The sequence below is a fragment of the Polyodon spathula genome, chromosome 19 (assembly GCF_017654505.1).
Source record: "Polyodon spathula isolate WHYD16114869_AA chromosome 19, ASM1765450v1, whole genome shotgun sequence".
In the NCBI taxonomy this organism is placed as follows: Eukaryota; Metazoa; Chordata; class Actinopteri; order Acipenseriformes; family Polyodontidae; genus Polyodon; species Polyodon spathula.
Window position 1 is genome coordinate 24377240 of NC_054552.1, and position 72089 is coordinate 24449328.

Sequence of the window (72089 nt, forward strand, 5' to 3'; positions counted from 1 at the left end):
GTCATGATTGTTGGGGACTCCATATTGAGAAACACAGCAAGTTCAATTCGCAGTTTGGACCCCCTTACTACAACAGTGTGCTGCCTTCCGGGAGCCTCGGTCAAGCACATCACTGAAAACGTGGACAGGCTCCTAGAACGAACAGGAGACGACCCGGTAGTAGTCGTCCACATCGGTACAAACAACATTGGAAGAGACAGAACAAAATCCCTGCAAAAAAAATTCAGAGAGCTAGGAAGGAAATTAAAAGAGAAAACCAAAACTGTGGTATTTTCTGGTATACTACCGGCACCTTGCAAAGGACCATATGGACAGCTGGAAATAATTAATCTAAACGCATGGCTGAAGACGTGGTGCACACGGGAAGGCTTCACCTATCTTGATCATTGGACCACATTCTACAACGAGGACTATCTGTATAGACGGGATGGACTGCATTTAAATAACAAGGGAACCAGTCTACTCGGAGAAAAGATCCTCGAGCAGGTTCAGAAGCATTTAAACTAGAAAGGAAGGGGGGAGAAATCAACAAAAAAACAGAAGGGAGACCGCATCAAAACAAGAACAACAACTCAGGTAAGACAACCATTAAATGTATTTATCTAAATGCTAGAAGTATCAGAAACAAAATTCTAGAACTTGAAGCTACTGCACTAACAGGTAACTATGATGTGATAGGTGTTACAGAAACTTGGTTGTCTGAGAGTGATGGGGACGAATATAATATTTGTGGGTATACACTGTATAGGAAAGACAGGCAGGACAGAAGAGGAGGAGGGGTAGCGCTATACATAAGAAACAGTCTTGAAGCCCAGGTGTTAAACCTGGACAAAGAAAATAAAACCGAATCAATATGGGTCAGAATAACAGACAAAAATTCAAAAGGCATAATAATAGGAGCATGCTATAGACCGCCAGATTCAGACGGTGAGCAAAATAATCTGTTATACAATGACATTAGAAATGTGTGTAGCAAAGGAGAAGCCATACTAATGGGGGATTTCAACTTCCCCCAAATAAAATGGGAAAACCCGGTGGGTAGCGCGAAGGATGAAATAGAAATGGTGGAAATGACAAATGACTGCTTCCTAACACAATTTGTGAAGGCACCCACTAGAGGGGAGGCATGCCTTGATTTAGTCTTTTCAAATAACGAAGATAGAATAACTAAAACAGAGGTCAGAGAACCACTGGCAAACTCAGACCATAACATGGTCTCATTTGAAGTGTTTTTTAAAACCCCAAAAGTAAAGACTAAAGCTAAGGTTTACAATTTTAGAAAAGCAAACTATGAAGGCATGAAACAGAGACTAACAGAAGTAGATTGGAGTAAAATAGAGAAAACACCCACAGAAGAAGGATGGTTGTTCTTCAAAAATGTAGTACTAGAGGCGCAAAACAATTACATCCCTAAAGTAGACAAATCTAAATGTAAAACTAAATTGCCAAAATGGTTTAATAGATCAATTAAAAAAAATATTCAGCGAAAAAAGGCACTTTACAGAGCATTAAAAAAGGACCAAAAAGAAAGTACGCAGAAAGAGTACACAGAACTGCAAATGCAAGTCAAAAAGGAAGTTAGAAAGGCCAAGAGAGAAATAGAAATGAACATTGCTAAGGGAGCTAAAACCAATTCCAAAATGTTTTTCCAATATTACAACAGCAAGAGAACATTCAAAGAGGAGATTAAATGTTTAAGAGAAAATTTAAATGTTTAAATGTTCTTAATCGTAGAGGAAGAAAAAAATATAGCAAATATGTTAAATGATTACTTTTCACAAGTTTTTACAAAGGAAGATACTGACAACATGCCCCACATGTCATACAGTTCCTATCCAGTTTTAAATAACTTTAGCATAACTGCGGCAGAAGTGTTAAAGGGACTAGGAGCTCTTAAAATAAACAAATCCCCTGGGCCGGATGAGATCCTCCCAGTAGTACTCAAAGAAATGAAAGAAGTAATTTACAAACCGCTAACCAAGATCATGCAGCAGTCTCTTGACACAGGGGTGGTACCGACAGACTGGAAAATTGCAAACGTAATACCGATCCACAAAAAGGGAAACAAAACTGAACCAGGTAACTACAGACCAGTAAGCCTGACTTCTATTATATGCAAACTTATGGAAACTATAATAAGATCCAAAATGGAAAATTACCTATATGGTAACAGGGTACTGGGAGACAGTCAACATGGTTTTAGGAAAGGGAGATCGTGCCTAACTAACTTGCTTGATTTTTTTGAGGATGCAACATCGATAATGGATAATTGCAAAGCATATGACATGGTTTATTTAGATTTCCAGAAAGCTTTTGACAAAGTCCCGCACAAAAGATTAATTCTCAAACTGAACGCAGTTGGGATTCAAGGAAACACATGTACATGGATTAGGGAGTGGTTAACATGTAGAAAACAGAAAGTACTGATTAGAGGAAAAACCTCAGAATGGAGTGTGGTAACCAGCGGTGTACCACAGGGATCAGTATTAGGTCCTTTGCTATTCCTAATCTACATTAATGATTTAGATTCTGGTATAGTAAGCAAACTTGTTAAATTTGCAGACGACACAAAAGTAGGAGGAGTGGCAAACACTGTTGCAGCAGCAAAGGTCATTCAAAATGATCTAGACAAGATTCAGAACTGGGCAGACACATGGCAAATGACATTTAATAGAGAAAAGTGTAAGGTACTGCACGCAGGAAATAAAAATGTACATTATAAATATCATATGGGAGATATTGAAATTGGAGAAGGAATCTATGAAAAAGACCTAGGAGTTTTTGTTGACTCAGAAATGTCTTCATCTAGGCAATGTGGGGAAGCTATAAAAAAGGCTAACAAGATACTCGGATACATTGTGAAAAGTGTTGAATTTAAATCAAGGGAAGTAATGTTAAAACTGTACAATGCACTTGTAAGACCTCATCTTGAATATTGTGTGCAGTTCTGGTCACCTCGCTATAAAAAAGATATTGCTGCTCTAGAAAGAGTGCAAAGAAGAGCGACCAGAATTATTCCGGGCTTAAAAGGCATGTCATATGCAGACAGGCTAAAAGAATTGAATCTGTTCAGTCTTGAACAAAGGAGACTACGTGGCGAACTAATTCAAGGATTCAAAATTCTAAAAGGTATTGACAGTGTCGACCCAAGGGACTTTTTCAGCCTGAAAAAAGAAACAAGGACCAGGGGTCACAAATGGAGTTTAGAAAAAGGGGCATTCAGAACAGAAAATAGGAGACACTTTTTTACACAGAGAATTGTGAGGGTCTGGAATCAACTCCCCAGTAATGTTGTTGAAGCTGACACCCTGGGATCCTTCAAGAAGCTGCTTGATGAGATTTTGGGATCAATAAGCTACTAACAACCAAACGAGCAAGATGGGCCGAATGGCCTCCTCTCGTTTGTAAACTTTCTTATGTTCTTATGTTCTTAAGTTCTAGAATTTTGTTTCTGATACTTCTAGCATTTAGATAAATACATTTAATGGTTGTCTTACCTGAGTTGTTGTTCTTGTTTTGATGCGGTCTCCCTTCTGTTTTTTTGTTGATTTCTCCCCCCTTCCTTTCTAGTTTAAATGCTTCTGAACCTGCTCGAAGATCTTTTCTCCGAGTAGACTGTTTCCCTTGATATTTAAATGCAGTCCATCCCGTCTATACAGATAGTCCTCGTTGTAGAATGTGGTCCAATGATCTAGATAGGTGAAGCCTTCCCATGTGCACCACATCTTCATCCATGCGTTTTGATTAATTATTTCCAGCTGTCCATATGGTCCTTTGCAAGGTGCCGGTAGTATACCAGAAAATACCAGTTTTGGTTTTCTCTTAATTTCCTTCCTAGCTCTCTGAATTTGTTTTGCAGGGATTTTGGTCTGTCTCTTCCAATGTTGTTTGTACCGATGTGGACGACTACTACCGGGTCGTCTCCTGTTCGTTCTAGGAGCCTGTCCACGTTCTCAGTGATGTGCTTGACCGAGGCTCCCGGAAGGCAGCACACTGTTGTAGTAAGGGGGTCCAAATTACGAATTGAACTTGCTGTGTTTCTCAATATGGAGTCCCCAACAATCATGACCTCCCTTCTTTTTGCTGTCTGGTCACCACTGTCAATGGGATCCTGGATGTTGTTCCTTTCATTCTCTTGTTGTTGGTTCTGCTCTTCAAAATTCTGAAGTGACTCAAGTTTGTTGGTTGTTTTGATTTCTGGCGGTTGTGTTTGACGAAGTTTCTTTTTTTTCCTGCTTCTGCCTACCTGAACCCAGCTGTTCTGACCTTCTATCTCCCTGGTGGCTTTCAGTCTGTTAGCGGTGATGCAGACTTCCATGAATTGCGGGCGTGCCAGTTCCTCAAGATCCTGTTGCTGTCTCACTTCTTCCAGCTCCATTTCTAGCATACTTACTAGTTTATGCAAATCCTGGATCGCGCGGCACTTTATGCACACTTGGTTTAGCTCCGCTGGGTTTTCTCGGATTTCCCACATCAAGCAGGTGTCACAGATTACTGGCTTGAAGACCATGTTGAGAGTTTTTTTTTGAAGTTTAGTTTCTTCTGCAGCTGTCAGCCTGCTTTCAAACTGCTTCTAAACTGCTCTGTACTTTTCCACGCCTGTACTTCTCCCACTCGCTGTCGCTGGGAAGACTGCCTCGTTTAACTGCGTTGTTCTGCTGTGCTGTTGGCTCCTCCCCTCGCCCGTGTCTCAGAACGGCGCTGAATTTGAATCAGCTGCTCCGAGTTTCAGCTTGTTTGTTATCAGAAAAACACACGCGGCTGTTTGACTTTGAGCTGCTGCTGTGTTTCCCCAATGTCCTCTGTTTTCTGATTAAAGCAATTCAAGATGCAATTTCTCCTTACTGCTTCTAAACTGCTCTGTACTTTTCCACGCTTGTACTTCTCCCACTCGCTGTCGCTTGCAGCGGGCGCATGCGGGGTAATTACAAGTTGATGGCTGATACAGCTGTGGCCATCAGACCCAATAGTTTTTGACACAACGGCAAAGTATCCTCTGATCCATGTCGAAACAGGAGAGGCAACCTCGAATAGCTGCTACTCTGTCGTCCGACAGGTATGCGCGCATCGTACTGGAGTCCAGCCAGAGCCCCAAGTACGTTGTGTAAGACAACTCTTTTTATTGTTGATGGTGAGGCCCAGCCTCACCAGATGCTCTTTCACAATTCCCATGTCGGCCACTGCTCCCTGTCACGCCTGGGAACAAATTAACCAATGGTCGCGGTAGTTCAACACTCTGATCCCCAGCAACCGCAAGGGGGCCAGGATAGCGTCCTCGCTATCTTTGAAAATGTACAAGGAGTTATTGAGAGGCTGAACAGCAGCATGGAAAATTTGTAAATGCTTACCTAAAAGGAGGAAGGAGTCCTCACCCCGAGCATCGTGTGCACCAAGCACCGAGGGCGCTATGTGCACCACAGTACTAAACACAGTGTCACAGAGCACACCGTGTGCATGGTTACCGTGTGCACTGAGGCACCAAAGTGCACAAAGAGAACTGAACAAAGCATGCACTGAGTAACTAAACATTGTGTGCACCGAGTACCACGGGCACCTAGTGCCGTGTGCACGAGCATTGTGTGCACTGTGGCGCTACGCACCGAGCACCTTGGGCATGCACTGATCTACCGAAGCACCGGGGGCAGCTAAAGCAGCGGTGCCTGCCCTGACCGCATGTAGTCACACACCTGGTCAGCATGCAGCATAAACCAGAGAGGCACACAGGCTAAATCCGCGGAAACTAAATTGAAAAACTGTATTATTTATTCATTTATATATTTATTTTAAAGGCCCGACTCACTGAGATGGGCGGGCCAAGGCAGCTGACGAGGTCAGCTGGTATGGAGGAAAATACACATCTGACTGGTTGTTGTTGTTTTTTTATACTGCACAACAGCTAAATCCACACCACAATGCAGGCAAGCTGGGTTGTGCGATGGAGTCAAGCAACAGCAACAATACAATTTTTTATTTATTTATATTTCGCATTACTGCATGCACGGCAGTCAGCTGAAGCACTCAACAGCGGGGTTACAGCAAGGCCTAACCCCAGTGGAGGAACTGCGTGCTCCCCAAGAGTATAGGCCAGAAAAGACTCTCGCAAACTCTTTTAAATCAATACTGCATAGGCAGTTGTTCACATATGACAGACAGTAAGAAAAGGCAGCCTGTAATGCAAGCGAGGCAGGCTGCTGAAGAAAGGAGAAAAAGAGGCTTTATATTAAGCCGTTGATTCCATGAAAGTGGCAAACCAGCTTTCAGCACGAATGCAGGGGAACTGCAGTTGACTCAGAAAAGCTCTTTTGAATATGCTCAGCTTACCGTCTTGAGATACAAAAAGAACATGGCTTCCGTGGGCTAACTGTTAAATCCCTCGTTAGGCGGGATCGAGGATGTCACCCCAAGAAAGGGCCTATCAGCAGCTCTGATATAAAGAGCTCAGTAAATTCCTACCAATAGGAGGGATATCCCATAAATAATGGTAATAATTTGGTGGTTGTCTTCAGATTGAAAAGGAACCACAGGTTTTGTTCTTTTTGTGGCCCTCTGAACAAATTCTAAATGTTGGCAAGTATGGGAGTGCACTAGTTGATACTAGATGATAACTAGCATGTTTTTGCAGTAGATTCAGGTAAAAAAAGACTGCAGTTCAAAATCAAAAGTCAGGAAATGGGACTGTGACAGGCTGACAAGTGGATAGAGGCCCAGAGACAGACTGCAGTTCAAAAAATAATACTTTTATTATAAATAAAAACAAAATAAAAGGGCACAAGGGCCAAAACAAAGGTATTTAAACACAAAATACGAAACAAAAGCAAAACAAAAATAAAGGTTTCCAGGCTGGGCGATGCCTTCACTGGATCAGAAAATATAAAAAACAAACCAGCAAACCAAAAAACAGCAAGCACAACCATTAACTTGCTTCCTCAGCTCCCTTCTCTCCCTAATGGGAAGCTGAGGCCTCCTTTTATGTCAGGTGGTTGGGTGCTGATTGATCGTTAATTACTCCAATCAACCCAGCCATCTGAATACAATAAACCCAGGCAGGTAGGGGAATTTAACCCCATCCCTGCCTATCTATACAGGGCAGAGCTCTGCTCTGCCACAGGGACATTAACACAACCTTAACTCACCCCTATTATGCCTATGCATTGTATCAGATATAACATCATACATCAGTAATGACCACAACAATAATCAATAATCACAAATGCTCCACCAAGACTGCCCACAAGTACATTACAAAATAATAACCTTTGGAGAGTTTCTGTGATGTTATCATAAACTAGGAGAACTTAGTTTACAGAGTCACAAAACATGTAACTCACTAAAGTACATCTTTCATTTTTTTATAATACCTGGATATTAGTATATGTTGAAAAAATACAATATAAATGTGTCTTTGCTTAGGTCATAGGTCAAATCTAATCGTCTAGAGGAATATGTCTTTTGGTTTTGTAAATAAATTTAACATCAATGTTGACATAACTAATCACATAACAAGTGCTCTCCCAAGACTGCCCAGAAGGACATTACACAGAAAAAAAATAATCTGTGCTGGACTGTAGCTATCATGCTTATTGATGTACATGACAACGTAGACACAATCATAGACAAAACAAGTACACTTTCATTGTGCTCACTATCACTCAGGTCACTCTGCACTATTGTCTTCCAATGCAAAAGTTGGCACTCTTGCCACTATGCAATATGGCATTGCCACATATCTATCCAAGACCATTGGTTTAACAAATGCATTTGAATACATTTAAAAAAAAAAAAAAAGTGCCATGGAGAATAAGGATCAAATTGTTCTTCTTTGTCTTGTTATTGTCATATGAGTTCCTAAGAACACTTGATGGCAGAATATTATGCACACAAATAAACACACCCAGGTAATGTCCTTCTGGGCAGTCTTGGTGGAGCATTTGTCATGTGATTAGTCATTGATGATGTCTGATGCAATGCATAACACTATGTAACACAATTTTTGTTCCTGGGTAGTAAGTGTTATTTCCTAATTGCTTATGCCTCAAAAGTATAGAAAATGGCTATTATTCCCCACAAACTTTGCTTTTGAGACCAGGACAGTGCTATTTCAAAATATCACTATTTCCAATGGGAAAACGGGCAAATGTGTGTCTTTTCATTCACATAAAGTCAGAAAAAAACAACATATAATCCAAACTAACATGTATTTATACTAAAGTAATACAAAAATGACTACAAAAGATTTAGAAGTGAGTAGTTTTTCGAGATTTACGATTATGCTGTAAATACAGTATAATCGTAAATCTCGAAAAACTACTAATTTGTTACACGGTGTAATAGGGGAGAGTTAAGAGTGCATGCAACCTTAAAGTCCCATTTCCTGACTTGTGATTTTGAACTGCAACATTAACGTTATTTTAACAAAGTTTTTGTTACTGAAAATACACTGAACAAAAATATAAATGCAACATGCAACAATTTCAAAGATTTTACTGAGTTACAGTTCATATAAGGAAATCAGTCAATTGAAATAAATTCATTAGGTCATAATCTATGGATTTCACATGACTTGATTTCACATGAAAAGGTAGGGGGGTGGATCAGAAAACCAGTCAGTATCTGGTGTGACCACCATTTGCCTCATGAAGCACGACACATCTCCTTCGCATAGAGTTGATCAGGCTGTTGATTATGGCATGTGGAATGTTGTCCCACTCCTCTTCAATGGCTGTGCGAAGTTGCTGGATGTTGGTGGGAAGTGGAACACATTGTCGTACACGTCGATCCAGAGCATCCCAAACATGCTCAGTGGGTGACATGTCTGGTGAGTATGCAGGCCATGGAAGAACTGGGACATTTTCAGCTTCCAGGAATTTTGTACAGATCCTTGCGACATGGGGCCGTGCATTATCATGCTGAAACATGAGGTGATGGCGGCAGATGAATGGCACGACAATGGGCCTCAGGATCTTGTCACAGTATCTCTGTGCATTCAAATTGCCATCGATGAAATGCAATTGTGTTCATTGTCCGTAGCTTATGCATGCCCATACCATAACCCCAATGTGGAGGTCCTGGGCTGGCGTGGTTACACGTGGTCTGCGGTTGTGAGGCCCATTGGACGTACTGCCAAATTCTCTAAAACGACGTTGTAGGCGGTTTATGGTAGAGAAATGAACATTCAATTCTCTTGCGACAGCTCTGGTGGACATTCCTGCAGTCAGCATGCCAATTGCACGCTCCTTCAAAACTTGAGACATCTGTGGCATTGTGTTGTGTGACAAAACTGCACATTTTAGAGTGGCCTTTTATTGTCCCCAGCACAAGGTGCACCTGTGTAATGATCATGCTGTTTAATCAGTTTCTTGATATGCCACACCTGTCAGGTGGATGGATTATCTTGGCAAAGGAGAAATGCTCACTAACAGGGATGTAAACAAATTTGTGCACAAATAAGCTTTTTGTGCGTTTGGAAAATTTCTGGGATCTTTTATTTCAGCTCATGAAACATGGGTTACATGTTGTGTTAATATTTTTGTTCAGTGTATATTATAGTTAGGGTTGGTAGGCATTTAAATGTTAAACCCCGATTTCTGTACTTTAATCATTTTAACCGCATTTAATGGATTTGCATGAAAATTTGGATGTGTGGTCCCTTTGGTTAGATCTCTAGATGTGGGCCATTTTGTTCTGCTCGGATATGTAGATTCCAAGTTTCAGATAGTGAAAAAAAAAAAAAAAAATCTGTGTTTTTGCTGTATTTGTCAGTGTCCAGCTCCTAAACAGCTTGGAATTTTTTTGACAATTTTAGGGTACAAGGGGACTGACCCAGAATAGTGCCTTTCTCTAATTTCTTAGTTATTGGGATTTGAAATTTTGGTGCTGAGCATGCTCAGTACAGCTCTTGTAATTAGATATTTGATCTCGAAAAAGGATTGAGGGTGTAATCTTTTTCGTCAGAAAAAAATCTTTGTTCGTGAGGTGGACATTTTTTTTAAATTAAAAATAAAAAAATCTGAAACTACCTGAAAATCATAAGTCTTTAGGAAAACCATGACATGCCTGTATGTAATTGGGACTCCATAAGACTGACTATAACATTGTCTTTTCATTTTTGGGAAATGTGTTTATTTTATCTTTTAAAATTGTTTTTTCCACCACTCATCTGTCAAAATAAGAATTGTTCTCATGAAAAGAGCAGCTGTTCTGGCAAATAAAAGTACTCTGTGAAAAAGGAATTTAGAGTGTCATTTATTTTGTCGTGAGGAAGTTCTACTTTTGCGAGGTTCTTTTGTTCTCGTGAAAAATAGTACTCTGTAAAAAAGTTTGTGGACAGCCACCACCGACTCCTCGGGAGAGGTTTGCCCGAGACAGACAGCACTTCCTGGGGCAGCAGCGAGGTACCCCTCTTCCATAGGAATTACTGATATCTCAAAAAACAGAAAGGAACAACCATTAACCGCCGCCGGGTCCTTGGCTAATAATAAGGGGCATGAAGCTGCAGTCTGTAGCATGGATTGAAAATTATACTTTTATACTAACATCATTTACTAGTTTTTGTTAATGAGTGCAAACATCGAAAAATGTTATCAGTGTATTACATTTTATATATTGAATATTTAATGGTTATAGTCAAATTAGATGTCCTTGCTTGAAAACTATCTGTTACATTTCTACACACATCACTTAACAAATATTCTAGGGTTCTGACACCTATGTGAAATGATTGGCCATAGTTCGAGTTCGTGCCCCTTTAAAAACGTGATCCAGAGAAGAAAACTTGAATTTTCAGCGTTTACGCACACTTTTATTACAAAAAAAATAAACAAACAAAAACCTAGCTTTCACGAGCACTGACTACACACATGTAGGTCCCTGTCTAACTTGTAGGACAGCTAAGCTGTTTACCTGACATGTAATGCAATAAAACACACTTCACACACAAAAACTAAATGTAGGTTTTCTTCACAATACCTTTTATGATCTTCAGTCGGGTTTCTTCACACAGCAGCAGCCCAGAGCAGACTGGCTGCACTCCTTTTGAACATTGCACCTGGCTCTAATTATCAATAATGGCCAGGTGCAGGTGATAATTAACAATTAACAATTATTAAAAAAATTAAATTAAACAATTAGCTTTTTGCAGGGAGGCTTTATAACCCCATCCCTGCCATAAAACAAACATTCTTAGGATTGCAGGCCCCATGAACTGCTACATCTGTTACAATATATATATATATATATAAGTAGCTCTGCCCTTACAGTCAGAGTGAAGTTGTCAGCACATAGGTTCTAGAGGAACATCATGCCACGATCAAAAGAAATTCCTGAAGAAAAGAAAAAAAAAAGTTGCTGATGCCTATCAGTCTGTAAAGGATTACGAAGCAATTTCTAAGGATCTGGGGTGCCACCAAACCACAGTGAGAGCCTGTAGCAAAATGCCCGCCCCTGTGTGTATTTTCTGTTATATATTGTGTGTTAATATTGGTGTATAGTCATTGGTACACGGGATATAAACAGGTCTGTGTAAAATATATATTTGTATTTTGTCACGAGGACTGCACAGCACTTCACGTACAAGTAAAAATGAATAATATGTGGGCACAGGGAATTGCACTTTATTAATAAAGTTATGGGGTTAAATACCCTACATGCCCGGGGATGGACGGGCCGCAATGGCACAAGTCCACCGACCCACAACTAATCTCATCAATTGTTAGTTAGGTCGAGGGTCGGTGGACTGTATTTTCCTCCGAACCCTGGAAGGGTAATTCCTTCTCGCTCCCATTAAGGAGGACGGAGTGAGGACACCAAGCACCATGGTGTGTGGTTGTTGGGGTGTGGACGTTGTGTTGTGGTGAATGTGGTGTGGACTCCTGGTGTGGTCCAACCAAACCTGAAACAGGTGAATTTTTCTAATCCAGTGAAGGCATCGCCCAGCCTGGAAACCTTTATTTTTGTAAGTTTTGCTTTTTGTTTTATTATTTGTGTTTAAATATCTTTATTTTATTTACTATTTACTATTAATAATTACTATTATTTTTTTGAACTGCAGTCTGTCTCTGGGCCTCTGTCCACTCGCCAGCCTGTCACATTTAGTGTCAGAGGTGGGATAAAGCGCCTCCAGGAGGCTCGGAGCAGTACTGCAGGGTTTTTTTTTTTTTTTTTGGACAAATTATTATTTTTTTTTTTTATGAAAAATAAATTAAAAGAAAAATGGGAAAGAAGAGCAGACAGTGGCAAAGGCAGGCCTTGCAGCAGCCGAAGAAATGTAAGCTGCTGCAACAACAGCCACCGCTGGAAGACCCGGCCAGCATCTTCCCCTGGTGTTCCTGGTGCATTGGAGGTCCTGCCCAGAAATGCCACCGGCAAACTGGTGTGGCCGTTGTGAGGAGGATAGCCACAACTGGGCAGGATGCCCCTACAATCAGGCCCAGGAAGAGGTGCAGTTTTCATCCCGGGCATCAGGGGCCACCCCACTACCTCCAGCGTCACTGCCTTCTCCATCATCCCAGGAAATATGGGACTGATTGATGCACCCTAAGGCAGACCTCTTCTACGACCTCCCCATAGTTATCAACACGCTGTGGTGTCAAGATGGGGAGAGGTGGGAGGAACAACATCACCCGATGTCCTTCCCAGAGGTTGCCCTCATGGTCGGTAATTACTGGCGGTAGACATGGGAGAGGCTACAGTCATTCCAACAAAGAGGGGTGAGCTTCCTTCCCGAGAGCCAGAGAGGGAGGCGCCGCCGTCCCGAGAGCCAGAGAGGGAGGCGCCGCCGTCCCGAGAGCCAGAGAGGGAGGCGCCGCCGTCCCGAGAGCCAGAGAGGGAGGCGCCGCCACTCTCAGAGCCCAGAGGGGAGGAGCCATGGACCAAGGATGCCTGCCTTGCACTGCCCAAGGATGCCTGCCTTGCACCGCTCAGGGATGCCATGCCCGCACCGCTCAGGTATGCCACATTTGGATCACCTGGGGTTGCCTGCTGGTCCGCATCGCCTGGGGCTGCTGGTGTCTCCTTTTTGTCTCCTAGGGTCCGCTGCCGCCGTTGCCTCCCGAGAGTCCGCTGCCGCCGTCCCTGCCTCCGCCACCAGAGGGAGCCGGGCCTCCGCCCCGGAGGGTCCAGTGCCACTAAAGGGTCAGACGCCACCGGAGGGTCTGACACTGCTAGGGGGACCCACATTGTCTGAGGATGCCACGCCCACACTGTCCAGGGGTGCTGCCTGCCCACCAACCCTGCATCTGCTGGAGGGTCCAGGTCCTATGATAGCATCGCCATACTTCCTTGGAGATCCGAGGCCCCCTCAACCAAAAAAGGCTTTGGGGCTCCGACATCAACCCACCCAAGGGACATAATTGGACTCTTGGGGGGGGAGTTGGCCGATTGCGGCCTGTGTACTCTGTACATGGGGGGAGGTGGGTGACAGAGCAGAGCTCTGCCCCTTTTTAAATTCCCCTAACTGCCTGGGTTTATTGTGTTCAGGTGGCTGGGGTTGATTTGTTGATTAGCATAATTAACGATCAATCAGCACCCACCCACCTGACATAAAAGGAGGCTTCAGTTTCCCATTAAGGAGGGAGCTGAGGAAGCCGAGGAAGCAAGCAGATAATTGTTTTTGGTTTTGGGAATTTTTCTAATCCAGTGAAGGCATCGCCCAGCCTGGAAACCTTTATTTTTGTAAGTTTTGTTTTATTATTTGTGTTTAAATATCTTTATTTTCGCCCTTGTGCCCTTTTATTTTGTGCTTATTTATAATAAAACTATTATTTTTTTTGAACTGCAGTCTGTCTCTGGGCCTCTATCCACTCGCCAGCTTGTCACAGTTGTCTTTATACATTTTTGTGATTTTACAAACAGCAGCAAAGGATGATGAATACTGTACAGCAGGGAAAATAATGGTAGTATCAGTCGTACATGGTGGACCAGGGCCACGTTTCCTTTCAAGGGACTTTTTCAACCACATTTCAGGATAGCCTGGTTTTCATGCCATAATTGAAGAGGTTCCTGATGAAGACATTAAACAAGTTCTGTATGAGGTAGGGAGATAATAGCCAAAGAAATGCATTGATTTTAAGAGGGGGAAAATTGATGTTTTAGGAAACATTGTGGGAGCAGAAGTGTGAACACCGTGTAACAAATTTTATTTTATTTTTGGTTCCTGGGTAGTAAGTGTTATTTCCTAATTGCTTATGCCTCAAAAGTATAGAAAATGGCTATTATTCCCCACAAACTTTGCTTTTGTGACCAGGACAGTGATATTTTGAAATTTACCTATTTTCCAGAACATTCTATTCATAAGAACATACATAAGAAAGTTTACAAACGAGAGGAGGCCATTCGGCCCATCTTGCTCGTTTGGTTGTTAGTAGCTTATTGATCCCAAAATCTCATCAAGCAGCTTCTTGAAGGATCCCAGGGTGTCAGCTTCAACAACATTACTGGGGAGTTGATTCCAGACCCTCACAATTCTCTGTGTAAAAAAAGTGTCTCCTATTTTCTGTTCTGAATGCCCCTTTTTCTAAACTCCATTTGTGACCCCTGGTCCTTGTTTCTTTTTTCAGGCTGAAAAAGTCCCTTGGGTCGACACTGTCAATACCTTTTAGAATTTTGAATGCTTGAATTAGGTCGCCACGTAGTCTTCTTTGTTCAAGACTGAACAGATTCAATTCTTTTAGCCTGTCTGCATATGACATGCCTTTTAAGCCTGGAATAATTCTGGTCGCTCTTCTTTGCACTCTTTCTAGAGCAGCAATATCTTTTTTATAGCGAGGTGACCAGAACTGCACACAATATTCAAGATGAGGTCTTACAAGTGCATTGTACAGTTTTAACATTACTTCCCTTGATTTAAATTCAACACTTTTCACAATGTATCCGAGCATCTTGTTAGCCTTTTTTATAGCTTCCCCACATTGCCTAGATGAAGACATTTCTGAGTCAACAAAAACTCCTAGGTCTTTTTCATAGATTCCTTCTCCAATTTCAATATCTCCCATATGATATTTATAATGTACATTTTTATTTCCTGCGTGCAGTACCTTACACTTTTCTCTATTAAATGTCCATTTGCCATGTGTCTGCCCAGTTCTGAATCTTGTCTAGATCATTTTGAATGACCTTTGCTGCTGCAACAGTGTTTGCCACTCCTCCTACTTTTGTGTCGTCTGCAAATTTAACAAGTTTGCTTACTATACCAGAATCTAAATCATTAATGTAGATTAGGAATAGCAGAGGACCTAATACTGATCCCTGTGGTACACCGCTGGTTACCACACTCCATTCTGAGGTTTTTCCTCTAATCAGTACTTTCTGTTTTCTACATGTTAACCACTCCCTAATCCATGTACATGTGTTTCCTTGAATCCCAACTGCGTTCAGTTTGAGAATTAATCTTTTGTGCGGGACTTTGTCAAAAGCTTTCTGGAAATCTAAATAAACCATGTCATATGCTTTGCAATTATCCATTATCGATGTTGCATCCTCAAAAAAAATCAAGCAAGTTAGTTAGGCACGATCTCCCTTTCCTAAAACCATGTTGACTGTCTCCCAGTACCCTGTTACCATATAGGTAATTTTCCATTTTGGATCTTATTATAGTTTCCATAAGTTTGCATATAATAGAAGTCAGGCTTACTGGTCTGTAGTTACCTGGTTCAGTTTTGTTTCCCTTTTTGTGGATCGGTATTACGTTTGCAATTTTTCCAGTCTGTCGGTACCACCCCATTCCAGATAGATTCAGTGCTGAGTAAACTTGGAGTAACTTCTAGAACTTTCCAGTAATATAAATAGTAGTATAAATACAGGGGCCTTAAGCCCACCAGTTCAGTTTAGTTCCAGCTGCCTAAGTGGATACATATCTGCATTTTTCTGAGATGGCATCAAGAGGCTGCAATGGTGGCATTCCTGATGGGTCTCCAAGGCGGTTTTACCAAGTTTCCCTGCTATCTTTGCCTTTGGGACAGCAGGGACACCAAGGCGCACTACCACAGGCGGGACTGGCCACAGAGGACCGAGTTCTCTGTGGGGAGGAACAACATCAAGTGGGAGCCGCTGGTGGACCCCCGGAAGGTGCTGATGCCACCACTGCACATCTTCCCAGCGACAGCGAGTGGAAGCGACAGCGAGTGGGAGAAGTACAGCGTGGAAAAGTACAGAGCAGTTTCGAAGCAGTTTGAAAGCAGGTTGACAGCTGCAGAAGAAACTAAACTTCAAAAAAAAAAAAAACCCTCAACATGGTCTTCAAGCCAGTAATCTGTGACACCTGCTTGATGTGGGAAATCCGAGAAAACCCAGCGGAGCTAAACCAAGTGTGCGTAAAGTGCCGCGCGATCCAGGATTTGCATAAACTAGTAAGTATGCTAGAAATGGAGCTGGAAGAAGTGAGACAGCAACAGGATCTTGAGGAACTGGCACACCCACAATTCATGGAAGTCTGCATCACCCCTAACAGACTGAAAGCCACCAGGGAGATAGAAGGTCAGAACAGCTGGGTTCAGGTAGGCAGAAGCAGGGAAAAAAAGAAACTTCGTCAAACACAACCACCAGAAATCAAAACAACCAACAGATTTGAGTCACTTCAGAATTTTGATGAGCAGAACCAACATCAAGAGAATGAAAGGAACAACATCCAGGACCCTATTGACAGTGGTGACCAGACAGCAAAAAGAAGGGAGGTCATGATTGTTGGGGACTCCATATTGAGAAACACAGCAAGTTCAGTTCGCAGTTTGGACCCCCTTACTACAACAGTGTGCTGCCTTCCGGGAGCCTCGGTCAAGCACATCACTGAGAACGTGGACAGGCTCCTAGAACGAACAGGAGACGACCCGGTAGTAGTCGTCCACATCGGTACAAACAACATTGGAAGAGACAGACCAAAATCCCTGCAAAACAAATTCAGAGAGCTAGGAAGGAAATTAAAAGAGAAAACCAAAACTGTGGTATTTTCTGGTATACTACCCGCACCTTGCAAAGGACCATATGGACAGCTGGAAATAATAAATCAAAACCAATGGTTGAAGACGTGGTGCACACGGGAAGGCTTCACCTATCTTGATCATTGGACCACATTCTACAACGAGGACTATCTGTATAGACGGGATGGACTGCATTTAAATAACAAGGGAACCAGCCTACTTGGAGTAAAGATCCTCGAGCAGGTTCGGAAGCATTTAAACTAGAAAGGAAGGGGGGAGAAATCAACAAAAAAACAGAAGGGAGACCGCATCAAAACAAGAACAACAACTCAGGTAAGACAACCATTAAATGTGTTTATCTAAATGCTAGAAGTATCAGAAACAAAATTCTAGAACTTGAAGCTACTGCACTAACAGGTAACTATGATGTGATAGGTGTTACTGAAACTTGGTTGTCTGAGAGTGATGGGGACGAATATAATATTTGTGGGTATACACTGTATAGGAAAGACAGGCAGGACAGAAGAGGAGGAGCAGTAGCGCTATACATAAGAAACAGTCTTGAAGCCCAGGTGTTAAACCTGGACAAAGAAAATAAAACCGAATCAATATGGGTCAGAATAACAGACAAAAATTCAAAGGGCATAATAATAGGAGCATGCTATAGACCGCCAGATTCAGACGGTGAGCACAATAATCTGTTATACAATGACATTAGAAATGTGTGTAGCAAAGGAGAAGCCATACTAATGGGGGATTTCAACTTCCCCCAAATAAAATGGGAAAACCCGGTGGGTAGCACGAAGGATGAAATAGAAAATGGTGGAAATGACAAATGACTGCTTCCTAACACAATTTGTCAAGGCACCGACTAGAGGGGAGGCATGCCTTGATTTAGTCTTTTCAAATAACGAAGATAGAATAACTAAAACAGAGGTCAGAGAACCACTGGCAAACTCAGACCACAACATGGTCTCATTTGAAGTGTTTTTTAAATCCTCAAAAGTAAAGACTAAAGCTAAGGTTTACAATTTTAGAAAAGCAAACTATGAAGGCATGAAACAGAGACTAACAGAAGTAGATTGGAGTAAAATAGAGAAAACACCCACAGAAAAAGCATGGTTGTTCTTCAAAAATGTAGTACTAGAGGCGCAAACAATTATATCCCTAAAGTAGACAAATCTAAATGTAAAACTAAATTGCCAAAATGGTTTAATAGATCAATTAAAAAAAATATTCAGCGAAAAAAGGCACTTTACAGAGCATTAAAAAAGGACCAAAAAGAAAGTACACAGAAAGAGTACACAGAACTGCAAATGCAAGTCAAAAAGGAAGTTAGAAAGGCCAAGAGAGAAATAGAAATGAACATTGCTAAGGGAGCTAAAACCAATTCCAAAATGTTTTTCCCAATATTACAACAGCAAGAGAACATTCAAAGAGGAGATTAAATGTTTAAGAGATACAAATGGCAAAATCGTAGATGAAGAAAAAAAAATAGCAAATATATTAAATGATTACTTTTCACAAGTTTTTACAAAGGAAGATACTGACAACATGCCCCACATGTCATCCAGTTCCTATCCAGTTTTAAATAACTTTAGCATAACTGAGGCAGAAGTGTTAAAGGGACTAGCAGCTCTTAAAATAAACAAATCCCCTGGGCCGGATGAGATCCTCCCAGTAGTACTCAAAGAAATGAAAGAAGTAATTTACAAACCGCTAACCAAGATCATGCAACAGTCTCTTGACACAGGGGTTGTACTGACAGACTGGAAAATTGCAAACGTAATACCGATCCACAAAAAGGGAAACAAAACTGAACCAGGGAACTACAGACCAATAAGCCTGACTTCTATTATATGCAAACTTATGGAAACTATAATAAGATCCAAAATGGAAAATTACCTATATGGTAACAGGGTACTGGGAGACAGTCAACATGGTTTTAGGAAAGGGAGATCGTGCCTAACTAACTTGCTTGATTTTTTTGAGGATGCAACATCGATAATGGATAATTGCAAAGCATATGACATGGTTTATTTAGATTTCCAGAAAGCTTTTGACAAAGTCCCGCACAAAAGATTAATTCTCAAACTGAACGCAGTTGGGATTCAAGGAAACACATGTACATGGATTAGGGAGTGGTTAACATGTAGAAAACAGAAAGTACTGATTAGAGGAAAAACCTCAGAATGGAGTGTGGTAACCAGCGGTGTACCACAGGGATCAGTATTAGGTCCTCTGCTATTCCTAATCTACATTAATGATTTAGATTCTGGTATAGTAAGCAAACTTGTTAAATTTGCAGACGACACAAAAGTAGGAGGAGTGGCAAACACTGTTGCAGCAGCAAAGGTCATTCAAAATGATCTAGACAAGATTCAGAACTGGGCAGACACATGGCAAATGACATTTAATAGAGAAAAGTGTAAGGTACTGCACGCAGGAAATAAAAATGTACATTATAAATATCATATGGGAGATATTGAAATTGGAGAAGGAATCTATGAAAAAGACCTAGGAGTTTTTGTTGACTCAGAAATGTCTTCATCTAGACAATGTGGGGAAGCTATAAAAAAGGCTAACAAGATACTCGGATACATTGTGAAAAGTGTTGAATTTAAATCAAGGGAAGTAATGTTAAAACTGTACAATGCACTAGTAAGACCTCATCTTGAATATTGTGTGCAGTTCTGGTCACCTCGCTATAAAAAAGATATTGCTGCTCTAGAAAGAGTGCAAAGAAGAGCGACCAGAATTATTCCAGGCTTAAAAGGCATGTCATATGCAGACAGGCTAAAAGAATTGAATCTGTTCAGTCTTGAACAAAGAAGACTACGTGGCGACCTAATTCAAGCATTCAAAATTCTAAAAGGTATTGACAGTGTCGACCCAAGGGACTTTTTCAGCCTGAAAAAAGAAACAAGGACCAGGGGTCACAAATGGAGTTTAGAAAAAGGGGCATTCAGAACAGAAAATAGGAGACACTTTTTTACACAGAGAATTGTGAGGGTCTGGAATCAACTCCCCAGTAATGTTGTTGAAGCTGACACCCTGGGATCCTTCAAGAAGCTGCTTGATGAGATTTTGGGATCAATAAGCTACTAACAACCAAACGAGCAAGATGGGCCGAATGGCCTCCTCTCGTTTGTAAACTTTCTTATGTTCTTATGTTCTTCATCAAATTGGGCCTTATGAAACAATTTGTCAGAGTTCTAGATAAGGAGTCGGCAGCCTTCAAGTACCTTCAAGACTTCTTCCCTAAGCTGTCTGAGGCAAAGGTCAGAGCCGGTGTGTTCGTCGGACCACAGGTAAAGATGATCCTGGAGTGCAATGAATTCTCCAAGAAGCTCACTAGTAAGGAGAAAGCGGCTTGGAGCAGCTTTGTCGCAGTGGTTTGAGGCTTCCTGGGCAATCACAAGGCTAAAAACTATGTGGAGCTGGTTGAGACTCCGGTGAAGAACTACGGCACAATGGGCTGTAGGATGTCCCTCAAAGTCCATATCCTTGATGCTCATCTTGATAAATTCAAGGAGATCATGGGAGCTTACTCGGAGGAGCAAGGCAAGCGCTTCCACCAGGATATACTGGACTTTGAACGCCGCTACCAAGGACAGTATAACGAGAACATGATGGGAGACTACATTTGGGGGCTGATTCGTAAAAGTGATTTACAGTATAATCGTAAATCCTGAAAAGCTACTCACTTCTAAATCTTTTGTAGTCATTTTTGTATTACTTTAGTATAAATACATGTTAATTTGGATTCATATGTTGTTTTTTTCTGACTTTATGTGAACGAAAAGACCGTTTTCTCATTGGAAATAGGTAAATTTCAAAATATCACTGTCCTGGTCACAAAAGCAAAGTTTGTGGGGAATAATAGCCATTTTCTATACTTTTGAGGCATAAGCAATTAGGAAATAACACTTACTACCCAGGAACAAAAATTGTGTTGCATAGTGGAATCTTTCTGCTTGCATTAACTTTAAAGCAAACTGTATATTTTATCACATACATTTTAAGAATGCTTAAGCCATGGGAACAAAAAAAAAGTTTTTTACACATTCTCATTCACCTAACAAAATCCCTTCTGTTGCTGATTTCAGATGCACATTTCAGACTTTTTACCTTGAAACCTGTCACATTGAACTTTCTTACAGCTTTGGAACAGCATCCCACTATACTTCAGGGTTTCGTGTGATACAGAGAAAAAGCTGACGGCTTTAAATTTAGAACAGTACTGTGGGTAACAACAGGTGAAGAGACGAATGCAGAATTTCTGGTTACTAGTCAGACTACCTGCTTGACTGCAAAGGTATTTTTTATGTGCAGTTGTCTGTGTGTTTGTACACATTTATATATGCACAATGAACATAAAAACAATGATCATAGTGCTCAACATTTGAGGCACGTCCCATATATTCAAACAACCCCATTTGTCTTTGTTCTCTGAAATGCAGTTTCTTTTAACCTATACTCATAGATCTTGCTATTAAAACACCTTTGTTATTAGCTTTATCATTCAATGTATCTTCTCAAGTGCATTCATGTGGTAAAGTGACCAGATATGGACACAGTACTTAAGAAGGGTCTTGACTAAATCATTACTTATCTAAGCATTACTTCACTATGCTTTCACACTTTTGTCTATAGTTAACCTAACTTTCTGCAGCCAAAGAAATCCCACATGAATTTTATTGAAACAAATGAGACATTAGTGACTTTAAAATACCTATAAATATAATCAAAGTTATTAAGAGGAGATTATGATTAAAAGAATAATGTGTACAAATGTTTCTTGTTGATACAGACTTTGAGGAGCTGTCTTCCTGTTCTTTTGTAAAATGCAAAGCTATGATTTTAATACAATTAGTTAGATGGAATTAGTTTACTCATGTCTGTGTTCTATTTAAAATAAAGTGTTTAATGCAACATAGTCATTTTAATTTGTGATTATGTACTAACATAATACAACAAATATCTTGCATGATTCTAAACTTTTAAATGTCTCTAAAAAATAGTTCAAAGTAAGTTTGCATGCATTTTTTTTTTTACTTTATTATTTTTGAACAAGAAACTGCAGTGTCACTGGAAGACATATTAATGTTTTACAGGACTGAGATCTCTGCTACCATCTGGAATCCAAACACAACCTTCCATGGAGTTTTTCAGCAGTTCTCAGTTTCCTACGACTAACACATGTGGAAATATTCTAAGGTTGCCTTATGCTGATAATGATGATGAATTAAGAATGCCGTGGAGTTTAGAATATAAAATTCGCCAAGATTTGTCAAGGCACCGACTAGAGGGGAGGCATGCCTTTATTTAGTCTTTTCAAATAACGAAGACAGAATAATTAAAACAGAGGTCAGAGAACCATTAGCAAACTCAGACCACAACATGGTCTCATCTGAAGTGCTTTATAAAACCCCAAAGGTAATGACTAAAGCTAAGGTTTACAATTTTAGAAAAGCAAACTATGAAGGTATGAAACAGAGACTAACAGAAGTAGATTGGAGTAAAATAGAGAAAACATCAACAGAAAAAGGATGGCTGTTCTTTAAAATTGTAGTACTACAGGAGGAAAACAATTACATCCCTAAAGTAGACAAATCTAAATGTAAAACTAAATTGCCAAAATGGCTTAATAGATCAATTAAAAAAAATATTCAGCGAAAAAAAGGCACTTTATAGAGTGTTAAAAAGGGACCAAAAAGAAAGTACACAGAAAGAGTACACGGAACTGCAAACGCAAGTCAAAAAGGAAGTTAGAAAGACCAAGAGAAAAATAGAAATGAACATTGCTAAGGGGGATAAAACCAATTTCAAAATGTTTTTCCAATATTACAACAGCAAGAGAACATTCAAAGAGGAGGTTAAATGTCTAAGAGATACAAATGGCAAAATCGTAGATGAAGAAAAAAAAAATAGCAAATATATTAAATGATTACTTTTCACAAGTTTTTACAAAGGAGGATACGGACAACGTGCCCCGCATGTCATCCAGTTCCTATCCAGTTTTAAATAACTTTAGCATAACCGAGGCAGAAGTGTTAAAGGGACTAGGAGCTCTTAAAATAAACAAATCCCCTGGGCTGGATGAGATCCTCCCAATAGTACTCAAAGAAATGAAAGAAGTTATTTACAAACCGCTAAACAAGATCATGGAAAAGTCTCTTGACACAGGGGTGGTACCGACAGACTGGAAAATTGCAAACGTAATACCGATCCACGAAAAGGGAAACAAAACTGAACCAGGTAACTACAGACCAGTAAGCCTGACTTATATTATATGCAAACATATGGAAACTATAATACGATCCAAAATGGAAAATTACCTATATGGTAACAGGGTACTGGGAGACAGTCAACATGGTTTTAGGAAAAGGAGATTGTGCCTAACTAACTTGCTTGATTTTTTTGAGGATGCAACATCGATAATGGATAATTGCAAAGCATATGACATGGTTTATTTAGATTTCCAGAAAGCTTTTGACAAAGTCCCGCACAAAAGATTAATTCTCAAACTGAACGCAGTTGGGATTCAAGGAAACACATGTACATGGATTAGGGAGTGGTTAACATGTAGAAAACAGAAAGTACTGATTCGAGGAAAAACCTCAGAATGGAGTGTGGTAACCAGCGGTGTACCACAGGGATCAGTATTAGGTCCTCTGCTATTCCTAATCTACATTAATGATTTAGATTCTGGCATAGTAAGCAAACTTGTTAAATTTGCAGACGACACAAAAGTAGGAGGAGTGGCAAACACTGTTGCAGCAGCAAAGGTCATTCAAAATGATCTAGACAAGATTCAGAACTGGGCAGACACATGGCAAATGACATTTAACAGAGAAAAGTGTAAGGTACTGCACGCAGGAAATAAAAATGTACATTATAAATATCATATGGGAGATATTGAAATTGGAGAAGGAATCTATGAAAAAGACCTAGGAGTTTTTGTTGACTCAGAAATGTCTTCATCTAGACAATGTGGGGAAGCTATAAAAAAGGCTAACAAGATGCTCGGATACATTGTGAAAAGTGTTGAATTTAAATCAAGGGAAGTAATGTTAAAACTGTACAATGCACTAGTAAGACCTCATCTTGAATATTTTGTTCAGTTCTGGTCACCTCGCTATAAAAAAGATATTGCTGCTCTAGAAAGAGTGCAAAGAAGAGCGACCAGAATTATTCCGGGTTTAAAAGGCATGTCATATGCAGACAGGCTAAAAGAATTGAATCTGTTCAGTCTTGAACAAAGAAGACTACGTGGCGACCTAATTCAAGCATTCAAAATTCTAAAAGGTATTGACAGTGTCGACCCAAGGGACTTTTTCTGCCTGAAAAAAGAAACAAGGACCAGGGGTCACAAATGGAGTTTAGACAAAGGGGCATTCAGAACAGAAAATAGGAGGCACTTTTTTACACAGAGAATTGTGAGGGTCTGGAATCAACTCCCCAGTAATGTTGTTGAAGCCGACACCCTGGGATCCTTCAAGAAGCTGCTTGATGAGATTTTGGGATCAATAAGCTACTAACAACCAAACGAGCAAGATGGGCCGAATGGCCTCCTCTCGTTTGTAAACTTTCTTATGTTCTTATGTTCTTATGTTCTTACATGTTTATTTTTTATAGTCAAATAAGTTGTTTATAAGTTATTTTTTCACAATGTTTGCAGCCGTTATCAGATACGTATATATGTTTGTTGGCGCAATTTGCGATGACAGTTAATCTGATTATGCTTTATTTATGGGTGCCCAGGGGTTTTGCACTCAACCTCTTTTTTTTTTTTTCCTAACTTTTATTTTTATTTATTTATCTATTTAATTTTTTATTTATTTATTTATTTAAATTATATGTTATTATTACTATTTGTGTTTTAGGGGGAATTCTTTGCTTTTTTATATCTGCTTGTATTATAGGTAGATGGGCAGTGCCGTTTTGACTGCTCTCCTTGCTGGTATAAGTGTCACGGATTCAATATGGGAAGGGAATTGGGTTGCAAAGGATCCCCAACTGGGGATCCTTCTCTTCCTAATGGGTTATCTTTTTTTTGGGGGGGGGGTGGTTCTGTTGTTACTTTCGGTGTTTGGAGTTTGGGTTGGTGCCCTCTTGAGGAGTTGGGTTATGGCCCGCACTACTGTCTTTGACACTCTGTCTTTCTGCTCTCTGCTAGCTGCTGGTATATACACTCTATTCATGCAAACCAGTATCTGCTTGATCCTGGCATTGGTTTTGATTTTTGATACTTATGACTAATATCACTATTCTGTCATGGAACGTAAATGGCCTAAATACTCCCTCAATCATGATCAGACAGGCTTTATTAAAACTCACCTTGCGTCTGATAACATCCGCCGTCTCCTACATATTATACATGCTGCTGCTGACATTGCTTCCCCATGTGCAGTTCTGTCATTAGACGCTGAGAAGGCATTTGATAGACTCGAATGGGATTATTTGTGGTCAGTTTTGGACTATATGGGTTTGGGTTCAGCTTTTATGTGCCAATCCCTCCGCAATGGTCTTGACAGGCCAATTGTGTTCTCCCCAATTTGCTATCTCTAGGGGCACTCGTCAGGGTTGTCCACTCTCGCCCTTGTTGTTTGCCCTATCTCTTGAACCTCTAGCTCAGGCAGTCTGTCAGTTGACTCACTTTACCCCTATTTCTGTCAATAATACCCAACATCACATATCGCTGTATGCAGATGATATATTATTATACGTAGACAATGTTTCCCAATCCCTACCTCATCTGCTGACTATTTTCGATGATTTCAGTGCAGTGTCGGGATACAAAGTTAACTGGTCTAAATCTGCATTGCTACCCTTAAATTCTGCAATGACAAGAACCAACATACCCTCGACAGTGCCGCTGGTTAAACACTTCAAATATCTGGGTGTTGAGATTTATCCTTCTTTACATAATACCACAGTAAATAACTTTAGTAAAGTCTTTAAGCAGGTGAACACAGATTTGAACAGGTGGATGCACTTTCCTAATTCTATTCAGGCTCGTATTTCCATCGTAAAAATGAACGTGCTCGCTCGCATTAATTTTTATAGCTCAATGATTCCTTTGTCTCCCCCATCAGGGTATTGGGATAGACTGCATACAACAATCTCCAAGTTTATATGGAAAGGGAAACAACCGCACATCAAATTTTCCACTTTTCAGCATGAAAAATCCATGGGGGGTTTGGCTCTCCCAAATTTTAAATTTTATTTCTACTCATTTATTCTAGTCCCAATCTCTGTTTGGCTTGCTCCTGATACTCCTGTATTTTGGCATCCTCTTGAGGAAGACATAATCTCCCCTTATAGACTTCAAGATTTAGTCTATGCCAATGTCCCCCCTTAGACAGTGTAAATTGCGCTTTTGCCCTATAATTTCTCATTTAATTGTTACGTGGCGTCTGTTAGAGAAGCTTACAAACTCCCAAACTAAATGGCATTCCCATTCACCTATCTTCCATAACTACAAACTCCTCACAGGCAATTCTCCTTTCTCTTTTTCACATTGGAGTAATAATGGTATACATAATTTTGCGGATATTTTTAATGACAATGGTCTGCGTACGTTCCTTGATTTGCAACTTCAATATAACTTGCCAACTTCTTTCTTTTTCTATTTACGTCTCCATTCTGCAATGCGTGCCTATGGTGTTCCCTGGGGAGCACAGCTGCCTATACACCCACTTCACAAATTATTAGATAAACAGGGCAAAACAAAAGGGTTGGCTTCAGCCATTTACATCTCTCTTTTAAAGATCTCTTATAAACCTCTAGCACTTTTTACTGTATCGAATAGAGATCTGAATTTTGGAGATGACAAGATTTGCTGGAACAGTCTGGGACATCATAAAGCTGGCGTCCAGGAACCGTAATCATCAAATTATTAATTTCAATTTTTTGACGGGGTATATTTAACCCCTCCCAGACGTTTTCAAATGCGACTTACCCCCAGCCCTTTGTGCATGCTCTGCCCCCAGGGTGCTATGGGTACTTTTTTATGTATGTTTTGGGAGTGTCCAGATGTGGCTCACTTTTGGGCCAGAGTATCCTCATCCTTATCCACTATTCTTAACACAAATATTCCATGTTCTTCTTGGATCCTTCTCCTGAATGATGACTGTACTCTCGATCTCTCACGGCAGCAGAAGAGGATTTGGTTGGCTGGCCTCACAGCAGCTAAAATGTTACTGGCGCTCCGCTGGGAGCCACCCCACTCCCTCCCTTGGTAACATTGGCGCCTCACTTTCTCCTCACATTACCTATATGGAACTGTCTACTGCCCGAATCCATGGTGCCAGGGGGACGACGACTATGGAGTCATGGAGTTCAGCTGCGACTATTGTCAGATCATTATTATAAGATCCAGAGGGATGAAATCCTTAGAGGAAAGGGGGCACCAGCGTGGGGGGGGGGGGGGGTTGTGTTTGGGTTTTTATATTATGTTGTGTTATGTATCGTTCCATGTTGTTCTTTTCTCTTTAGATAAATAAAAAACATTTGTTTGAAAAAAAAGAAAATGAAAACACATGTTACAATATACAAAACAAAACATAAGGCGTATCAAAGCAATGTTCAAGAAAATTGAAAATTGTCTCTAAATCTTGGATTCCTCAAAATAACCACCCTTTGCCTTAATAACAGCCTCACAAACATGAAGCATTCAGTTAACAAATTTCAGCAGGAAATCACCCGACATGTCTTCCCAGCAATTCTGCAGCAATTCCCAGAGATGTAAGGCACTTGTGGGTAGCTTTGCTTTGACTCTTCTGTCCAGTTCATCCCATATAAGTTCTATGGGATTGAGATCTGGAGACTGGGCAGGCCAGGTCATTAGATTGAGTTTCCTTCACTTTCCTTCTTCACCAGATAGTTCTTGCACAACTTTGAGGTGTGTTTCGGAAAAATGAAGGACTGCCCAACTAGCCATAATCCTGATGTAATGGCATGTCTCTAAAGTATGCTATGATAGCGATGCTGGTTGAGCTTGCCATGGACTTGGTAAAGATCACCAATTCTGTCACCAGCAAAGCAACCCCAGACCATGACACTGCCTCCTTCATGTTTGACAGTGGGAACCACACATGCAGAACTCATGCGCTCACCCTCTCTGCGTCTTACAAATACGCGGCGGTAGGATCCAAATATTCAAAATTTTGACTCATCGGTCCATAAGACTGACTTCCACTCCTCAAATGTCCAGTTTCTGTGTTTTCTGGCCCAGGCAAGTCTCTTCCTCTTATTCTGCACTCTTAACAATGGTTTCTTTGCAGCAATTCTTCTAGTTAGGCTAGCTTCACGCAATCTCCTCTGAACAGTTGATGTTGAAACATCTGTACTTCTAATAGCATTTAGCTGAGCTTGTATTTTTTCAAGGGCAGTTAATCATGGTTTCACAGACTTGGGACTCGAATGAGCTTGTTCTTTGATTCTGAGGTCACCGTTGGCCTGCCTGACCTTGTTCGGTCCTCATGAGTGCCAGTTTCTTCAAATCATTTGATGTCTTGGCCACAGCAGTTACAGACACTTTCAAAGTTATTGCGATTTGTCTGAAAGATTGACCTTCATTTCTTAAAGTAATTACAGACTGTCTTTTTTCTTTGCTTAACTGAGTGTATTTTGCCATTTTCTGCTCCCTTACATTCAGGAATGACAAACTTGTGCCTGTGCTACCTATATTTATAGTAATCGTGGACCCTCACCTGTTAACAATAATTGGTAACAAAAGGTTAATTAGGTAACATGCTAGTTAACTCAGAGAACATCTAACAAAGACACTTTTATACTTAGGCCAGTGTTCTAACACCATGTTACACACATTTCAGACTTTTAACTGACTTGAGCTTCAGACTGAAATCCCCTTGCTTTGGGTGACCATTTCATTGAAATTGACAAGATTTACATTTTCATTTAAAAATGTAATTTTTGAATGCAATTCACTTATGATTATAAGTTTATATAAGTACACTTATCATATAATGAAATATTAAGTGTTTTTAGACAGGTTTATACAGTTAAAAGCATAGATAATCATGAAAAACCTGGTTTCAAGCAGGTGTACTCAAACTTTTGACTGGTACTATATATATATATATATATATATATATATATATAATATATATGAGTACACCTGCTTGAAACCAGGTTTTATATATATATATATATATATATATATATATATATATATATATATATATATATATATATATATATATATATATATATACACACACACACACAGACACAGTGCCTTGCCAAAGTATTCAGACCCCTGACCAATTCTCAGCAGGGACTGGGCATCTTGTTACAATTGAAGGAAGAATGGATGGAGCAAAATACAGGAAAATATTGCAAGAGAATCTGCTTCAGTCCACTAAAAAAACTGAAGCCTGGGAGGAAATTTACCTTTCAGCAGGACAATGATCCCAAGCACAAGGCCAAAGCAACATTGGAGTGGCGCAAGAACAAAAAATTGAATGTCCTACAGTGGCCCAGTCAAAGTCCTGATCTCAATCCCATTGAGAATCTGTGGTACTATTTGAAAATGTGGTCCACAAGCGTCGACCAACCAACCTGAACAACCTGGAGCAAATCTGCCAAGAAGAATGTCCAAAATCACTCTGACACAAATACAATACAAAGCTTGTACATACTTACCCCAAAAGACTTAAAGCTGTTATTGCAGCGAAAGGTGGCTCTACCGAATATTAATGTGTGGAGGTTGAATACTTATGCAAGCAAGATATTTCAGTTTTTTATTTTTCTTAAAAATACTTCCCAGCATAAAACCAATGTCACCTTACAATAATTGATTTTGAGTTTAAGTGTTTTAAAATAAAATATCGGACAGAACGAAATTTCAAGGTGCCATTTCAATTCAGTAATATGAGAGAATTGGTTGTCCACGCCGGGGAGGTGAACAGCCCTGATGGAACGCAAGTTTCTGTGCATCCAAGACAGGAGTTTGTGCACTGCGTGATGAAGGCCCGACAAGCGCAGGCCACCTTGGTGGTTTATCTAGGCTACCACTGTAGTATTGTCCGTCCGGACCAGCACATGTTTGTGCACTAACTGCTGGCAAAAATGAAATAATGGCAGGGCTACTGCCTGCAGCTCTTGGGCATTTATGTGCGCCTGCTGCCAATGTCCCTTCCACTGACCTCTTATTCCTCTCCCATTCCAGACCGCTTCCCAGCCCTTCTGTGAGGGGAGCCGAGGGGAGATCCAAGGTGCAGATTGCCGGGTTGGAGCCACCACTCCAGTGTCTTCCGGCATTGTCTGGACACTCGTACCAGCTGATGTCGATCGCGGACCAGGTGCACCTTGAGTGTATTTACCTAGGCTTGAAGCGGGGGATTGAACCTAGGATTCTCAGCAGCCCTAAGGGAAGGATTCTTGAGGCAGCTGCCATCAGCCCCAACAACCTTTGGAATATACTGACCTGTAGAAGAGCATCCTCTTTGAATTAGGAAAGTGTGACTCCAGCGACCGAATCCTGTCTTCAGACAGTGAGGCAAGCATTCTCACAGAGTTCAGTTTGATCCCCAGGAACAGTGTGGGCTGAGACGGTACGAACTTGCTCTTCTGTTGATGTATCGAGAGCCTTAACTTCGTCATATGATCTATGACCTGTTTGGTGTGTGCCTCGGTGCATGCTTTGGAGCATGTGCAAACTAGCTAATCGTCCAGATAGTTCAGGATCCGAATACCCCTCAGCCTGAGTGGACCCAGTGCTGCACCCACGCACTTGTAAAATGTGCTGGACGCCAGCGAGAGGCCAATCAGCTGCATGCAGAATTTGTACATGTTGCTTTGAAAGCAGAAGCACGATACAAGGGAACTAGTCTACTCGGAGAAAAGATCCTCGAGCAGGTTCGGAAGCATTTAAACTAGAAAGGAAGGGGGGAGTAATCAACAAAAAAACAGAAGGGAGACCGCAACAAAACAAGAACAAAAACTCAGGTAAGACAACCATTAAATGTATTTATCTAAATGCTAGAAGTATCAGAAACAAAATTCTAGAACATGAAGCTACTGCACTAACAGGTAGCTATGATGTGATAGGTGTTACAGAAACGTGGTTATCTGAGAGTGATGGGGACGAATATAATATTTGTGGGTATACACTGTATAGGAAAGACAGGCAGGACAGAAGAGGAGGAGGGGTAGTGCTATACATAAGAAACAGTCTTGAAGCCCAGGTGTTAAACCTGGACAAAGAAAATAAAACCGAATCAATATGGGTCAGAATAACAGACAAAAATTCAAAAGGCATAATAATAGGAGCATGCTATAGACCGCCAGATTCAGACGGTGAGCACAATAATCTGTTATACAATGACATTAGAAATGTGTGTAGCAAAGGAGAAGCCATACTAATGGGGGATTTCAACTTCCCCCAAATAAAATGGGAAAACCCGGTGGGTAGCGCGAAGGATGAAATAGAAATGGTGGAAATGACAAATGACTGCTTCCTAACACAATTTGTGAAGGCACCCACTAGAGGGGAGGCATGCCTTGATTTAGTCTTTTCAAATAACGAAGATAGAATAACTAAAACAGACGTCAGAGAACCACTGGCAAACTCAGACCACAACATGGTCTCATTTGAAGTGTTTTTTAAATCCCCAAAAGAAATGACTAAAGCTAAGGTTTACAATTTTAGAAAAGCAAACTATGAAGGTATGAAACAGAGACTAACAGAAGTAGATTGGAGTAAAATAGAGAAAACACCCACAGAAGAAGGATGGTTGTTCTTCAAAAATGTAGTACTAGAGGCGCAAAACAATTATATCCCTAAAGTAGACAAATCTAAATGTAAAACTAAATTGCCAAAATGGTTTAATAGATCAATTAAAAAAAAATATTCAGCGAAAAAAGGCACTTTACAGAGCATTAAAAAAGGACCAAAAAGAAAGTACGCAGAAAGAGTACACAGAACTGCAAACGCAAGTCAAAAAGGAAGTTAGAAAGGCCAAGAGAGAAATAGAAATGAACATTGCTAAGGGAGCTAAAACCAATTCCAAAATGTTTTTCCAATATTACAACAGCAAGAGAACATTCAAAGAGGAGATTAAATGTTTAAGAGATACAAATGGCAAAATCGTAGAGGAAGAAAAAAAAAATAGCAAATATGTTAAATGATTACTTTTCACAAGTTTTTACAAAGGAAGATACTGACAACATGCCCCACATGTCATCCAGTTCCTATCCAGTTTTAAATAACTTTAGCATAACTGAGGCAGAAGTGTTAAAGGGACTAGGAGCTCTTAAAATAAACAAATCCCCTGGGCCGGATGAGATCCTCCCAGTAGTACTCAAAGAAATGAAAGAAGTAATTTACAAACCGCTAACCAAGATCATGCAGCAGTCTCTTGACACAGGGGTGGTACCGACAGACTGGAAAATTGCAAACGTAATACCGATCCACAAAAAGGGAAACAAAACTGAACCAGGTAACTACAGACCAGTAAGCCTGACTTCTATTATATGCAAACTTATGGAAACTATAATAAGATCCAAAATGGAAAATTACCTATATGGTAACAGGGTACTGGGAGACAGTCAACATGGTTTTAGGAAAGGGAGATCGTGCCTAACTAACTTGCTTGATTTTTTTGAGGATGCAACATCGATAATGGATAATTGCAAAGCATATGACATGGTTTATTTAGATTTCCAGAAAGCTTTTGACAAAGTCCCGCACAAAAGATTAATTCTCAAACTGAACGCAGTAGGGATTCAAGGAAATGCATGTACATGGATTAGGGAGTGGTTAACATGTAGAAAACAGAAAGTACTGATTAGAGGAAAAACCTCAGAATGGAGTGTGGTAACCAGCGGTGTACCACAGGGATCAGTATTAGGTCCTCTGCTATTCCTAATCTACATTAATGATTTAGATTCTGGTATAGTAAGCAAACTTGTTAAATTTGCAGACGACACAAAAGTAGGAGGAGTGGCAAACACTGTTGCAGCAGCAAAGGTCATTCAAAATGATCTAGACAAGATTCAGAACTGGGCAGACACATGGCAAATGACATTTAATAGAGAAAAGTGTAAGGTACTGCACGCAGGAAATAAAAATGTACATTATAAATATCATATGGGAGATATTGAAATTGGAGAAGGAATCTATGAAAAAGACCTAGGAGTTTTTGTTGACTCAGAAATGTCTTCATCTAGGCAATGTGGGGAAGCTATAAAAAAGGCTAACAAGATGCTCGGATACATTGTGAAAAGTGTTGAATTTAAATCAAGGGAAGTAATGTTAAAACTGTACAATGCACTTGTAAGACCTCATCTTGAATATTGTGTGCAGTTCTGGTCACCTCGCTATAAAAAAGATATTGCTGCTCTAGAAAGAGTGCAAAGAAGAGCGACCAGAATTATTCCGGGCTTAAAAGGCATGTCATATGCAGACAGGCTAAAAGAATTGAATCTGTTCAGTCTTGAACAAAGAAGACTACGTGGCGACCTAATTCAAGCATTCAAAATTCTAAAAGGTATTGACAGTGTCGACCCAAGGGACTTTTTCAGCCTGAAAAAAGAAACAAGGACCAGGGGTCACAAATGGAGTTTAGAAAAAGGGGCATTCAGAACAGAAAATAGGAGACACTTTTTTACACAGAGAATTGTGAGGGTCTGGAATCAACTCCCCAGTAATGTTATTGAAGCTGACACCCTGGGATCCTTCAAGAAGCTGCTTGATGAGATTTTGGGATCAATAAGCTACTAACAACCAAACGAGCAAGATGGGCCGAATGGCCTCCTCTCGTTTGTAAACTTTCTTATGTTCTTATGTTCTTATGTACTTTCTGTGCGCGGGAAAGATCGGTACATGGAAGTAATCGTGTTGCAGTTCCTATGGACCTGGAAGTTTTGTTGCACTTTCCAGAGTTACATCCTTAAGCGGTGTCCACCTTATCAACTTTTTAACCCCACATGCATTTAGACACCTCAAACTGCAGTTGCAGAGTACAATAGGCTCAAAGGGATTTATTGCCTTAAGTTGATAAGCTTGAAGGAGATCAACACGCACAAGGGACACAAGGTACAAGATCGAGTGCATTTCATTCACAGAACCATCACTAATATTCAGGAACAGCAAAACCCTCAATCTTCTAAGAGAACGCTTGCAATTGCACTTCCATTCAGAGGCTTGAGCAACCTCAATTTCACCTCATGCTATGCAAATGCAACATTGCAGTTCCTTGTTCACTTGCTGCCTCTGAAGGATTCATTAAACAAGAGGCTATCAGGAGCTGTGTTTACAACTATGATCACTTGCCTTCCACTGCATCTCTAACTACAGTGGATATTTTTCACTTCTTCAGAGAACCCTTCAATAGAGGTGAGCAGCAGGATGTTGCAGTTTCAATAAGTCATGACATTCTATGTACTAGATGTAACTGCTGCTCATCACACCGACAGGTGCTGCATGTTTACCCTCTACATGTACCTGCTGGTACAGATTCCATGTGTTTGGAAGAACTCATTTATAGAAATGATAAATGGGCAACGATTCTTGTTAGCAAATGTAGGCAATGCAAAACTTCTCCAGTCCTGAAATGTGAACTTATTCAGTCAGCAGGAAGAATGATTGCATATGTACCTTTTTAACCATTCAAAACATCGTTGTTTTGTACCTAGGTAAATATCAATATATCAATACCTATCAAAACAGACATATTGTTTTCACCACTTATGGATGTACATTTGCAACTAAAGCAATACAATGTTTGCACTTTCACTATTGTCCAAAAGTCCCTTCTACCATTATTTTACTTTCAAATCTTTCCTCTTATTACTCTACTTATTACTCTCTTGCCTTGCCTGTCTATTTACCATACACATTCTCGAATAGATTTCCCTCGCTTTATTCATTACACTATGTAACACAATTTTTGTTCCTGGGTAGTAACTGTTATTTCCTAATTGCTTATACCTCAAAAGTATAGAAAATGGCTATTATTCCCCACAAACTTTGCTTTTGTGACCAGGACAGTGATATTTTGAAATTTACCTATTTCCAATGAGAAAACGGGCGAATTTGTGTCTTTTCGTTCACATAAAGTAGAAAAAAACAACATATGAATCCAAATTAACATGTATTTATACTAAAGTAATACAAAAATGACTACAAAAGATTTAGAAGTGAGTAGTTTTTCAAGATTTACGATTATACTGTAAATCACTTTCACGAATCAGCCCCCAAATGTAGTCTCCCATCATGTTCTCGTTATACTGTCCTTGGTAGCAACGTTCAAAGTCCAGTATATCCTGGTGGAAGAGCTCGCCTTGCTCCTTCGAGTAGGCTCCCATGTTCTCCTTGAATTTATCAAGATGAGCATCAAGGATATGGACTTTGAGGGACACCCTACAGCCCATTGTGCCATAATTCTTCACCAGAGTCTCAACCAGCTCCACATAGTTTTTGGGCTTGTGATTGCCCAGGAAGCCCCGAACCACTGCGACAAAGCTGTTCCAAGCTGCTTTCTCCTTACTAGTGAGCGTCTTGGGGAATTCATTGCACTCCAGGATCTTCTTTATCTGTGGTCCAACGAAGACATCGGCTTTGACCTTTGCCTCAGACAGCTTAGGGAAGAAGTCTTGAAGGTACTTGAAGGCTGCCGACTCCTTATCTAGAGCTCTGAGAAATTGTTTCATAAGGCCCAATTTGATGTACAGTGGTGGCATCAGCACCTTCCGGGGGTCCACCAGTGGCTCCCACTTAACATTGTTCCTCCCCACAGAGAACTCGGTCTACTGTGGCCAGTCCTGCCTGTGGTAGTGTGCCTTGGTGTCCCTGCTGTCCCAAAGGCAAAGATAGCAGGGAAACTTGGTAAAACCGCCTTGGAGACCCATCAGGAATGCTATCATTTTGAAGTCTCCTATGACCTCCCAGCCGTACTCATCATACTTCAAGGCGTCCAGCAAGGTCTTGATGCTGTTGTAATCCTCTTTGAGGTGCACCGAGTGAGCCAGGGGAAGAGACGGGTACTTTTTACCATTATGGAGCAGCATGGCTTTGAGGCTCCTGGATGAGCTGTCAATGAAGAGGCGCCACTCATTCTGGTTACAGGCGATTCCGATTGCCTCGAACAGACTGGTCACATTGTGGCAGAAGCAGAGCCCATCTTGACGGGTGAAGAAGCTGGAAAAAGGTTGGTGACGCTTCCTCTGATCTGTGACTTGCACACTTTCATCCAACAAGTTCCACTGCTTGAGCCTAGACGTCACAAGCTCGGCATTGGACTTGGTGAGACCAAGATCTCTAATCAAGTCATTGAGGTCTTTTTGGTTGGGGTAGTATGGGTTTCTCTCCTCAGCTCCACCTCTGAAATTGTCATCTGGATCTACAATGTCTTCCTCGCTCTCTGACTTGCTGCTCTCTTCTAAAGATGGCTGCTCTCTCTCCGGAGGAGTGGGTATGGGGAGCTCATGGCAGTGTGGCACCGGGGCGATGGATGAAGGAAGGTCCGGATACGTGATAGCAGGTGCATTCTTGCTAGTCCGACGTTTGGAAGGGTCCACCATGCAGAAGTAGCAGTTGCTTGAGTGGTCAGTGGGTTCCCGCCAAATTCTTGGGATAGCGAACTTCATGGCTCTCTTTTCCCCTCTGTACCATCCTACAAAAATACATTTATTTCACCCATGACTAATGTGTAAGAGAATCTTGCAACTTTTTTCATATATGATATATTTTTTCAATAACATTGAAAATTGTAAAACATTTTAAAATTAAAAACTTTTACAATTTTAAAAATTTTAACAAATTTTATAACATAAAATTCCAAGCAACAATTTCCATCTTACTTTCCAGAGCTTTTTTGCAGTGCTCGCAGGTGAAATGAGGTGCCCAGGGTTTGTCTTGATCCCCGACAGGCATGCCGAAATATGCCTTGTAGGCCTCACACATCTTAGCAGATGCTTTCACGGAGTACTTTTTCGCTCTTGTCTTGACAAATTGGCCGCAGACATAGCAAAATGCGTCTGCCGGATGCTTGCAGCCTCTTGATGCCATTTCAGAAAAATGCAGATATGTATCCACTTAGGCAGCTTGAAATAAACTGAACTGGTGGGCTTAAGGCCCCTGTATTTATACTACTATTTATATTACTGGAAAGTTCTAGAAGTTACTTTAAGTTTACTCAGCACTGAATCTGTCTGGAATGTTCTGGAAAATAGGTAAATTTCAAAATATCACTGTCCTGGTCACAAAAGCAAAGTTTGTGGGGAATAATAGCCATTTTCTATACTTTTGAGGCATAAGCAATTAGGAAATAACACTTACTACCCAGGAACCAAAAAAAACAAAAAAAATGTGTCACTGTGTTATTTGATCAAGTAAAAAAAGAAGTGATATCTATGTAAAAAAACAAGTTAAAAGAACACAACAGCCATTTAAAGGGGTAATATCAAACACAAAAGCCCAAGTTAGGAGAAGCAATTGGGGCTTCTAACTTGGCTTCTTTTTTCATTTGGATTATTAGGTTTATTTTTGTCTTATAACAAATTCAATATTTATGATTGATTTGAAATACTTAAACATACATAATATTAATTGTTAATCTCTTTTCGTCATGGATCTAGGGATAATTAACTCTGAATCGCTCGTTCATAATGAGATATTGTATTTATTATGGTTAATAATTACATTATGAGCTATAATGGGTATTTTCTTCAATGGTAATTGGCGAGTACACAGTTGTGACATAAACCCTAGATATACAATGTAAATATGTATGACAACCTCTTTATAGACGTTCTTACTGATAAATCCTCTACTGATCACTTTTTATCACCAAATATGGGGCTATGAGATACGCCCTTTTTTCGGCTTCACATACTGATTGAAATTTTCTCGTCTTTTTTCCGGAGAAAAAAACGACTCGAGTCCTGTGCTTTACGTCTTTCTGATGATGTCGGACAAATTGTAATGTTGGCACTAAATTAATTGAACGACTGGATGCCCCCGACGTCTTTCTGATGATTCGGCTTTTAACATTTACACCTCCTTTCCAAAGACTGCTATCTCCTTTCACTAAATCCTTTGTCTGTGTTATCTCTGTGGTGCATGGGGCTATCAGATATACATAGACCTTTTTTTCGGAAATTGGAGAAGGAATCTATGTTTTAGACCTGGACTCCTATCTAGGCAATGTGGTCTCACTCGGCCATTGAAAGGTTTTCTCGTCTCAAGGGAAGTTTCCGGAAAACTGTACAAAAACGACTAGAGTCATCTTGAATATTGTGTGCAGTTCTGGTCACCTGATGATGTGCTCTACAAATTGCAAAGTTGGGGATGTAAAGGAAGTTAATGGCGACCTAATTCAAGCATTCAAAATTCTAAAAGGTATTGACAGTGTCGACCCAAGGGACTTTTTCAGCCTGAAAAAGAAACAAGAAAGGGGTCACAAAAATGGAGAATTGAGGGGAAGACATTGCCCCGCGGGATTAAGTTGAAGGTTTATCCAAATGGAGGGTTTAGAAAAAGGGGCATTCAGAACAGAAAATAGAAGACACTTTTTTACACAGAGAATTGTCAGGTGGCTCAAACTTTAAGGTTGTGAAAAGCGCATCCCCCGATTCACTTAATGCAACAATCTTTCCAATAACTGGGTCCTCTTTTTGGTCCTCTGTCCGTCACTAAATCCTTCTTGATTGAAACATTCGGGGACTGCTTCTGGATGAAGAGCAAAGGACTCAAGATAAGTTGAAACTCAGCTTTTTCTGTATCCCAGTTTCTCTGACGAAGAGTATGTCTGTCACACACTGCTCTGATTGGGCGCATATTTTATTGTCTCTTTATTTATCTCTGGTGGGCCCAAATGATGAGAAGTAAATTGTGAATTCTATCACTTTCCTCTTGTGAAAAAATGTCATCCTCTAAGGTTCCATGGGGTCGTCTTGAGTGTCCATCTGTATCTACATTTTGCTTTCCTGCTCTATACTTAATGTCAAAAGAAAAGGTAAATAGAGCAGCCAACCATCAATAACTGGTTGCATCCAACTTTGTAGAAGTTAATTTGTACGTTAATGGGTTATTGTCAGTTACAGCAGAGAAAGAAACACCATACAGGTAGTCATGACATTTTTCTGTTACTGCCCATTTCAGGGCAAGAAATTTCAATTTATGAGCTGGATATCGGGCTTCACTGCACGACAATCCCCTACTAGCAAAGGCAATAACGCGCATACGTCCCACTTGTACAGTGTGGCTCCCAACCCACTTGTGCTGGCATCTGTATGCAGGAAGTAAGGCATTCTTGGATCAGCAAACCCAAGGACAGGAGAAGATGTAAGTTTCTCAGTGATGGAATCAAATGCTGGTTGACAGGCAGGTGTCCAGCAATCAGCAAATGGCTCTTTGGGATTGATATATTTACAATCAGGTTTTATTCTCTTGCTTTTTTCTGATTAGAAGGTATCCAGATGTTAGCTAATTCAACGGCTTTACTATCTTAGAATAAACTCTGACAAACCTTTGATAATAACCGGAGAACCCAAGGAATGATCTTAATTCCTTGAAGTTATTGGGCTGTGGCAAGGTTTTTAAAGCAATCTCTGAATCAGTTTCAACTCTGTTCTGGGTCACTACGTGTCCAAAATAATGCACAGATGTCTGGAAAAATGCATTTCTCAGGAAACAGTTTCAACCTGTATTCCTTGAGGCAATGCAGGACATGCAAAAGTCTATCTTCATGTTCCTCCAGTGTTTTGGATCTATAAATACTGAACAGGGCTGCTCGCCCTGTTACATATCCCCCCCCCCCCCCCCCCCCACACTTCACAATTCGGTTTAGGCAGCGGCCCCAGGCAGCGGCCCAAGGTCCGCCCCGGCGGCGCAGAAGCCGGCAGCGGCCCACAGTCGAAGCAAGGTCCTGGCCGTCCCTAGGAGAAACAGAAGAGGAGACTATCTGGCGATACGGGGACCTTCGAAGCAGTCGGGCGTGCAAAAAGCTACGCCCTGGGACCCTCGGCAACCCTAGGAAATATAAGAGAGACACAAGCAGACCCAGGCAATGTGGAGCAACAGGCAGCTCTAGGCAATGCGGACCAAAAGGTAGCCCTAGGCGATGAGGAGCAACAGGCAGCACCAGGCAATGCAGACGTGGCATTTTTGAGTGGTACGAGGTAGGGTAGCAGCAGTCCCTCGGAAAGTGACGGTGGCAGCGGACCCTCGGGAGCCTACGGCGGCAGCTGACCCTCGGGAGGCGATGGCGAGAGGAGAGCCAGGCCTAGCTGTGGTGCTGCGGTTGACCCTCTTCACAGCCACTGCAGCCGGGAGGTTTTCCTATGCAGGAGCAGCTGAGGTCCGGCAGCATCCTGCCCTGGTCCCTCCAATGCTGAAAGGAGAGGCAGCTCCTGCTTCTATCCCTCACGCAGGGGGTGGAGACAGAGGCAGCTCCTGCTGCTCTGCTCCTGGCTCCTGCTGCTCTGCTCCTGGTCTTTCCGTCGAGCGAGCCACTGCAGGGGCTCGCTCCCTTTGGTGGCGAAGAGGGCCGTCTTCACTGCCGTCCCCCTTCTGGTGGTGAAGGCGGCAGGGGCTCCTCCCCTTCTGGCTGCAGTGGGAAAACCAGCAGGCATGCTCCCTCTGCTGGTGGAGGTGGGAGTGGCACGTAGTCCTCCCACGGTGCTGGAGGTGGAACCAGCAGATATTCTCCCTTGGCTGGTGGAGGTGGGAGTGACACGTAGTCCTCCCATAGCGATGGAGTTGCCACCAGCAGGTATTCTCCCTTTGCTGGTGGAGGTGGGAGTGGCACGCAGTCCTCCCACGGTGGTGGAGGTGGAACCAGCAGGTACTATTCCTCAGCTGGTGGAGGTGGGAGGGACAAGCAGTCCTCCCATGGCGGTGGAGGTGCAAACAGAAGGCATTCTACCTTTGCTGGTGGATACCTGGGCTGTGGACGCACCGACTCCCCCCTCTTGAGCTGTGTATGCGCCGACTTCCCCCCCTTGGGCTGTGGACGCACCAAATCCCCCATTTTGGGCTTTGGACGTACCAACTCCCCCATCTTGGGCTGTGGACGATCGGGGTCCTCCCACTCAGGCACAGGACGTTCGGGCTCCTCCCACTCAGGCGCAGGGCATTCAGCAGACATTCCACTGGTGGGAGGGGGTAGTTCGCTGGGAAATTCCCCCACCCCCCACAGATGCTGCAGCAATACTGCACTCCCATGCTGTGGAGGAGGGCTTCCCAGCTAACCTCCTCTTGTGGTTGTGGCTCCAACCTGAGGTGGAGAGTGGTAACCATCTGGCGACACATGGCCTGCCTTGCCAACCTCAAAGCACCACTCTTCCCCCTCAAGCATGTCAGGCAAACTCTTTCCTCCTTTTCCTCACTCCAAAAAAAAAAAATTATAATAATAAAAAAACAAAAGCTGCAGTACCCTTCTGCAGTACCTCTTCTGGCATGAGTCCAGGAGATGCTGGTGATCCCATATGAACACCACGTGTGGCAGGAAATGGTGTTGCAGTGAAGTCGGGCCAGACAAAAACACAGAGAGGCAGTGTCACAAAGACGGCCTGAGTGGGTGGCATCAGACCAGAGCCAGGAAATAAACAATGAGAGAGGTGGAGTTTGGTGGAGCTGAGTGAATGGTTTCGCTTGGCATTTCATATATAAACAGAACAGAAAATGAAAAGGTTGTTACAAACAAAAATACAGGACATGGCACATTCGCCAAAACAAGAGACAAACTAAACAGACTATACATACTATACATGGTGAGCTGATTCAACGGTTATTATTCTTCTTCTTATTCTTCTTATTATTACCTCTGTCTCCAATCCCGTTCTCCACTCACCGAACACACAACCCTGAGTATGTGAAAACATGTTGCTTTTATGCAGCTGTACCGAGACTCGACTGCTAATCAATCATTCAATTGGAGTCGCGGTACAACTGCATGTGAATTAAAAAAGTGCAATTCCCTGTGCTCACATATTATTACTTTTTACTTGCACATGAAGTGCTGTGCAATCCTCGTGCCTAAATACAAATATACACAAACCTGTTTATATCCCGTGTACAGATGACTATACACCAACATTAAAACACAACACATAACACAAAATATACACAGGAGCAGGAACTTTGCCACATATACCCCCCCTTGTGCAAAGCACACCTGGCCTCAATGGCCACCTCCCCCCTTAAAATCCCAACAGTCTCGCTCAAAGTCCTAGGCCAAGAACAGAGACTTTAAGGGTTTGATGGGCGGCAATGTTGCCGGTAGCCAGGCAGTAATGTTGTTGAAGCTGACACCCTGGGATCCTTCAAGAAGCTGCTTGATGAGATTTTGGGATCAATAAGCTACTAACAACCAAACGAGCAAGATGGGCCGAATGGCCTCCTCTCGTTTGTAAACTTTCTTATGTTCTTATGTTCTTACTGGCCATGCTGTCAGCAGACGTGCTGACAGTGGGGCGAATCTCTCCTCCTGCTGTCCCACTGGCAGTGGAAATGCTGACAGCTCCCAGACTGACTCCTTCAGCCGGGGCAAGTCCAGCAGCTCCTGACCTCTCCCCCTGATGGTGATGGAGGCATAGGCAGCTCCAGCTCCTCTCCTTGTGATGGTGGGAGAAGTGATACCAGCAGGCATTCATGGTGATGGAGGCATAGGCAGCTCCAGCTCCTCTCCTTGTGATGGTGGGGGAAGTGATACCAGCAGGCATTCACCCTCTGCTGGTGGGGGAAGTGATACTAGCAGGCATTCATTCTCTGCTGGTGGGGGAAATGATACCAACAGGCATTCATCCTCTGCTGGTGGGGGAAGTGATACCAGCAGGTATTCATCCTCTGCTGGTGGACGGGGACCCAGCAGGCATTTACCCTCTGCTGGTGGACATGGCGGAGGCAGAGGCAGCTCCTGCTGCCCTGCTGCTGCCGATGGAGGTAGTGGAGGAATGTAGTCTCCTGGTGGCGGAAGTGGGAGCAGCATATAGTCTACCCTTGTTACAGGGGACTGGTGCGGCTCTCCCTCACTTGCAGGGGACTGGTGAGGCTCTCCCTCCTGCTCTGGAGACAGCGGTGGGACCTCTCCCTCTGGCACTGGAGATGGCAGCAACGGCTCCTCTCCCTCTGGCACTGGAGACAGTTCCTCTCCCTCTGGCTCTAGAGGCAAAATCAGCAGGCATTCTTCCTCTGTTGGTGGAGACTTGGACGGTGGATGCTCTGCCTTCCTCTTCCCCTTTCCCCTTCTCTGCCTCCTCCTCACCTTCCTCTCCTGGGCCACTTCCTCCTGTCCCTCTTTTAAGGGGCAGCGCACCACCGGGTGCCCGAACTCCCCACAGGCAATGCACCAGCCTTAGTCCTCTAGACCACCGAGGAGGTCCTCCAGATCCTGGCAGCCATCTCTCCAGCTCCAGCCTTCCATTTATTTATTATTTTTTTGTTGTTGTTTTTTTTGTTTTGTTTTGTTTTTAAACCAGAAACTGTGGTCAGCGAAGCCACTCCTCCGCATCCTCCACCTTTCCCTGATCGAGGGCCTTCAAAAAGAGAGGGTCTTCACAGGGGCACACTTCCCGGAGGTGCCCATACTCCATGCAGGAGGCACACCGTGGAGCCCCTCCTTCCTTCAACTCCTCCTAGCGATTAAGCCATGGCTGCCTTTCTTCCTCCCATACCATTTTATTTAAATGAATTTTCCATCCACAGTATCCCTGGTCTGATGCTTGGAGGCGCTGTTGTCCCAGTTCTGACACATCTTGTCACAAAGACGGCCAGAGTGGGTGGCGTCAGACCAGAGCAGGAAATAAACAAAGAGAGAGGTGGAGTTTGGTGGAGCTGAGCGAATGGTTTCGCTCAGGATTTAATAAATAAACAGAACAGAAAATAAAAAGGTTGTAACAAACAAAAATACAGGACACGGCACATTCGCCAAAACAAGAGACAAACAAAACAGACTAGACAGACAAACACTGGTGAGCTGATTTAACGATTATTATTGTTATTATTATTATTATTATTATTATTATTATTATTATTATTATTATTATTATTATTATTATTATTATTACCTCCGTCTCCAATTCCGTTCTCCATTCACCGAACAGACAACCCCGAGTATGTGAAAACATGTTGCTTTTATGCAGCTGTACTCAGACTTGACTGCTAATCAATCATTCAATTGGAGTCGCTGTACAACTGCACATGAATTAATAAAGTGCAATTCCCTGTGCTCACATATTATTACTTTTTACTTGCACGTGAAGTGCTGTGCAATCCTCGTGCCTAAATACAAATATACATTTTAAACACTCATGTTACACAGACCCGTTTATATCCTGTGTACCGATGACTATACACCAACATTAAAACACAACACATAACACAAAATATACACAGGGGCGGGCACTTTGCCACAGGCAGGTACTGCAGTTCACAGGTGCAGCATGTGCCGTTTATTAAACAACAAGAATAAATATAATATTTAAACAAAAATAAACAGAGCAAAATAAAAGGTTTTAAATAAAATAAATCGCGAACACAAAAATACAAATATAGGTCAGGCTGGGCGATCTCCTTCACTGTTCCTATATCTTTCTGTTTTAAATTAATCACTCCTCTCGCACTCCCGTTCTCCACTTCTAAACACCCACTCGGAGTGCAGAGAGCTGCAGGCTTTTATTTACTATGGCCAAGGGGTTAATCTATCAATTGTCTCATTACCCCTCGGCCACATTCTCCATGAGTTTATTAATTGTCTGACTGCCAGCTAGTCTAATAACACACTAGCCGACAGCTACACATTACCACAAGGTTTTTAAATATTCCTGGCAGAGCACGAGTTTACTAACCTTGTCTCTGCCAAAACACATTTTAACAAATAAAACACATGACGCTTCGCTGTCATATACAAATATTCAATAAATAATAAATAAACACAAAACACAACACAGGGGCGGAGGGGGAAACCCTGTTCTAAAATAAATACTGAACAGGGCTGCTTGCCCTATTACACCCCCATACACTTCTCCATTAGATGCTGGAACATACTTGGAGCGTTTGTTATTCCTGGGACATGTAATTAAATTCCCAAAACCCTAGGGGACATACAAAAGCAGTTTTTGGCTTGTCACATTCTTCCCACTCAATCTGGTAATATCCTGATTTTAGATCCATAACAGAAAACCATCTAGATCCAGTTAGAGCAGAGAAAGTTTCTTCTAAATGTGGTAGTGCAGATTCAGTTTTCTGTAATTGATACACAGTCTGACATCTCCGTTCTTCTTTCGAACAACCACAACTGGTGATGCGAATGGAGATTCAGATTTTAAAATTACACCGGTATCTTGCAGCTCCTGTAGATGTTTTTGGATAGCCTTGAAATCTTTTGGGTAGATTGGACATGTCTCTGTTTAAAAGGAGTCTCATCTTTAATCCTTTGCGGTCCTATGTCAGACCAGGTCTAACATTACAATTTTCCCTTTCCTGTGAGACATCATTAAAAAGACATAAAGCAAGGGTCTCTGGTTGTTTTTTCTCCAGAAAAAGCTGAGTAAGCCTTTCAATGGCCAAGTGAGGCCAATAAGAGCCGAAAAAAGGGCATACCACAAACAAAGGAGATAGCTGCTTCTGCATCCAATGCTCAAATAACATAAGAACATAAGAACATAAGAAAGTTTACAAACGAGAGGAGACCATTCAGCCCATCTTGCTTGTTTGGTTGTTAGTAGCTTATTGATCCCAGAATCTCATCAAGCAGCTTCTTGAAGGATCCCAGGGTGCCAGCTTCAACAACATTACTGGGGAGTTGATTCCAGACCCTCACAATTCTCTGTGTAAAAAAGTGCCTCCTATTTTCTGTTCTGAATGCCCCTTTGTCTAATCTCCATTTGTGACCCCTGGCCCTTGTTTCTTTTTTCAGGCTGAAAAAGTTCCTTGGGTCGACACTGTCAATACCTTTTGGAATTTTGAATGCTTGAATTAGGTCACCACGTAGTCTTCTTTGTTCAAGACTGAACAGATTCAATTCTTTTAGCCTGTCTGCATATGACATGCCTTTTAAGCCCGGAATAATTCTGGTCGCTCTTCTTTGCACTCTTTTTAGAGCAGCAATATCTTTTTTATAGCGAGGTGACCAGAACTGCACACAATATTCAAGATGAGGTCTTACTAGTGCATTGTACAGTTTTAACATTACTTCCCTTGATTTAAATTCAACACTTTTCACAATGTATTCAAGCATCTTGTTAGCCTTTTTTATAGCTTCCCCACATTGTATAAATGAAGATATTTCTGAGTCAACAAAAACTCCTAGGTCTTTTTCATAGATTCCTTCTCCAATTTCAATATCTCCAATATTATATTTATAATGTACATTTTTATTTCCTGCATGCAGTACCTTACACTTTTCCCTATTAAATGTCTTTTGCCATGTGTCTGCCCAGTTCTGAATCTTGTCTAGATCATTTTGAATGACCTTTGCTGCTACAACAGTGTTTGCCATTCCTCCTACTTTTGTGTCGTCTGCAAATTTAACAAGTTTGCTTACTATACCAGAATCTAAATCATTAATGTAGATTAGGAATAGCAGAGGACCTAATACTGATCCCTGTGGTACACCGCTGGTTACCATTCTGAGGTTTCTCCTCTAATCAGTACTTTCTGTTTTCTACATGTTAACCACTCCCTAATCCATGTACATGTGTTTCCTTGAATCCCAACTGCGTTCAGTTTGAGAATTAATCTTTTGTGCGGGACTTTGTCAAAAGCTTTCTGGAAATCTAAATAAACCATGTCATATGCTTTGCAATTATCCATTATCGATGTTGCATCCTCAAAAAAATCAAGCAAGTTAGTTAGACACGATCTCCCTTTCCTAAAACCATGTTGACTGTCTCCCAGGACCCTGTTACCATATAGGTAATTTTCCATTTTGGATCTTGTTATAGTTTCCATAAGTTTGCATATAATAGAAGTCAGGCTTACTGGTCTGTAGTTACCTGGTTCAGTTTTGTTTCCCTTTTTGTGGATCGGTATTACGTTTGCAATTTTCCAGTCTGCCGGTACCACCCTTATGTCAAGAGGCTGCTGCATGATCTTGGTTAGCGGTTTGTAAATTACTTCTTTCATTTCTTTGAGTACTACTGGGAGGATCTCAACCGGCCCAGGGGATTTGTTTGGGATCACAGACATTTGTAGATTTTTGAGATGTCATATTAATAAAATAATGGCTTGTATCGCATTATTGAGGAGTTTGCTATGACACTCCTAAATGACTAGGAGAAGATTTATCAGTATACATGTCTATAAAGAGGTATGTGAAAAATACAGCAAACAAAGGGTGGGGCTTGGCTGGACATACAGTACTGATGTCCTTTTGCCATACACTGCCTTTTAAACCTGCCTTTACTTTGAAAAAAATTTAAACAGCATGTGTAAAATAAACAGCGTATGTGATAATAAATTGGACCTGACAAGCGCTGAATAAATGGACCGCTATGGGTTAAGTTTAATGTGATGTTTCACTTTAGATGTGTGTCCAATATCCATACATGACATGCTGTGGCAAAGTGGTTAACAGTGTGCAGGTGATCAGTGAACAGACAGACAATTATAATCCAGATGCAAAGTTGTTAAATGATTTGTATGTCCAGAGCCTGATGGCAAAACAAACTGAAAATAAATTATGTTAATAAATACAGCGGTGTGTATTACCTAATTTGTAATCGCCGGGTTTGTCCCGAAATATAAATTCGAAAAATAAATTTCTTCGTGATATAAGTGCAGTGCTGTTCCAGGTCTGTGCTGGCCCTTGGCGACAGCTCCGGAACATGTTAGCCATCTAATAATAATAAGACACAATTAGACAAACAAACTAAACACTCACGATACATATACACAAATCCTCAGGTCCTTCCGGGTACTTTTCCAATAACCAAAATGAAGGAACAGACTATATCGCTCCATCCCCTACTTATACCGTCACTCATGACCCCTTGGTAAACAATGCAGCCGCTCCTCCAATCCGCTCCTGCCACATCATTTCCCTTCCAGGTCAATGAGTTAATGTACCGAAACCCCACCCCTTTTTTAAATGACCTGTGAACAAAGTGTCAGGCTAAGCAGTCCAGGATACTCTGTTCCCATTACTTATCACCCTCATAGGATTTACCACCAAGAATTGTCTTTCTGCCACACATGCAAAAACATCAGACATCTCATCCCGTTTCTGTGCAATTCCAATCTTCAGGCAATGGAGAGTCACCAAATCAAAAGTTAGTTCAGGCTTCTCAGTGGTTCCCTTTTTTACTGGCAGACGCACTGCAACTGGTTGCTACTGAACCATCAGTCTCAGTAGACAGACTACCGTAAGCACCATTGATCACACGTTGTGGTACATTCAAATCAGCAATCATGCAATTTGCAGGAAGAATCACATCATGGTTGGTCTTGTTTGTTAAGAAAACAGGTAACTTATATGATGGGTGTGTTGGCAGAGAAAGGAGACAGCTCTTCAAGAAAAGTACACTGGTAAAGAAGACAAGGATGGCTGTTCTAGTAATGCCCACTGTTCTAGTTATGCTTGTCACCCACGCAAAGCCTTCTAGAGAACTTTCTGCTCCGCTGGAATAACCTCCTGCTTCTTACCTCGCAGCTTAACATATTCAAGTCTGCCACTACTATTCTGGATTTGTCTCAGGTCAAGAGTTTTCAGCATTGCCCTATAGCCATAGGAAGTGGAGTTATTTTTAACAGGTTTTCTTCCACAGCACTGATCATAAAGTACATCAAGGGTATTTGTTCCTGTCAATGTAGGCAGTTGACTATTTGAGTGAAGGTCAGGAACAACTGAGGCTAGAGCTGAAATTTCAGTTTCAGTTCCTGTAATCTCTTTGGGGAATGTTTACTTCAATGTATTCCAAATATGGGACATACTGACCATTTGCACCCTCAGCATCTAGGAGATCGTTCAAAGCCAAATTATTTGGGTTGACAAATTAGTCTGATAAAATGACAATGATAAAGTGGTGACCTGCGATCCCATGTCTAATAGACAATTACAATGTACATCAGCTATATAGATACTAGCTGTACATTTTGGACCAACCAACCCTTTAGGCAGCTTGACTTCCTGTTTGGCAATACGCAAATGTATCACTGTTCTGGGTTTGATCTCTTGGTGGGGACATGATGTTTGACAAGTTCTTGTTTGTCCCTCAGCAAGATCTGATCCTAGTTTAAATGTGGAGTGTTTCCAAGAACACTGCCTCTTCCTCAATTCCTTCTTTTGTATTTCAACAAGCAATGCATTAGGTACATTGTTGCAGGACCTTGCAATGAGTCAGTCTTCCCCATATTTAAAACAGTACCGTGGTCTGGGTTTCACATCTGCTACTACACTTTGATCATGGCTTTGTGTTTCCACTATTGCCTGGTGCTTGCTCACCTTGGATTGGGAAGGCTTGTGAGGAGCTTCCTTGGAACGTTTGTCTTTTGAAGCTTCCAAACTTGTTAGCTGTTTTTGAAGGTCAGATATTTGCTTTAGTTTTTTCAGTCTCTTTAGAAAGCATGTTATCAATCACAAGGACTATGATTTTCCAGTGTTATGTCCATACTGCCAGTCTTCAGGGGGAATTTGTCATGTACTTAGTGACATCATTGCTGATGTTATTGATGATGTCATATGTGATGTCAAGTGTGAAGGGAAACATACACATAAGTGTTGTGTGGGATACCTTAACTTGCAATTTCGTAACCTTTTGAACTTTTGCAACCAAATCTTAACATTGTTTTAATGAAGTTTCTACCATTGAATATATATATATATATATATATATATATATATATATATATATATATATATATATATATATATATATAGTCAGTGCGCCAACGTGTGCCTTCTGTGCCCAGGGTCCTTTCCAAAGGGTCCAAAAGAAAAGGATTACAAACAAACAAACTGAACTAATAAATAAATAAATCCACTGGAGGCAGGTCTTTTTCCAAAAGTAAACAACAAACAAAACACAAACGGTTCTTAGCAGTCTTGCAACAATGTCCACAGGCTCCTGTTCATTCACTGTACCTTCAGTACTTCTCTTCCATGAGATACTTCCACGGTTATCTGGCGTTTCACCACTCTGTACAGATCATCCAAACCTTCCTCTGAACAGCGAAAACTAAACCTTTTTAAAGGATCTCTACTGGGGCCCAGATAGGCCACAGGTGCTGGCCAAACGAGGCAATTACTAATTAATAAGCCAATTCTATCATACTAGCAGCACCTGTTGCCTATCATTCAATTAACTCCTCAAACTCATGCCAGGCTGATTCCAAGCCAGCCAAGGATTATTCCAGCTGTCCCCTGCTGTGTGGACCGGCTTAGTTTCAGCCTGCAATGAGCACCTCCTGCTGGTTGTTCTGTGAGCTGGCTCACTATATATATATATATATATATATATATATATATATATATATATATATATATAATGACTGTAATGAACGTAGATGTTGGCGCTTCAAGAGAATCCAAACTTGGGGTGCCTCGTCTTGGGATATGTGTACATATAAATCTCCTCCAAAGTAAAAACAAATGCAGGAGAACTATCGACAGCAACTCCCGTCTCATGAATCCACAGTCAATAGAGTTATTATTAAAAAAAACTTTGATTAGAAATGCATATTTTAAAAGACAGGAGTTGCTGTCGAAAGTTCCCCTGCATTTGTTTTTACTTTGGAGGAGTGTGAGGCGAGAGTGTATTAAATGTAATGTCCAGACAGTAATTTATGTGTACAGAAATAAAATAATTTATTTTTATTATCTATACACAACAAAATAATTAAATAACAAAAGAAAACAAAACGGCGTGAGGGAGGGAGTGCAGGGGTGAAATCCAAAACAGATCGTGAGAACTCGTCTTTAATCGTCTTCGTGGCGAATCATACATAAACAAAAAAAAGACAAAAGATATGTTAGTGTTTTCAAAAATCCCGCTACACCAAACTAGTCTCTCCCTCCACCCGTTACTCTGCTTATTTTACTTTCGGACCAACCCCGAACACAGTAGTACGTTCCTTTTATTATGTAATGTCCCGCCTCTGTAGTGAGTGGAACACCAATCCCCAACTGACACTGTCCTTATCCTTCACTTGACTCCAGTGGCTGGAATTTACATACTCGTACTTCCCAAGGTGCCGCCCCTCAAAAAGATGACTTTTGCCATGGTCACGAGATCTTGGTAAGGGAAGTCCCGAGTTGGTTTGATGCCATCTACTGTCGGGAGGCTGAATCACAGACCGAAATCCCTTTGACTCATCACAAGGAGATATATATCATATATAATATTATAGGGAATAATGAATTATATATATATGCAAGTGCAGTTTATCCAGGGAATAATGAATTATTTTCTGTGCAAGTGCAGTTTATCCAGCTAATGGTAAAGGTTACCTAGGCAAAGGAAAAAAACGGAATTAACAGGTGAAGTGCTGGATTGTAGTTTTTAAGGAAAGTGCAGGGAGGTTACCTAGATAAGAACTGGGGAGTGGTTTGATGGTGCTCTGTACAGATTGGTTTTTATATGATGACTCGCGGCCCTACTTACCAGCAAGAACAAAAGCCCAATTTCACCAGTACAAAACTTGAAAGGAATTGCTCAGACCAAGAATGTCACATCCTAGCAGCAACTACAGTGCCTATAGGAAGTATTGACCCCCTTTGGACATTTTCACAGTTTGTTGTGTTACAACCTGAAATCTTGACGCATTTAAATGGGATTCTTTCCCTTTGACTTACACAACCTACTCAACATTTTCAATGTGTAAAAAAGGGGGTGGGGTGAGGTGGTGAAAAAACAAATCAATTAAAAATAAAAACCTGAAAAGTCTTCATTAGATAAGTATTCAGTTTGCTATGACACACCTAAATTAGTTCTGGTGCAACCAATTGTCTTTAGAAGTCACATAATTAGTTGAATGGAGTCCACCTGTGTGCAATTAAGGTGTTTCATGTGATTTCAGGTTAAATACACCTGTCTCTGGGTGGTCCCACAGTCCCACAGGACTTGAATCCGATTGAGAATCTGTGGCAAGACTTGAAGATAGCTGTCCACCAAAGATCCCCATCCAACTTGACAGAGCTTGAACAATTTTTCCATGAAGAATGGACAAATATTGTACGATCCAGATGTGCAATCCTGGTAGAGACCTACCCCAAAAGACTCACAGCTGTAGTTCCTGCCAAAGGTGGTTCTACCAAGTATTGACTCGGGGGGGGGTGAATATTTTTTAACCAAGACATTTTGGGTTTTTTTTTTTTTTTTTTTTTCATGAACTGTTGTTTCACAATAAAAATTCTCTTGCCTCTTCAAAGTGTTGAGTAGGTTGGGTAAATGAAAGGGAAAAAATCCAACTTAAATGCATTAAGATTTCAGGTTGTAACACAACAAACTGTGAAAACGTCCAAGGGGGGTGAATACTTACTATAGGCACTGTAGGTTGTAGTATCTGGCTAGTTTTATAACACTAGAATTGCTATGTCATTGAGAAGGTCCTCTTGCTCTCTTTTGTTAGAGTCTACTATGCTGTAGGCAACATTTCATATCATTTGTGCTTCTGCATGTCCTAAAGCAGCAATTAAGTTGATCCTGCCTGTCCAAACACCTTGTATTGAAATATACCAGCTATTGTCTCTATTACTCATTTTTTAACTATAATCAAAGTCCATGATTATCATATTCTGTAGCTCTCTTGCTGTGATATTCTTCAAGACTCTAGATCTGTTTTCATTACGAGAAAGCTGATGCTTCTAAATTGTATTTACAAAGGACCCCAGGAGGAATGTGCTGCAGAAATGTGCTTGTTGACATAGGCCATGAATTCAGCAATTAGCATAATGTTTACAGAGTTGTTGTGCTTATCTTTCATAAAGAGAACATTTGAACTGTGTTTATTATATTGTACAGCAGGGGGTTGTAGAGCAGCTGTCACAGTGATAGTACTGATGATAATAGGAAGGATCGTGCTTTATATTAAACGACATGACTTACAAGAACTGTAATACATTACCAGCTGTGATGTTCAAATCTTTTTTTTTTTTTTTATCAGATTTAATACGATAAAATGTATGTGTACCAATAACTATATGTCAATGACTGGAGAACTTGCAGCTGAACTTCCAAATACAAAACCTAAAATGCATGTCCCATATTATTATTGACATATAGGGCCCTATTAACAAAGATGAAATGCCTTAAAAATACTTACCTTCATCATAAAGGTACCTTTTTATTACTGTTGAGTGTTAACATTTCTCATAGCTTTCAAGTGCGTTAAAAGGAAAAAGCTTGTCCAGAAAACTAAATGGTTTATGGATTTGTATGAAATATTGTCTTGGACTTATTGAGGTTTATTAGTGCAAGTGTACTATAACATACTGTTTATTGTACTTTGAAAATGGTGATTGCAAGCAAAAGGCATGCCGTGTATTATGTATGTAAAAGCATTTGCTAGAGGAGAGCAGTGAAAGAGCGTTGTATTTGCTAGTGAGCAGTGAAAGAGCATTTCAATTGTTAGAGGAGAGCAGTGAAAGAGCATTTCAGTTGCTAGAGGAGAGCAGTTAAAGAGCATTGCATTTGCTAGAGGAGAGCAATGAAAGAGCATTTCAATTGCTAGAGGAGAGCAGTTAAAGAGCACTGCATTTGCTAGAGGAGAGCAGTGAAAGAGCATTTCAATTGCTAGAGGAGAACAGTGAAAGAGTGTTTTATTTACTAGAGGAGAGCAGTTAAAGAGCATTTCAATTGCTAGAGGAGAACAGTGAAAAAGTGTTTTATTTGCTAGAGGAGAGCAGTTAAAGAGCATTTCAATTGCTAGAGGAGAGCAGTTAAAGAGCATTACATTCAATGAACATGCAAATGTCAATCAAACAGCAAAACACACCAACTTCTATTGTGACACAAATTACAACGTATCATTCAGTATCACAGGGGTAGCTGAGCATGGCTACCACTGTAAAAGTGAACTAGTATAAAGTAGGGCCTTCTTGCACTTAGAGGTTGGTGGGACTGAGAAGGTTAAAGTAGATAGAATTCCAACTCCAGTTATTACTGGTTTCTGCAGAGTCAACGCCCCGGTTTGAACGATCGTCCCACGACAACTTTTAGCTGAAAGTCACATTTTCACCATTAGTTTCTATTTTTTAATAACCATACGCAAATAATATATTTAGTGAAATATTGCGGCTGACATGAATAGAAAAACTGCCTAGAAGTAGTTGATCTGTCATTGTCATCATTGTATGATTCAGGATTAGGGTTACCTTTGGTTCGGTGGTTTAAGATCAGATTCGCACACTGCAGTCTGATTCATTACGCTTTCCTGTTGTTACGCTACAGTCCATATATAGGGTTTTTTTTGGACACTGCAAGAGCTTGTAATCCAGGTACCATTTTTTTTGTATTGAACATTTAATGCTATAATGCTACTTTGGATATTAATTTATTATTTTTTGTTGTGTTTCCGCAGTGGACACTGCAATTTCTTACTTGCAGGGATTAGAAAGCCTTTTATTTTAGTGGACCAAAAATATTAAATGTAGTGACTTTTTTTGCGTTTTTCACCTACAAATGTGTTTTTTTTTTTCATATGGCTTTGCACTGGACACAGTATAGTAATTGAGTCACAAAAATTGGGACTCGAGTCTGTCAAATATATTTACATTTTTTCATCTAAGGTCATATCACAGCGTGGTTTCCTCACTAATTACTATTAAAGAACTTAGTCACTGTAGTTCACCAATTATGCTATAAACTACAGCAATACATTACCCAATAGTAATTCACCGTTCTGGCTTAATTTTAGTTGATGTTTACTCTGTGTAAAAGTGCACCTTGTTTCAGCCAAAAAAAAAAAAAAAAAAAACCACACAATTTAAGAAATAATGATTTTTAACTAGTTTTATTATATAGCACACATGGTTAAAGAAAGACAACACATAATAGATATTCTAAATGGAATAGCTATATGCAACTCTTGATAGGTTAAGAATTATATATTTACCCTTGTGGAGCTTGAAGAAAGGTTTTGAGAGCAATAATGTTTCAAAGTTAATTAATGTGCAAAACTCGTTTTAAGAGTCTAGGAGTTCTGTTGCAAATTATTAGATTTCCAAGAACAATGTGTGAAGTTTTTCTTTTAAAATCCCACGTAGAAAGTCAATTGCAGTTAATCCTTTTCAAAGATATTGTCTTTTGGTTGCAGTTCAATTCAAAGTTTAATTCCAAGGCAGATCGAAGTTCTTAAGTTGAAGAAGGTTTTCCCCAACAAGGCATCGTCTTGTAGCTTCCAGATATATAGATGATTCCTCAAAGAATAGGTCCAAAAGAGATCTTGAATGGATGGAAAAATCAAGACCGAGAAATCATTCGATTTCCAGTCTTTTAAAATTGGCATGAGATGGGTGTTCTGAGACACCAGCCAATCATTTGGGATTGACCCAAAATATAACCTCATTGGCTGTTGTCTTTAGAAAAAGGTGTGACCTTGATCTTCAAAGAATTCTTGTCCACGCCTTGGATAAGGCTGTCAAATATCTTCTTAAAAGGTAACTTAAGAGAAGTCACTTTTATTAATAACGCCACCATGCTCCTTCCTGTCTCTATAAAACCTTCATATTCATGTTGCCAGCAAAAAGATGAATAACTCCATACCTTATTATATATGGCTACTCAGAGCCAGAGTAACACAAATTATATTTGGTTATAAAGTACTATTTGTTCATTTTAAATTGTAACTTTTTCTTTACAGAGATTTAACCATGTATGTGCCAAATGATATTGTAAGGCACAAAACAAATATTTTCAGTCTTTAATATCGTATCAACAGATACAAAATACAATTTGACATGCAACAATCATCACAAAGTGTATAGTGTTTGGTATTGTTAGTTTGAGAAATTTATGAACAACATGTTAGTGTCAATCTTGTATTTAGAAAGTTTTAGGAAACTCATCTAAACATTTTAAATGTTTGCTAACTGGCAAAGGTAATTCAAAGACATTCTCTAACCCACTTAGAGTTACTCATAAATTTCATAGACATTTTAACACCTGGACTAGAGACAGCCATTTTATTGAGCCACTTGGCCTGGTATTCTTATCTAATCAACACAATTTTGTTCATTTCTTCCTGGCCCTGGCTAGCAGATCTACACATTGCTTCTTAGTTTGTTTTAAAGCTTGCATTTTAAGTTGGGTGAGGGGAGATGAGAGAAAGAATGCAGGGAGAACTCAGCACATACAAGAAAAATATAGAATTATATTAGAATACGTAAATTTCCCTCACAAGCTGAGTCAAGCCACAGGGGGTAAGACTTGAGTAGATTCGAGTCTTTGACATGCCAAGCTCGAGTCGAGCCACAGAGTTGGCTCGAGTCGAGTTCAGTCAACTATCTGGTTCAAGTCAATTCAAGTCATTAGTTCTTACAGTTCCACAGTTTCTGCCTTGAGTTTTGTCTCTCCATTTCAGTGAATTCATAATTCCTTAGCCTATTTATAAGCAGATTGTTATTGGCCATACAGAGGCCCTTATACCTAAGCTAAATTAGGTTGGATGAACGGTAATGGATACCACAAAACAAAAGAATGCATTTACCATTTATTTACACTTTTTTCTCAACAATGAAACTCCCTCATAGTTTTTTTCAGATACCTTCACCATATGAAAGGGCTTTTTGTGGCATGTCATTTGATATGATATTTTCGTTATTTTCAGATAAAAAAAATAGCGAAAATATTTCACACACCATAAACCCTTTAACCACCAATGCTTAGCACAATAAAATTTGTTTAAATAAAATCATAAACATTAGGTTATTACCATAACCCTGGTTCCCTGAAAAATAATGCAACCATTACCAAATGGGAAGAGCCCTATCTGATCATCAACCACTGAGCATATATAAAAAAGATGTCCTATTTGCTATCCCACCTCCTGCTGAAGAGGGACATCCCCACAGTAGCATATCACCATTTTCTTTTGAAATCAGAGGTCAGCTGGAGATACGACCTCAAAGGGTAATGGTTGTCATTCTTTTTCAGGGAACCAGGGTTATGGTAATAATCTAACATTCCCTTTCAATGGAATGACAGCCATTACCAAATGGGAAGCTGTACCAAAGCTGTGGTGGCTCTATATTACCGTCAGTACAGCCTCACAGCAATAGCCTCAGAGCCCACATGACACCTAAGGGCATGTCGCCTGCAACACCGTAGAGCCTAAAGAGGGTCTTGCACGGTTTGCAACATCAAAGCGGTAAAAACGTGCAAATGTCTGACTACCTGTTCATGTAATAACATTGCATAGCTCATCTAAGGAGGTGCCATGAAGGAAAGCCCACAAAGTTGCCTGGTCCCTGGTAGAATAGGCCGTAATGTCCCCCGTAAGGGGGAGTCCGTGGGAGTCCGTCTGTACATACGACAAGTGTTGCTTTGATAGGGCCTGACCTCTACAGCTGGACCAATAGCAGACAAACAGCTGGTTGGACTGTCTCCAGGATACCGTCCTATCCAGGAAACAGTGCAGAGCCTGAACTGGGCAAAGCGTGTGCTATCTACGGTCCTCCTCTGACTCGTGTGGGGGAGGTCTGAAAGTTTCCAAAACCACTGATTGGTTAATATGGAATGAAGATACCACCTTTGGCAAAAAGGCTGGATTTGTTCTTACCCGCGACTCATTTCCAGTGAAAGCTATACATGTGTCATAGATGTACAGCACGTGAAGCTCACTTACTCGTCTGGCAGACGTAATGGTTATTAAAAACGGCACCTTCAAGGAAACAGGGCGCCACTCTTATACTTTTGACCATACTTTTCATGGGAGGATGAAGCCTCCGAGCCCCTTTAAGAAATTGCACTGCCAGGAAGTGTGCCCGAGGGGAAACAGTCAGTTTGTCGTGGCACACTGATATTGCTGCCAGGTAAGCCTTCAAAGTGGACGCTGATTTTCCTGCGTCAAACAAGTGTTGTAAGGAGGTAATATTGTCTCAATAGGGCAGGTCACAGGATTGTGACATTTGGCAATGCACCAGTCTTGGATTACTTTCCATTTGTATGAGTACTGGGTTCTAGTGCTCGGCGCCCTAACTGAAAAAACACTAGACTGTAGTGTTTCTACTACTGCATCTGGCAAACCTCATCTGAAAAGATGGCTCTGTTCAACGGCCAGACCCAGAGTTGGAGCTGGGCTGGGTTCGGGTGCCATAAAAGCCCCTCTGCTTGGCTCAGGAGGCCCAAGCGCAGCGGGAGCTGCCACAGTTGACCTGTCGGAGAGGAGAGGAAACCAGGGAGCCTCGACCATCTGGGTGCAACCAGCAGAACCTGTGCTTTCTCTACCCTGATCCTCTCTAGTGTCAGGGGTAATAATGGTAGCAGAGCCTACAAGAGCCCATGCCTACAAGAGCTCCTGTGGCTAGTTGTGGGCTAGCACGTCTACTCCCAGGGGGCCCCCGTCTCTATCCATGGAGAACCATATGGGGCAATGAGTGGACTCGGCTGTGGCAAAGAGGTCGACTCGTGCGGTATGAAACCTCTCCCAAATCTGTTTAACCACTTGAGGTTGCAGTCTCCATTCTAAGCTGTCTAGTGCTCTTCTGGACAGGAGGTCTGCTGCCTTGTTGTCCACACTGGGGAGGTGGACTGCCCTGATGGAATGCAAGTTTCTGCTAGTTCAGGACAGGAGTCTGTGCACTGCGTGGTGAAGGTCCGGCGAGTGCGGGCCAACTTGGTGGTTTATGTAAGCTACCATGTTTGTGCAATAACTGCTGGCAAAAATGAGATAACACCAGGTTTACTCCTTGCAGCTCTTGGGCATTTATGTGTGCTTGCTGCCAATGTCCCTTCACTGACCTCTTATTCCTCTCCCAATAAGTACTGCTCCAAAGCCCAGGCTGGAGGCATCTGTAGTGACCACTTTCCTTCTGTGAAAGGATCTGAGGGGAGATCCGAGGTGCATATTGCCGGGACGGAGCCACCACTACAGTGTCTTCCGGCATTGTGGACCGGGTGCACCTTGAGCGTATTTACCCAGGCTTGAAGCGGGTGCATTCTCAGCAGCTCTAGTGGAAGGATTCTCGAGGTGGCTGCCATCAGCCCCAACAGCCTTTGATATATTCTGACCTATAGGAGAGCATAGGGAGAGTGTGGCTTCCAACCACCGAATCCTGTCTTCTGACAGTGAGGCAAGCATGCTCACAGAGTTCAGTTTGATCCCCAGGAACACTGTGGACTGAGATGGTACAAAGTTGCTCTTCTGTTGATGTATAGAGAACCTTAGCTTCGTCACATGATCTATGACCTGTATTGTGTGTGCCTCAGCGCGTGCTTTGTAACGCACGCAAACTAGCCAATCGTCCAGATAGTTCAGGATCCGAATACCATGCAGCCTGAGTGGAGCCAGTGCTGCATCCATGTACTTTTAAAAAGTGCAGAGCACCAGCGAAAGGCCAAATGTGGCAGCACGCATAATTCGTACGTGTTGCCTTGAAAGGCAAATCGTAGATCATTTCTGTGTGTGGGACGGATCGGGACATGGAAGTAGGCATCTTGTAGGTCGATCGATGTGAACCAGTCGCCCGGCTGGATGGACTGGAGGATACACTGTGCTGTCAATATGTTGAACTTCCTCTGTTTGAGGAACAAGTTGAGAGGTCCAGAATAGGTCTGAAACCGCTGTCCCTCTTGGGCACCAGGAAGTACTTGGAGTAAAAGCCGCTGAGGGCATCACTTGGGTTTACCAAGCGTACAGCGCTCTTCTGTTGAAGATTGGCGGTCTTCTGTTGAAGGAGTATCGCGCTTGCTGGTTCAATGGTGGTAAGGAACACACCCTTGAAGGGTGGCGGACCTAAGCGGCATTGTATAGCTTATCTGTGTCTCATTTTCGATAGTACCCAGGAGTCCTGGGTGCAGCCTTGCCATGGGTTGTGTCCTTTGGTGGGTCTTTCTTAGGTCCTGGCCTCAGTTTCCAGCCGGTTTCCCGGTTACCCCTGGCCAGCGGTGGTCCCTTGCCGCTTCCTTTCCTCTGCCTGCTTGTTTGTTCTGTGGTGGAGGGCGGAGTTCAGGCCCAGTTACCCCTGCAGGCTGTGAAAGCCATCTTGGGCACTGGTGATAGGCTGGAATGCGCAAAAATTTGGAAACGACCTCCGTGGCCTTGTGGGACCTTTCAAGGTTCACATCAATGGTCGCCCCAAATGTTTTCTCCGGTGTAATGGGGGTATCCAATAACACCATCTTCTCAGTCTCTACCACCTTGGCCTGAGTTAGCCACAGGGGTCTTCAGGCGGCTACCAGCGCCACTAGAGACCTGCCTGATGCCTGACCTAACTAATTAGGTCAGACATCGTCCTTGTTACCTCCAATAGCTCCCCTGTGTCTCCATTGCCCTCTCCTGTGGACTCTCGGCCTCTTGTCTGGTACAAGACCAGTATGGACATAGCATTGGCCACTCTGGTTGACAGTGCTGCTGACCCATATGCCTTTCTTAGCATCACTTCTGTTCTACACGGCTTGGATGGGCAGGTCGGGTCTTTGTCCCCTTTGGTGAAGGTAGACCCCTGCACCAGTACTGTGACTGTGTCCCCGATGGTGGGGAACATGCCTAGACCTGCTTCTTGGGCTCCTGCAGCGTGTAACAGGGCCTCTGCTGTTCTAGAGACTGAGGGGGCAAGAAAGTCCCAGCACAAGGGGAGGGGATGCTGTGGGTGCGCCTTCTGTTTTAAGAAACGGTTCCCATTTCCCTCCTGCTCAGCTGACCAGGGAATGTCCGTGGTAGCAGCTGCACACTGCATTAAGGCCTGGAACTCCTCCCTTTGTGATACATGCAGAAAGGGCGGTGGTTGGGGCTGCCTGGTGGTATGGGGCAATCTGCCCTGAGATTTTAACAGGGTCTCCAGCATGGTCTGCTGAGACCTCACCGTCTCCGCCCGCTCCTGGAAACGCCACTGAGCCGAGGTATGGCATTTCTGTGGTGACCCCGAAGGAGAACGACCGGGGAAGGAGAGCCACTTACCTAGGGAACGTCCCCTTGAGCAGTATCGTCTGGGCGGTGACCATCCCGCCTCTATGGACGGATATCTGCGCCTTTGCACCTGTGGCGGAGAGGGTAAAGGTGATCCAGGAGTGTCCCTGGTCACTGTGGCAGGTGGGGTTCTTCAGGACCTTTGGGTGGGTCCCTGAATCACCAATCTCAATCTCCCTTGCTCTGGAGAGAGAGACTCTGCTGGGGAGAGGGCTGCCTCTAGTTCTTCTTGAGAACTTGTGGCAGGGAGAGCGTTCCAGCTCGTCCACCAGCGCCCTGGCTGAGTGGTCTGGCCCTAGGCATCTGGCGCAGGATGAATGCTCGTCCTGCTTGGGGAGCTTTGCTGTGCATACACTGGTGCCGATTAATAGGCGTCTGTGTCAGCCTCGAGGATGCACCAATCGGTGTCGCTGCCCAGAGAGCGCGGATGAAGCCGGGCTGATAATAAGCACCGAGTATATCGGCTTCGGCATCAAGAACACACGGTTTGTGCCGAGCATTCGGTGCCAAGTCAATCAGTGCCGAGGTCAGTGGGTAGAGCGACCATAGTCAGTGCAGAGTCTATCAGTGCCGAGACTATTGGTGCCGAGTCAATCGACTGCGAATCTATTAGTATTAGACCTGCGCCAGATGCCTAGGGCCAGACCACACGGCCAGGACACTGGCGGGCGAGCTGGACTGCTCTCCCTGCCGCAAGTTTTCCAAAGAGTCTGTCTCCCCAGAGCAGCGGAGAATGAGATCAGTGGTTCAAGGCCCCACCCAAAGGTACTCAAGAACCCCGCCTGCCACGGTAACCAGGGACCTCCCTCACACTCCTGGATCACCCTCTCCACCACTGGTGCAGAGACATCCATCCGTAGAGGCGAGATGGTCACCGCCCAGGCGTCACCCAAGAGGTACCACTCCCCTTGCCCATGGAGGTACAGGCGCTCTCCTTCGGGCTCACCACAGAAGCGCCATAGCTTGGCTGAAAGCTGGCGGAGACGGTGACTACTGACACTATGCTGAAAAAGGCATATGAGTCAGCGGCACTATAAGTCTGGGCGGCCAATGAAATGGCCATACTGGTCCTGTACCAGTCGTAGCTTGCTGAGAGGCTGCAGGAGCAACTGAGGTGGACACGGGGAGCTACAGACAGTAACAAGGGCGATGACTGAACTAATGGGGGAGTTAGGTCAGGCATCAGGCAGGGCTCTAGCAACGCTGGTAGCAGCTCCAGACACCTATGGCTGATGCAGGCCAAGGTCGTGGAGACCGAAAAGGTGGCATTATAGATGCTCCTGTTACACCGGGGCATCTATATAACTATAAGCGACCATTAATGTGAGCCTTGAGAGGTCCCACAATGCCATGGAGGTCACTTCAAAGTTCTCTCGCCTCCTGCATACCACCTTCTCCCAAGATAGCCATCACAGTCTGCAGGGGCAACAGGGCCTGAACGCCGCCCTCCACCCCAGAATAAGCAAGCAGGCAGAGGAAGAGCCGGTGGTAAGGACCACCTTCGGCCAGGTGGAACTGGTATTCCGGCTGAATGTATGAATTCCGTGTTCTGCCATTTGGACTCCCGCTGGTGTCCCGCACATTTTCAAAGTGCATGGGTGCAGCACTGGCTCCACTCAGGCTGCAGGGTATTCAGATCTGGACCATTGGCTAGTTTGTGCGCATTCCAAAGCATGCGCCGAGGCGCACACAAAACAGGTCATAGATCATGTGACAAAGCTAAGGTTCTCTATACATACAGAAGAGCAACTTCATACCGTCTCAGTCCACAGTGTTCCTGGTGATCAAACTGAACTCTGAGCATGCTTGCACTGGCGGAAGACAGGATTCGGTCGTTGGAAGTCACACTCTCCCAATTCAGAGAGGATGCTCTTCTACAGGTCAGAATATATCAAAGGTTGTTGGGTCTGATGGGAGCCATCTTGAGAATCCTTCCCTTAGGGCTGCTGAGAATGTGCCTGTTCAAGCCTAGGTAAATACGCTTGAGGTGTAGCTGGTCCGCGATCGACACAGGATGGTGATAGTGTCCAGACAATGCCAGAAGACACTGGAGTGGTGGCTCCATACTGGCAATCTGCGCCTCAGACACCTACGGACACCTCCAGACTGGGCTGGTGAACAGTCTGAAAAGGGAGGGGAATAAGAGGTCAGTGGAAGGGACATTGGCAACAAGCAACATTAATTTTCGCCAGCAGTTAGTGCACAAAAATGTGCTGGTCCGGATGGACAATACTACAGTGGTGGCCTACACAAACGACCAAGGCAGCCTGCGCTCACCATGCCTTCACCACACAGGGCACAGACACAGGGCACAGGTGCGGTTCACCTCCCCAGTGTGGACAACAAGGCAGCAGACCTCCTGTCCAGAACAGCTCCAAACAGCCGGAATGGAGACTGCACCCTCAGGTGGTGAAACAGATTTGAGAGAGGTTTTGTACTGAACAAGTCGACCTCTTTGCCGAGTCCACTCAATGCCACCTATGTTTCCATATAGAGAGAGACGGGGGCCCCCTGGGAGTAGACGTGCTCTCACCCCTGGCCACAGGGGCTCTTGTATGCATTCCCTCCACTACCACTATTACCTCTGACACTAGATAGGATCACAGTGGAGAGATCACAGGTTTTACTGGTTGCAACCAGGTGGCCAAGGCACCCCTGGTTTGCTCTCCTCTCCAGCATCTTGTTGGATCAACCGTGGCAGCTCCCGCTACGCAAGAACCTCCTGAGCCGAGTGGAGGGGTTATTATGGCACCCGAACCCAGCCCAGCTCCAACTCTGGGTCTGGCCATTGAACGGAGCCATGTATCCGGACGAGGTTTGCCAAATGCAGTCGTAGAGACACTACAGTCTGCTAGGGTGCCGAGCACTAGAGCCCAGTATTCATATAAATGGAAAGTTTTCCAAGACTGGTGCATTGCCAAAGGTCACGATCCGGTGACCTGCCCTATTGAGACAATATTAACCTTCTTACAACACTTATTTGGTGCGGGAAAATCCGCATCCACTCCGAAGGTATACCTGGCAGAAATATCAGTGTGCCACGACAAAATTGAGTTTCCCCTGGGGCACACTTCCTGGCAGTGCAATTTCTTAAAGGGGCTTGGAGGCTTCGTCCCCCCATGAAAAGCACGGTCCCTAAGTGGGATCTGGAACTGGTATGGCGGGTCCTTATGGGTCCCCCTTTTGAGCCTATGACATCTGCAGAGCTGCGCCCTGTTTCTTTGAAGGTGGCATTTTTAATAACCATTATGTCGGCCAGACGAGTAAGTGAGCTTCATAAGTTGTCTATCGATGACACATGCATCGCTTTTACTGGAAATGACTCGCAGGTAACATTAAGAACAAACACAGCCTTTTTGCCAAAGGTGGTCTCATCATTCCATATTAACCAACCAGTGGTTTTGGAAACTTTCAGATCTCCCCTGCACGAGTCAGAGGAGGACCATTCTCCCAGGGGCCAAGCAACTTCATGGGCTTTCCTTCATGGTGCCTCCTTGTATGCTGCTATATGGACAGGTAGTCAGACATTTGCGCATTTTTACCGCCTGGATGTTGCAAACCGTGCGAGGGCCTCTTTGGGCTCTAGGGTGTTGCAGGCGGCATGCCCTTAGGCGTCATGAGGGCTCTGAGGATATCGCCGCGAGAGTGTACTGTTGGTACACTAGAGCCATGACAGCTTTGGAACCACTTCCCATTCGGTAATGGTTGTCATTCCATTGAAAGGGAATGTTAGGTTATTACCATAACCCTGGTTCCCTGAAAAAGAATGACAACCATAGCCCTTCATGGTCCCCAGCTGACCTCCGATTTCGAAAGAAAATTGCGATATGCTACTGTGAGGACGACCCTCTTCAGAAGGAGGTGGGAGGGACTTCCTCCTCACAGCAGGGTCCTGATAGGGCAGCTTTTTTATATATACTCAGTGATTGACGGTCAGAGAGGGCTCTTCCCATTAGGTAATGGATGTCATTCTTTTTCAGGGAACCAGGGTTATGGTAATAACCTAATGTTCTCTCCCTGTCTACTCCATAGTTCTTGCGAACTCGACAACCACAGGTCCATGCTGCTAACGCTCTTCTGTCTGTCTTTATGTTGTCATGTGTTCCTCTCACTCATAAAGAGGCAGGGCTTATATGCATCAGAAGAAGGGCTGCGGTTATTGAAAACAAAACTGATCATGTAATTTATTTTATCATAAAGAGTAGAGTCGAGTCGATTCTTTTCTTGCAGAGACTCGAGTTGAGTCATTTGATGACAATGACTCCAGTCGAGTCACCAAAAAAGTCGAGTCACTGACTTGAGTCATTACAACTCTCACTGAACACTGCAGCTTTCAAGTTTAATGTTGGTTTTGTGAAAATATTTGAAATAGCAAAACAGTGGACATACCGCAGTAGCTTTGAACTGTGTTTCACCAGTCAATAAATATGTCAACTGCACTTCTTGATTCTTTAGCATGAGTGTATGCTGTGCTATGTAAACGTAATCTATCTATCTAATGTTAAAAATACTGCTTCTGCAATTTCACCCCTGCCTGAGTCAATGCACCCCCACAAAAACTTTTGCCTTAACACCAGAAGACAGTCATTTTGGCGGTTTTTGATTTTAAAATGTAATTTTCAACAGTCGTGTAACACATATGGGGCTGTGCGTTCATGTACCTAAATAGTGTCACAAAACATGAAACACAGGAGTGCAGAAATAAAGGAGATATATTACATTTTACCTAAAAGCCACGGGAGCAGTCACACTGACGGCCACACAGAAAACAATTGTATTTTGATTATACAGAACGGTATTCTACCTTATTATTTTTATTTGTAATGTAATTAGATTAGTCTCTACTCTCTGCCTGAGTGAATGACTGACAGTCTATTGTTTTTCGATCCGTCTTTTGAAAGGCTGGTGCCTGCTTGCCAGCTGTATTGCTTTGGTCAGTCGATTAGCATCGGGACTAGTGAAAATAAATACCAGAGAACGTGTAGTTTTACTATGCAATAAAATATGGAGTGATGTACTGGATCAGATAGCACGGAATTATTGAGAGAAAGCTGGCTCCCGACGATGCTCTGTTCAGGTGTTTTATAATGTATTAGACCTTGCACAATCAACTTCTGAGTACTTGTGACAGAGAATGAATGATTCTTGGTGTTAGATCTCCCTCCTGACCTGTGAGGGCACTATGTAAAAGGAATGGAGTACCATTAACTAAATAACATGACAATTTATTCCTCAGGGTAGGGGGAAGTCGGTCATTTAGGAAGGGGGCTGAGCTACGGCACCCAAGTTCAATGAGTCGAACGGGAGACGGCGTGGCATCCAAGGATTGAGAAGATGCGTTCGTTAACCTAGGGGTCATGAGCGAAGGTATAGTAGGGGGTGTAGTGTAAGTGATCTGTTTCTTTGGTAAATAATGTTTTAATCTACAAGGAGTCTGTGTTGCCATATTGTGAACCGTGAGTTTTGTCTTGTGTGTGTGTGTGTGTGTGTGTGTGTGTGTGTGTTAGTGTTTTGTTAACTGTTGTCTGTTTGTTAAATAGACTGCCTGTAACACGATCCGGAGCTGGAGCAAAAACCAGCATAAACCCGGGCGTCACTTTCACCCCTGCATTTCACGGAGAACTGTAATACACCACTAGCACTTATTCACTGTCACTAGGAACTGTGTTTGTGTTTTGTGTTTAGTGTTGGTGTGTTAAACTGGACTTTTAGTTGTGGATCAAACCCGTGGGATTTACAAATACTGAGTGATACATGCTGCTGCATCACTTCATCATATTATTTACAGGTGTTCACCATAAGGCTCTGGACATTGCGAATTATATCAATAAACACCCTTGCACCTGGAAATCATTGTCTGTCTGTTTTTTGTATCCGCTCTGCACTGCACACATCTGTAAGCATTCATCACTTTGCCACAGTACTTTACAAAGAATGCACAGGGAGGAATTTATCAAGTCACAGAATTTTAAAAGGTAGGGGTTATTTTTGTTTCTTTTTATAAAATGTCCGCTGCTCAAGAGACTACAATTTCCCTAGTTCCTGGAACTCAGGGGATTTGTAACGGTAGGATTCTGGGAAATAAAAGGGGAGTAATTTGCAGCAAAAGAGAGAGTGGTATGGCAGTGAGGGCCTGCGTGTTAGAACATGGAAAAACGAGACCTTTGTGGATACAGTAAGTACTCAGAGTGAGAAGGGACTGTAATTATTAAACTGAGCGTTAGCATGTTAGACCATCTACGAGGACTGTGAAATATGTAAATACAGCAATGTGCGCTGTTTTGTAATGAGAGTTTGGTGCAAGCAGACAAATGTTAAGGACAGAACTGATTAACACAGGAATTGGCAATGGACTGTAACAGAACAGTGATACTAAAGACAACGCTTTGAAACCGGATGCAAACTTACCTGCAACGCTACAGCAACCAGAGAGTACAATCACTACAACCTGTGTGCAGAGCCCATACTTACTTGATGGGGCTGCTGGTATGCTAACCAGGATACCCGTGATAAAGAAAGAGACTCTGTTATTGTTACTTGAATCATTACAACAATTGTGGACATTTAAAAGACTGGAGCGAGACAGTGCACTTACCTGTGGATTTAAAGTGAAACTCTATGGGAAGTGCCATACGTTTGTGTGCACATTTTTGCATTATGATATGGATTAGCCATACCATAATAAATAGTTAGGGCTCCAGAAGTGAGTTAGTGCCCAGAACTGGGTTAGTCTTTTATTTTGTGTTTATATTTGTTTTGTTTTTTTTGTTTTTGTTTTTTGTTTTGTTTTCCTGTAAATAAAATCTCACCTTTTGGTTTGCCACTTCTGTTTCTGCCTCAGTCTTTGCAATAGCACAGTCAGTCTTGCAAAACACAGCATCATCTCTCTCTCTCTCTCTCTCTCTCTCTCTCTCTCTCTCTCTCTCTCTCTCTCTCTCTATATCTATCTATATATATATATATATATATATATATATATATATATATACCCCTGACCAATTCTCTCATATTACTGAATTACAAATGGTACATTGAAATTTCGTTCTGTTCGATATTTTTTTTTTTTAAACACTTAAACTCAAAATCAATTATTGTAAGGTGACAATGGTTTTATGTTGGGAAATATTTTTAGGAAAAATAAAAAACTGAAATATCTTGCTTGCACAAGTATTCAACCCCCACACATTAATATTTGGTAGAGCCACATTTCGTGCAATAAGAGCTATAAGTCTTTTGGGGTAAGTATGTACAAGCTCTGCACACAGTGACGGAGTGATTTTGGCCCATTCTTCTTGGCAGATTTGCTCCAGGTTGTTCAGGTTGGTTGACAACGCTTGTGGACCGCAATTTTCAAATAGTGCCACAGATTCTCAATGGGATTGAGATCAGGACTTTGACTGGGCCACTGTAGGACATTCATCTTTTTGTTTTTGAGCCACTCTAATGTTGCTTTGGCCTTGTGCTTGGGATCATTGTCCTGCTGAAAGGTGAATTTCCTCCCAAGCTTCAGTTTTTTAGCAGACTGAAGCAAATTCATTTGCAGTATTTTCCTGTATTTTGCTCCATCCATTCTTCCTTCAATTGTAACAAGATGCCCAGTCCCTGTTGATGAGAAGCATCCCCACAGCATGATGCTGCCACCACCATACTTCACTGTAGGGTTGGTGTGTCTTGAGGCATGGGCAGTGTTAGGTTTGTGCCACACATAGTGCTTTGAGTTTTGGCCAAAAAGCTCTATCTTGGTCTCATCTGACCACAAAACCTTTTCCCACATCGCAGCTGGGTCACTCTCATGCTTTCTGGCAAACTCCAGACGTGCTTTCAGATGGTTCTTTTTGAGTAACAGTTTCTTTCTTGCCACCCTCACTACGGCTGTAGTGGGTGACATCAGACTAGAACCAGGAACCAACACATCATAGACAGAGAGACATGGAGTTTGGGTGAAGCTGAGCGCTTGTGAAGCTCAGCATTTAATAAATTGCCAAAATGGTTTAATAGATCAATTAAAAAAAATATTCAGCGAAAAAAGGCACTTTACAGAGCATTAAAAAAGGACCAAAAAGAAAGTACGCAGAAAGAGTACACAGAACTGCAAACGCAAGTCAAAAAGGTAGTTAGAAAGGCCAAGAGAGAAATAGAAATGAACATTGCTAAGGGAGCTAAAACCAATTCCAAAATGTTTTTCCAATATTACAACAGCAAGAGAACATTCAAAGAGGAGATTAAATGTTTAAGAGATACAAATGGCAAAATCGTAGTTGAAGAAAAAAAAATAGCAAATATATTAAATGATTACTTTTCACAAGTTATTACAAAGGAAGATACTGACAACATGCCCCACATGTCATCCAGTTCCTAGCCAGTTTTAAATAACTTTAGCATAACTGAGGCAGAAGTGTTAAAGGGACTAGGAGCTCTTAAAATAAACAAATCCCCTGGGCCGGATGAGATCCTCCCAGTAGTACTCAAAGAAATGAAAGAAGTAATTTACAGACCGCTAACCAAGATCATGCAGCAGTCTCTTGACACAAGGGTGGTACGGACAGACTGGAAAATTGCAAACGTAATACCAATCCACAAAAAGGGAAACAAAACTGAACCAGGTAACTATAGACCAGTAAGCCTGACTTCTATTATATGCAAACATATAGAAACTATAATAAGATCCAAAATGGAAAATTACCTATATGGTAACAGGGTCCTAGGAGACAGTCAACATGGTTTTAGGAAAGGGAGATCGTGTCTAACTAACTTGCTTGATTTTTTTGAGGATGCAACATCCATAATGGATAATTGCAAAGCATATGACATGGTTTATTTAGATTTCCAGAAAGCTTTTGACAAAGTCCCGCACAAAAGATTAATTCTCAAACTGAACGCAGTTGGGATTCAAGGAAACACATGTACATGGATTAGGGAGTGGTTAACATGTAGAAAACAGAAAGTACTGATTAGAGGAAAAACCTCAGAATGGAGTGTGGTAACCAGCGGTGTACCACAGGGATCAGTATTAGGTCCTCTGCTATTCCTAATCTACATTAATGATTTAGATTCTGGTATAGTAAGCAAACTTGTTAAATTTGCAGACGACACAAAAGTAGGAGGAGTGGCAAACACTGTTGCAGCAGCAAAGGTCATTCAAAATGATCTAGACAAGATTCAGAACTGGGCAGACACATGGCAAAAGACATTTAATAGGGAAAAGTGTAAGGTACTGCACGCAGGAAATAAAAATGTACATTATAAATATCATATGGGAGATATTGAAATTGGAGAAGGAATCTATGAAAAAGACCTAGGAGTTTTTGTTGACTCAGAAATATCTTCATTTATACAATGTGGGGAAGCTATAAAAAAGGCTAACAAGATGCTTGAATACATTGTGAAACGTGTTGAATTTAAATCAAGGGAAGTAATGTTAAAACTGTACAATGCACTAGTAAGACCTCTTCTTGAATATTGTGTGCAGTTCTGGTCACCTCGTTATAAAAAAGATATTGCTGCTCTAGAAAGAGTGCAACGAAGAGCGACCAGAATTATTCCGGGTTTAAAAGGCATGTCATATGCAGACAGACTAAAAGAATTTAATCTGTTCAGTCTTGAACAAAGAAGACTACGTGGCGACCTAATTCAAGCATTCAAAATTCTAAAAGGTATTGACAGTGTCGACCCCAGGGACTTTTTCTGCCTGAAAAAAGAAACAAGGACCAGGGGTCACAAATGGAGATTAGACAAAGGGGCATTCAGAACAGAAAATAGGTACTTTTTTACACAGAGAATTGTGAGGGTCTGGAATCAACTCCCCAGTAATGTTGTTGAAGCTGACACCCTGGGATCCTTCAAAAAGCTGCTTGATGAGATTTTGGGATCAATAAGCTACTAACAACCAAACGAGCAAGATGGGCCGAATGGCCTCCTCTCGTTTGTAAACTTTCTTATGTTCTTATGTTCTTAATTAAATAGAGCAGAAAATAAAAGGTTGCAAGACAAACAAAAACAAGACATGGCACTCGTAGCCAAAACAAGTTGACAAACAAAAAGGATTACACAGATAAACATGGTGAGCTGATATTATTATATCTATTATTACCTCCGTCTCCAATCCTGTTCTCCACTCACCGAACACACAACCCTGAGTTTGTGAAAGCATGCTGCTTTTATACAGCCGTACCGAGACTCGATTGCTGATCAGTCATTCAGTTGAAGTCTCAGTACAACTGCACGTGACTATACACCAACATTAACACACTAGACAAAACATACAACACAGACATACACACAGGGGTGGGGCAACATTGCTACATACCCCCCCCCCCCCCCCCCCTTGTGCATAGCACACATGGCCTCAATGGCCACCACCCCCCTTAAAATCCCAAAAGTCTCACTCAAAGTCCTGGGCCAAGAACAGGGACTAAGGGGTTCATGGGCGACAATGTTGGCAGTAGCCAGGCTGCTACTGGCAATGCTGTCAGCAGACGTACTGACAGTAGGGCGAGTCTCTCCTTCCGCTATAACAATGGCAGGGCAAATGCTGCCAACTGTGAGCCTGTCAGCTGACTCTTTCAGCCTGGGCAATTCCAGCAGTGGAAAGACTGCTGGGGATGGAGGTCTCCAGACCTCCCCCAAGATCTCCAGCAGCGAAACTGTTGCGGGGGGAGGTGGTCTCCTGACCTCGCCTCCTTTCTTCATAGCCGACAGCTCGCTCCTGTGGGACTCCACCCACAAGAACTCCTGCAGCAAAATTGCTGCGGGGGAAGGTGGTCTCCTGACCTCTCCCCCTGTCTTCATAGCCGCCAGCTCCCTCTGGTGGGGCTCTGGCCACACTGACCCCTGCGGCCAAGCAGAGCTGACGGCGACCCCTTTCGAAGCAGTACCGACAACCCCAGGCGAAAGCAGCAGCGGACCCCCGGGAGGCGAACTCGGGAGGCGGCAGCGGGAGATCCACTTCTCCCTCGTACCCTGAAACCGGTGGCTCCACAGGCAATGCGGAGACACAGGCAGCCCCAGGCGATGCGGAGCAGCAGGCATCCTTGGGCGAGGCGAGGTAGGCATCCTTGGGCGAAGCGAGGCAGACATCCTTGGGTGAAGTGAGGGAGGCATTCTTGGCCGATGCGAGGCAGGCATCTTTGGGTGATGCGAAG